The sequence below is a fragment of the Sinohyriopsis cumingii genome, chromosome 7, assembly GCF_028554795.1.
Source record: "Sinohyriopsis cumingii isolate HCF-2022 chromosome 7, ASM2855479v2, whole genome shotgun sequence".
Taxonomy (NCBI): Eukaryota; Metazoa; Mollusca; class Bivalvia; order Unionida; family Unionidae; genus Sinohyriopsis; species Sinohyriopsis cumingii.
In genome coordinates this window covers 3,152,575-3,224,663 of record NC_142967.1, presented here as the reverse complement: position 1 = coordinate 3,224,663, position 72,089 = coordinate 3,152,575, and the positions used below count along the sequence as shown (strand labels likewise).

Here is a 72,089-nt window from a genome sequence, read left to right as displayed (position 1 = left end):
TAAAACTGGACTTCGCAAAAAAAAAAAAAAAACGTGTACGACATAATAAACCAAGGAGAAGATGTTTATGACATTCCCAGAAATATCAAGGTTGTTCAAAACATTAAACATAGACACAAAAGACAAGAACGACAACCGGCCAAATACGTTTGCAGCAAAAATCTTGCCGACCACGTTCTAAATGTTGAAAGTAAAATGTAATCTAGAGCGAACTTTCATTAGAGCTGTCAGACACGTTGATTCCGGTCCGTCCATCATACTGTACTCTTACGCACAGATACTAGATATTAAACGATTCTGTTGTACGATGGAGGGAACGGTATTAGGTGTGGACAAAACATTTAATCTTGGAGAAATGTATTTAACATCAACAGTGTTAAAAAACAGAGCACTTTTACGAACCTATACCGGAGAGTCTCCTATTTTTTTTTGGCCCGTCTTTTACATGGTAAATCTGACTTTGAAACTTACAATGCTTTCTTCATACAATTGCCAGTCATGTCACTGATGAAGAAATAGAAAACAAGATTGTCGGCTCAGATGACGAAACTGCCATTCGTTAAATTTTAATGCGGTCATTTCCTGGAGCGACACAGAGTGTTTGTACACTTCACTTGAGGAAAAATGTCACTGACTATTTAAAAAATAGGATCGGCGTCAACGTGCAAGATAGAAAATCAATTGCAAACACCCTTTTAGGTGAGAAGCAATTTCACAGGCCGATGAGGTTAAAAATAAGCTCACAGTAAGGTCGACAAATGGTAAAATTACTAAACCAAAAAACGCTTTCAGGAGGGAAAAAACCTCACTAGAGATAAAGGATGTGAGCTGAGCTGAGTCACATAAGAACAAAATAAAAAAGGAGGTGGACAGTCTTAGTTAAGAATATATATATATATATATATATATATATATATATATATATATATATATATATATATATATACAGAGAGAGACAGAGAGACAGAGAGAGAGAGAAAGTGAGGGAGAGAGAAAAAGTTGTTCCATTTTTGGGCATTATTTTAATTAAAGCGTATTATGAGCACTAATAAGACAATATAAGAACCACCTTTGTTATTTATGATTTATTATTTAAATCCGTACACTAACAATTTTTAATATTTAATGTACATTACTATAATTTCTTTCGCAATATTGTATCTTTCTCCCCATTACTGTCCATTACTGCCCATTACTGTATATTACAGCCCATTACTGTCCATTACTCTCCATTACTGTACATTACTGTGTTTAAGGATACCCGTATTATAGACCAAGACCCAGAGAGAAAATATATGCTTGCTGAAAATCTGGCTACAGCAGGTCTATGATTACTTTTTCTTTTAAATAAAGTTCTTAAATTTTACTATATGTGGAAGGTAGTAAACAATCACCCCAAAGTACATTCGGGGTCTTCAATTCATCACTGTTAAAAAGAACAAACTTGAGTCATAAAGTTCATAAAGTATTTATTTCTACATCTCTCACAGTCTGAATCTAACGTATTTAACTTTTAACACCACTAGTTACCGATGAACCACGCCCACATGACAATCTGCTCTGAAGACATCCAAGAGTCTCCCAAATTCGTGCCCTTCTCTTTTCATTATGAAATTTAAATAATACTAACGAAAGAAAAATAACAATAATTGCCATAATGATAGTACTAATTCCCAGAATGAATAACCCAAGCGCTACTCAGCTTCATTATGCCCCATGTTCTCTTTAGGGTCCTCGTTCCCGTTCTCGTCTCGTTGGGGCTTCATTTGGTTCTGTCTAACCTAAGCGAACAGAATTTTCTTAAGATTCATTACGTTCTAGGGGTTCACCTTCCTCATACGACGAATATGAGCATGACAAATTTGCTGTAAATTTGCAAACTCGAGGGACTTCCCGACAGTATGTCACTTCCGGAAATCCTATTATACAAATATTTCCGGAGCGTTTTCCGTAAAACATCGATAAATGCACGCATTATCTTGATTTTCTTGTCTGCGAGTTAAAATATGCATTTTTAATACACATTTCCGAGTTCTTTAGCGAAAAATGAACATTCTGACATATAAACCAAATGTGTATTTTTACACTCTAGTAGACCTTTAAAGTCACCAGGTGAAAGGGCGAAACTGAAACTAAAGTCCAACATTACAATGGTTATCGGGTTTAACCACCCCCACCCCCACCCCCCCGAAAATTAGCCGATTTCGACGCCACATAAGAATCAACGGCAACGATACACACCTTTGGCTAAACTCAGTAACTATCGACGTACAAATTGGATAGTACAACAACTAGTAAATCAATTTGCAATAAATAGGTGGATTATATGGCCTTTTGGTGTTCACGGCTGGACGGTCAAGGACACAACTGACTAGTTATGCGTCTTTTGATTTATACTCTTGGAAAACAAACGATCTGAACCCGAACGAGCCAAAAGCGCTGAGATTTCACGCTTGTTAACATATGGCTTTACTATACTTTACGGAAAGGATGGAAAGCATATGTTTCCAGGTTACTAACCTTACTGGTTACCAACCTAAATGAAGACCAAACGAGCCACCGTACGTAGCAGCATAAAAGATGTACAGAATATCATTATTTTTCATACGTGTGTAACATTCTGAGATAGTATTGCATAATGAAACAGTAACAAATTACATATTGGTACAACAGTACACACGCACACATAAACACAAGCAGAGAGAGAGAGAGAGAGAGAGAGGCGTGTGGTCTTATAGGTGTTCCGGTTTACCACGGCAACATTTTACCGGTTAGTTGGTCGTTTGTAGTTTCGATCAGGAATGTAGGAACGGAATTTCTCGATGAATCTATTTACGACTTAAACGATATTAACAGTTTGCTTTCGTTACTAATGATGACAAAATAGTTCTAAAAATTGACCTTTTTTTACAATAATATATCTGTTACAAAATAATGGTGAATATTCCAATATAATTATTATTTCCTTTAATCAACTGTTTGATACATGTAACATGTGTTAACGGGGTGGCCAAATAGAAAATTGGAAAACATTCGAGCATTTCTACTATTTTAATTTGCTCACTTGTTTTCCGTCTGAACCATACGTAATTTCTCAAGTCCATTAAATATATTTTCGTTTTTTGATTGTGTGTAATGTATACTGACGTTCTCTGATAAATATGTTGCCCGGGCGTTTGCATCCCACACTATGTTTCGCTACCTATTATATCCACAGTTTAGATTGAAACTTGTAGGTTTCATAATCAATAATTCATATTTTATGAATAGGCTGACTAATGTCAGCACGATGATTTTCATAGTAGGAGCTGTAGTGTATCATCCTTCAATTACATCAAAGTAAGAGCTGTAGTGTAAGCTTAGCAGCCATCCTTCATTTACATCTAAGTAAGAGCTGTAGTGTAAGCTTAGCCGTCATCCTTCATTTACATCAAAGTAGGAGCTGTAGTGTAAACCTTGCAGTCATCCTTCATTTACATCAAAGTAAGAGCTGTAGTGTAAGCTTAGCCGTCACCCTTCATTTACATCAAAGTAGGAGCTGTAGTGTAAACGTTGCAGTCATCCTTCATTTATATCAAAGTAAGAGCTGTAGTGTAAGCTTAGCCTCATCCTTCATTTACATCAAAGTAGGAGCTGTAGTGTAAACCTTGCAGTCATCCTTCATTTACATCAAAGAAAGAGCTGTAGTGTAAGCTTAGCCGTCATCCTTCATTTACATCAAAGTAGGAGCTGCAGTGTAAACCTTGCAGTCATCCTTCATTTATATCAAAGTAAGAGCTGTAGTGTAAGCTTAGCCGTCATCCTTCATTTACATCAAAGTAGGAGCTATAGGGTAAGCTAAGCCGTCATCCTCCAATTACATCAAAGTGGGAGCTGTAGTGTAAGCTTAGTCGTCATCCTTCATTTACATCAAAGTAAGAGCTGCAGTGTAAGCTTAGCCGTCATCCTTCATTTACATCAAAGTAAGAGCTGTAGTGTAAGCTTAGCCGTCATCCTTCATTTACATCAAAGTAGGAGCTGTAGTGTAACCCTTGCAGTCATCCTTCATTTACATCAAAGTAATAGCTGTAGTGCAAGCTTAGCCGTCATCCTTCATTTACATCAAAGTAAGAGCTGTAGTGTAAGCTTAGCCGTCATCCTTCATTTACATCAAAGTAAGAGCTGTAGTATAAGCCTAGCCGTCATCCTATATTTACATCAAAGTAAGAGCTGTAGTGTAAGCTTAGCCGTCATCCTTCATTTACATCAAAGTAGGAGCTGTAGTGTAAGCTTAGCCGTCATCCTTTATTTACATCAAAGTAGGAGCTGTAGTGTAAACCTTGCAGTCATCCTTCATTTACATCAAAGTAAGAGCTGTAGTGTAAGCTTAGCCGTCATCCTTCATTTACATCAAAGTAGGAGCTGTAGTGTAAACCTTGCAGTCATCCTTTATTTATATCAAAGTAAGACCTGTAGTGTAAGCTTAGCCGTCATCCTTCATTTACATCAAAGTAGGAGCTATAGGGTAAGCTAAGCCGTCATCCTCCATTTACATCAAAGTGGGAGCTGTAGTGTAAGCTTAGTCGTCATCCTTCATTTACATCAAAGTAAGAGCTGCAGTGTAAGCTTAGCCGTCATCCTTCATTTACATCAAAGTAAGAGCTGCAGTGTAAGCTTAGCAGCCATCCTTCATTTACATCTAAGTAAGAGCTTTAGTGTAAGCTTAGCCGTCATATTTCATTTATATCAAAGTAGGAGCTGTAGTGTGAGCCTAGCAGTCATCCTTCATTTACATCAAAGTAAGAGCTTTACTGTAAGCTTAGCCGTCATCCTTCATTTACATCAAAGTAACAGCTGTAGTGTAAGCCTAGCAGTCATCCTTCATTTACATCAAAGTAAGAGCTGTAGTGTAAGCTTAGCCGTCATCCTTCATTTACATCAATGTAGGAGCTGTAGTGTAAACCTTGCAGTCATCCTTCATTTACATTAAAGTAAGAGCTATAGTGTAAGCTTAGCCGTCATCCTTCATTTACATCAAAGTAAGAGCTGTAGTGTAAACTTAGCCGTCATCCTTCATTTACATCAAAATAGGAGCTGTAGTGTAAACCTTACAGTCATCCTTCATTTACATCAAAGTAAGAGCTGTAGTGTAAGCCTAGCAGTCATCCTTGATTTACATTAAAGTAGGAGCTGTAGTGTAAACCTTGCAGTCATCCTTCATTTACATCAAAGTAAGACCTGTAGTGTAAGCTTAGCCGTCATCCTTCATTTACATCAAAGTAGGAGCTATAGGGTAAGCTAAGCCGTCATCCTCCATTTACATCAATGTGGGAGCTGTAGTGTAAGCTTAGTCGTCATCCTTCATTTACATCAAAGTAAGAGCTGCAGTGTAAGCTTAGCCGTCATCCTTCATTTACATCAAAGTAAGAGCTGCAGTGTAAGCTTAGCAGCAATCCTTTATTTACATCTAAGTAAGAGCTTTAGTGTAAGCTTAGCCGTCATATTTCATTTATATCAAAGTAGGAGCTGTAGTGTAAGCCTAGCAGTCATCCTTCATTCACATCAAAGTAAGAGCTGTAGTGTAAGCTTAGCCGTCATCCTTCATTTACATCAAAGTAAGAGCTGTAGTGTAAACTTAGCCGTCATCCTTCATTTACATCAAAGTAGGAGCTGTAGTGTAAACGTTGCAGTCATCCTTCATTTATATCAAAGTAAGAGCTGTAGTGTAAGCTTAGCCTCATCCTTCATTTACATCAAAGTAGGAGCTGTAGTGTAAACCTTGCAGTCATCTTTCATTTACATCAAAGAAAGAGCTGTAATGTAAGCTTAGCCGTCATCCTTCATTTACATCAAAGTAGGAGCTGCAGTGTAAACCTTGCAGTCATCCTTCATTTATATCAAAGTAAGAGCTGTAGTGTAAGCTTAGCCGTCATCCTTCATTTACATCAAAGTAGGAGCTGTAGTGTAAACCTTGCAGTCATCCTTCATTTATATCAAAGTAAGACCTGTAGTGTAAGCTTAGCCGTCATCCTTCATTTACATCAAAGTAGGAGCTATAGGGTAAGCTAAGCCGTCATCCTCCATTTACATCAAAGTGGGAGCTGTAGTGTAAGCTTAGTCGTCATCCTTCATTTACATCAAAGTAAGAGCTGCAGTGTAAGCTTAGCCGTCATCCTTCATGTACATCAAAGTAAGAGCTGTAGTGTAAGCTTAGCCGTCATCCTTCATTTACATCAAAGTAGGAGCTGTAGTGTAACCCTTGCAGTCATCCTTCATTTACATCAAAGTAATAGCTGTAGTGTAAGCTTAGCCGTCATCCTTCATTTACATCAAAGTAAGAGCTGTAGTGTAAGCTTAGCCGTCATATTTCATTTATATCAAAGTAGGAGCTGTAGTGTAAGCCTAGCAGTCATCCTTCATTTACATCAAAGTAAGAGCTGTACTGTAAGCTTAGCCGTCATCCTTCATTTACATCAAAGTAAGAGCTGTAGTGTAAACTTAGCCGTCATCCTTTATTTACATCAAAGTAAGAGCTGTAGTGTAAGCTTAGCCGTCATCCTTCATTTACATCAAAGTAAGAGCTGTAGTGTAAGCTTAGCCGTCATCCTCCATTTACATCAAAGTAAGAGCTGTAGTGTAAGCTTAGCCGTCATCCTTCATTTACATCAAAGTAGGGGCTGTAGTGTAAGCTTAGCCGTCATCCTTTATTTACATCAAAGTAGGAGCTGTAGTATAAACCTTGCAGTCATCCTTCATTTACATCAAAGTAAGAGCTGTAGTGTAAGCCTAGCCGTCATCCTTCATTTACATCAAAGTAGGAGCTGTAGTGTAAACCTTGCAGTCATCCTTCATTTATATCAAAGTAAGACTTGTAGTGTAAGCTTAGCCGTCATCCTTCATATACATCAAAGTATGAGCTATAGGGTAAGCTAAGCCGTCATCCTCCATTTACATCAAAGTGGGAGCTGTAGTGTAAGCTTAATCGTCATCCTTCATTTACATCAAAGTAAGAGCTGCAGTGTAAGCTTAGCCGTCATCCTTCATTTACATCAAAGTAAGAGCTGTAGTGTAAGCTTAGCAGCCATCCTTCATTTACATCCAAGTAAGAGCTTTAGTGTAAGCTTAGCCGTCATATTTCATTTATATCAAAGTAGGAGCTGTAGTGTAAGCCTAGCAGCCATCCTTCATTTACATCAAAGTAAGAGCTTTACTGTAAGGTTAGCCGTCATCCTTCATTTACATCAAAGTAACAGCTGCAGTGTAAGCCTAGCAGTCATCCTTCATTTACATCAAAGTAAGAGCTGTAGTGTAAGCTTAGCCGTCATCCTTTATTTACATCAATGTAGGAGCTGTAGTGTAAACTTTGCAGTCATCCTTCATTTACATCTAAGTAAGAGCTATAGTGTAAGCTTAGCCGTCATCCTTCATTTACATAAAAGTAGGAGCTGTAGTGTAAACCTTGCAGTCATCCTTCATTTACATCAAAGTAAGAGCTGTAGTGTAAACTTAGCCGTCATCCTTCATTTACATCAAAATAGGAGCTGTAGTGTAAACCTTACAGTCATCCTTCATTTACATCAAAGTAAGAGCTGTAGTGTAAGCCTAGCAGTCATCCTTGATTTACATCAAAGTAGGAGCTGTAGTGTAAACCTTGCAGTCATCCTTCATTTACATCAAAGTAAGAGCTGTAGTGTAAGCTTAGCCGTCATCCTTCATTTACATCAAAGTAGGAGCTGTAGTGTAAACCTTGCAGTCATCCTTCATTTACATCAAAGTAAGAGCTGTAGTGTAAGCCTAGCAGTCATCCTTCATTTACATCAAAGTAGGAGCTGTAGTGTAAACCTTGCAGTCATCCTTCATTTACATCAAAGTATGAGCTGTAGTGTAAACCTTGAAGTCATCCTTCATTTACATCAAAGTAAGACCTGTAGTGTAAGCTTAGCCGTCATCCTTCATTTACATCAAAGTAGGAGCTGTAGTGTAAATCTTGCAGTCATCCTTCATTTACATCAAAGTAAGAGCTGTAGTGGAAGCCTAGCAGTCATCCTTCATTTACATCAAAGTAGGAGCTGTAGTGTAAACCTTGCAGTCATCCTTCATTTACATCAAAGTAAGAGCTGTAGTGTAAACTTAGCCGTCATCCTTCATTTACATCAAAATAGGAGCTGTAGTGTAAACCTTACAGTCATCCTTCATTTACATCAAAGTGAGAGCTGTAGTGTAAGCCTAGCAATCATCCTTCATTTACATGAAAGTAGGAACTGTAGTGTAAACATTGCAGTCATCCTTCATTTACATCAAAGTAAGAGCTGTAGTGTAAGCTTAGCCGTCATCCTTCATTTGCATCAAAGTAAGAGCTGCAGTGTAAGCTTAGCCGTCATATTTCATTTATATCAAAGTAAGAGCTGTAGTGTAAGCCTAGCAGTCATCCTTCATTTACATCAAAGTAGGAGCTGTAGTGTAAACCTTGCAGTCATCCTTCATTTACATCAAAGTAAGAGCTTTAGTGTAAGCTCAGACGTCATATTTCATTTATATCAAAGTAAGAGCTGTAGCGTAAGCCTAGCAGTCATCCTTTATTTACATCAAAGTAAGAGCTGTAGTGTAAGCTTAGCCGTCATCCTTCATTTACATCAAAGTACGAGCTGTAGTGTAAACCTAGCAGTCATCCTTCATTTACATCAAAGTAAGAGCTGTACTGTAAGCTTAGCCGTCATCCTTCATTTACATCAAAGTAAGAGCTGTAGTGTAAACTTAGCCGTCATCCTTCATTTACATCAAAGTAGGAGCTGTAGTGTAAGCTTAGCCGTCATCCTTCATTTACATCAAAGTAAGAGCTGTAGTGTAAGCTTAGCCGTCATCCTTCATTTACATCAAAGTAAGAGCTGCAGTGTAAGCTTAGCCGTCATCCTTCATTTACATCAAAGTAGGAGCTGTAGTGTAAACTTAGCCGTCATCCTTCATTTACATCAATGTAGGAGCTGTAGTGTAAGCTTAGCCGTCATCCTTCATTTACATCAAAGTTAAAGCTGCAGTGTAAGCTTAGCCGTCATCCTTCATTTACATCAAAGTAAGAGCTGCAGTGTAAGCTTAGCCGTCATCCTTCATTTACATCAAAGTAAGAGCTGTAGTGTAAGCCTAGCAGTCATCCTTCATTTACATCAAAGTAGGAGCTGTAGTGTAAACTTAGCCGTCATCCTTCATTTACATCAAAGTAGGAGCTGTAGTGTAAGCTTAGCCGTCATCCTTCATTTACATCAAAGTAAGAGCTGTAGTGTAAACTTAATCGTCATCCTTCATTTACATCAAAGTAGGAGCTGTAGTGTAAGCTTAGCCGTCAACCTTCATTTACATCAAAGTAAAAGCTGCAGTGTAAGCTTAGCCGTCATCCTTCATTTACATCAAAGTAAGAGCTGTAGTGTAAGCTTAGCCGTCATCCTTCATTTACATCAAAGTAGGAGCTGTAGTGTAAACTTAGCCGTCATCCTTCATTTACATCAAGTAGGAGCTATAGGGTAAGCTTAGCCGTCATCCTTCATTTACATCAAAGTAGGTCCTGTAGTGTAAGCTTAGCCGTCATCTTTCATTTACATCAAAGTAGGAACTGTAGTGTAGTCTTAGCAGCCATCCTTCATTTACATCTAAGTAAGAGCTTTAGTGTAAGCTTAGCCGTCATATTTCATTTATATCAATGTAGGAGCTGTAGTGTAAACTTAACCGTCATCCTTCATTTACATCAAAGTAGGAGCTGTAGTGTAAGCTTAGCCGTCATCCTTCATTTACATCAAAGTAAGAGCTATAGTGTAAGCTTAGCCGTCATCCTTCATTTACATCAAAGTAGGGGCTGCAGTGTAAACCTTGCAGTCATCCTTCATTTACATCAAAGTAAGAGCTGTAGTGTAAACTTAGCCGTCATCCTTCATTTACATCAAAATAGGAGCTGTAGTGTAAACCTTACAGTCATCCTTCATTTACATCAAAGTAAGAGCTGTAGTGTAAGCCTAGCAGTCATCCTTCATTTTCATCAAAGTCGGAGCTGTAGTGTAAACCTTGCAGTCATCCTTCATTTACATAAAAGTAGGAGCTGTAGTGTAAACCTTGAAGTCATCCTTCATTTACATCAAAGTAAGAGCTGCAGTGTAAGCTTAGCCGTCATCCTTCATTTACATCAAAGTAGGAGCTGTAGTGTAAATCTTGCAGTCATCCTTCATTTACATCAAAGTAAGAGCTGTAGTGTAAGCCTAGCAGTCATCCTTCATTTACATCAAAGTAGGAGCTGTAGTGTAAACCTTGCAGTCATCCTTCATTTACATCAAAGTAAGAGCTGTAGTGTAAACTTAGCAGTCATCCTTCATTTACATCAAAATAGGAGCTGTAGTGTAAACCTTACAGTCATCCTTCATTTACATCAAAGGAAGAGCTGTAGTGTAAACATTGCAGTCATCCTTCATTTACATCAAAGTAAGAGCTGTACTGTAAGCTTAGCCGTCATCCTTCATTTGCATCAAAGTAAGAGCTGCAGTGTAAGCTTAGCCGTTATATTTCATTTATATCAAAGTAAGAGCTGTAGTGTAAGCCTAGCAGTCATCCTTCATTTACATCAAAGTAGGAGCTGTAGTGTAAACCTTGCAGTCATCCTTCATTTACATCAAAGTAAGAGCTTTAGTGTAAGCTTAGCCGTCATATTTCATTTATATCAAAGTAAGAGCTGTAGCGTAAGCCTAGCAGTCATCCTTTATTTACATCAAAGTAAGAGCTGTCGTGTAAGCTTAGCCGTCATCCTTCATTTACATCAAAGTAGGAGCTGTAGTGTAAACCTTGCAGTCATCCTTCATTTACATCAAAGTAAGAGCTGTAGTGTAAGCCTAGCAGTCATCCTTCATTTACATCAAAGTAGGAGCTGTAGTGTAAACCTTGCAGTCATCCTTCATTTACATCAAAGTAGGAGCTATAGGGTAAGCTAAGCCGTCATCCTCCATTTACATCAATGTGGGAGCTGTAGTGTAAGCTTAGTCGTCATCCTTCATTTACATCAAAGTAATATCTGCAGTGTAAGCTTAGCCGTCATCCTTCATTTACATCAAAGTAAGAGCTGCAGTGTAAGCTTAGCAGCCATCCTTCATTTACATCTAAGTAAGAGCTTTAGTGTAAGCTTAGCCGTCATATTTCATTTATATCAAAGTAGGAGCTGTAGTGTAAGCCTAGCAGTCATCCTTCATTTACATCAAAGTAAGAGCTGCAGTGTAAGCTTAGCCGTCATCCTTCATTTACATCAATGTAGGAGCTGTAGTGTAAGCTTAGCCGTCATCCTTCATTTACATCAAAGTAAAAGCTGCAGTGTAAGCTTAGCCGTCATCCTTCATTTACATCAAAGTAAGAGCTGCAGTGTAAGCTTAGCCGTCATCCTTCATTTACATCAAAGTAAGAGCTGTAGTGTAGGCCTAGCCGTCATCCTTCATTTACATCAAAGTAGGAGCTGTAGTGTAAGCTTAGCCGTCATCCTTCATTTACATCAAAGTAAGAGCTGTAGTGTAAACTTAGCCGTCATCCTTGATTTACATCAAAGTAGGAGCTGTAGTGTAAGCTTAGCCGTCATCCTTCATTTACATCAAGGTAAAAGCTGCAGTGTAAGCTTAGCCGTCATCCTTCATTTACATCAAACTAAGAGCTGTAGTGTAAGCTTAGCCGTCATCCTTCATTTACATCAAAGTAGGAGCTGTAGTGTAAACTTAGCCGTCATCCTTCATTTACATCAAGTAGGAGCTATAGGGTAAGCTTAGCCGTCATCCTTCATTTACATCAAAGTAGGACCTGTAGTGTAAGCTTAGCCGTCATCTTTCATTTACATCAAAGTAGGACCTGTAGTGTAAGCTTAGCAGCCATCCTTCATTTACATCTAAGTAAGAGCTTTAGTGTAAGCTTATCCGTCATATTTCATTTATATCAATGTAGGAGCTGTAGTGTAAACTTAGCCGTCATCCTTCATTTACATCAAAGTATGAGCTGTAGTGTAAGCTTAGCCGTCATCCTTCATTTACATCAAAGTAGGAGCTGTAGTGTAAGCTTAGCCGTCATCCTTCATTTACATCAAAGTAAGAGCTGTAGTGTAAGCTTAGCCGTCATCCTTCATTTACATCAAAGTAGGAGCTGTAGTGTAAACCTTGCAGTCATCCTTCATTTACATCAAAGTAAGAGCTGTAGTGTAAGCTTAGCCGTCATCCTTTATTTACATCAAAGTAGGACCTGTAGTGTAAGTTTAGCAGCCATCCTTCATTTACAATAAAGTAAGAGCTTTAGTGTAAGCTTAGCCGTCATATTTCATTTACATCAAAGTAGGAACTGTAGTTAAAGCTTAGCCGTCATCCTTCATTTACATCAAAGTAAGAGCTTTAGTGTAAGCTTAATCGTCATCCTTCATTTACATCAAAGTGGGAGCTTTAGTGTAAGCTTAATCGTCATCCTTGATTTACATCAAAGTGGGAGCTTTAGTGTAAGCTTAATCGTCATCCTTCATTTACATCAAAGTGGGAGCTTTAGTGTAAGCTTAATCGTCATCCTTCATTTACATCAAAGTGGGAGCTTTAGTGTAACCCTTGCAGTCATCCTTCATTTACATCAAAGTAAGAGTTTTAGTGTAAGCTTAGCCGTCATCCTTCGTTTACATCAATGTAAGAGCTTTAGTGTAAGCTTAATCGTCATCCTTCATTTACATCAAAGTGGGAGCTGTAGTGTAAGCTTAGGCGTGATCCTTCGTTTACATCAAAGTAAGAGCTTTAGTGTAAGCTTAATCGTCATCCTTCATTTACATCAAGGTATGAGCTTTAGTGTAAGCTTAGCCGTCATCCTTCATTTACATCAAAGTGGGAGCTTTAGTGTAAGCTTAGCCGTCATCCTTCGTTTACATCAGAGTAGGAGCTTTAGTGGAAGCTTAGCTGTCATCCTTCATTTGCATCAAAATAAGGTGCTGTTGTGTAAGCTTAGCCATCATCCTTCATTTACATCAAAGTCAGAGATGTAGTGTAAACTTAGCCATCATGTGTGTGTGTGTGTGTGTGTGTGTGTGTGTGATTTTGATTTTTAACGTAGCTTTAACAATTTCAGTCATATTGTTACGATGTCTGCAGTGTGACAGTTTATAGTGATGTCTAACACTGGGCCATCATGCCTCAGACATGTAGCATGATGCCCCACCCAGTCACATTATCCTGACACCAGGCAGACCAGTCCTAACAATAACCTCTTAATGCTGAGCGCCAAGCGAGGCAGCTGTTACTATGACTCGGCAGGGGTTCGAACCCCCGACCTCCCGCATCCGAGGCTGACGCTCTAACCACTAAGCCACCGGAGCGGTCTTTAGCTGTCATCCTTCATTTACATCATAGTGAGAGCTGTAGTGTAAGCTTAGCCGTCATCCTTAATTTACAGCTTTCAAATTACAACGTATACAATAGTTAAGATACATATAGCAAAATCATCTACTATAATGTACTGGCCATTTAATTGAGGGTTGAGGTAGGCTGGCGGGTCGGTATTTTCTTAAACAAAAATATTCTCTTGGTGTTATTTTGCTTTAAATCAGAGCGAGGTATTTCTGAGCTATAGACAGACGGAAATCAAACAATAAATGTCAGGCCCCCTCCCCGGGGACATTAAATTGTTGGTGGGTAATATAATTGCGGTATACTGTGGTTCTCTCTCTCTCTCTCTCTCTCTCTCTCTCTCTCTCTCTCTCTATATATATATATATATATATATATATATATATATATATATATATATATATATATATACACACACACATGCGCGTAGCGGGGACCACCGAGTGACCGAGTGGTCTAAAGCGCTCTCCGTTACGGATCACTGCCATCTCACCTCTGTCTGCGTGGGTTCGAGTCTCGGATTTGGCTAATGTGGGTATGTGAGAAAGCTTGCCAGTAGCTTCTCGTGGGTCAGTGGTTCCTTCCGCGGTTTTCCCGGGTTCTTCCTTCACCATTAATACTGGCCGCCATGTATAGCCTATCGTCTGTTGAAAAATGGCGTTAAACCCTACAACAAAAACGACAGCAACACGCGTAGCGAACGTTGAACGTTGTGTCACCCATATTTTGACTATTGTGTAATATTAACCTGAGTCGGTTGAATAGCTGCGTGATATTAATAGTATCAGCAAACCTGATCATTATCACAGACACGAAGGATAGAAATATGGAATAGTTCGGCATAATGGTTTCGTTCAGATCTGGCTTAGATTACAAAACCTCAACAGCAAATCTTGCCGTGAATGCTGCGATATCATTACTCAATCATCAATAATGCAAGCAGTCCTCTTCATAGGGCAAACTATTTGATGGATGATCATGCGATTGAGCGAATGTCCTTTTATCTGCTACAAGGTAGCACGATAATAGGACTTGCATTATCTCAGTGGGGGGCGCGACAACGGTGTCCTATCGCCCCCAGCCGCCAGGCTTAAGGGAGCATTGCTAACACAAGTTTGTGCAGTTGAGATTTTCATTGTAATTTTCGTCACATTAGTTTAACGAGGGCAATTTATTTTAAAGCTTATTGTTGAAATAATTATGCAAACTATATGGACAAAATTGGAATAAGTACCATTTGCATACAGGTATAAGAATTTATTTCTTGCTGTATGGAGACTCGAATCGGAATCTGTGCATACAGGCAAGGCGTTTACCTCCGGGCTGGGGTTTCAATCTCAAGTGAATTTGGTTGCCTGTAGGATAATGATGTTTAGTCGTATTTATAAAAATATAAAAATTATGTAAATATTAACACGCATTTTCCTTTAGAACCCATGGCTAGCTCTTTCCTGCCTTTTTCGTCCATATTTGTAATCCTCTCTCTCTCTCTCTCTCTCTCTCTCTCTATATATATATATATATATATATCCTCACAACTGGAGCTCACAAAACAGGAACGAACATAAATCTTCCTGGATATCTCGCTTCAAAACATTGAAACTATTGTCCTGTACCAAGAAGTCTAGAAAAAGACAACCTCGTGTAAATAAATTCATCATTTTTTTTTACTGCCAGTACATTTCATTTACATTATGTTTTCTTTTTCTTTAACTAGTCATTCACTCACATATATCTCACCAATAATGCACTGAAACATCCGGGATATAATTTACTGTTGCACCAATTTACACATAAACATATGGCGATATGGCGCATTTGTAGTAGCATATAAACTATTTATGTAAAAAAAAAAGAAAAAACTTCATCGCTTTTTGTGCTTACTGGTTCTCTTGTCTCCAGTTTGTGTTTGCCTTTGACATAGGTCAGTTAGTGTCGAGACTGCTTAGGCTATTTAGGAACTACATTTAAATTGTTCGTTGTCAGTTTATTGCGTATATCTTTATCAGTCCCTGAAACACGCGATCCCTTGCTATATCCAGCGCACTTGAAAAGACGCGATCCCTTGCTATATCCAGCGCACTTGAAAGCACTGTTCTTACATTTGCGACGTGTGCAACCATTCTGCGTGACAGATGTTATCTGAATAAAGCTGATCAGTATCAGCTGAACGATGGATAAAGATACTGACATAAAAACACAATGGTTTCGTTCTGATTTGAAGTAGATTACAAGGAGACGTCCCAGCAAATCTGCCTGCGATTTATGCTATATCATCGGTCAGTAATCAATAATCCATGTAGCCCTCTTCCTTGTCTCCAATATTTGATGGATGATTATGTAATAGCGCGAATTGCATTACATCTGTCACAAGCTATTACCGTTATAGAACTAGTATCATATCAGTGGCTCTGCGAGGGGTGGGTGTGGAGTGTGGCTCTGCGAGGGGTGGGTGTGGAGTGCTCCGGGCGCCAATCAAAGATGATGTCATCAGGACATTTTTTGCACTTGAAATTATCATATTTTACCTCACCTTACTTTAAGGAGGGCAATTCTTCACAAAACTTATATTTAGATGTGTGTGTGTGTGGGGGGGGGGGGGGGGCGTAGAAGATAATGGGGTGGGGATACAGAAGGGAATGGGGTTTGGTATCTGACAAAAACTATAAAAAATACCAAACCAAAACCAATCATATTAAAAGTGCATGGAATAAAAGATGGATATTATATAAAAATACTTATTAAAAATAAGTTAGGAAAATATAATGAGATGATGGAGAAAACGCCCCTATGTACATAAAATACTGAGATGTATTTTTCGATGAGATTAGAACTTGCTGAATATGATGCAATTATTTTACGCATATATCATTAATATTAATGGAGCAGATAATGGAACGATGTTAAGACGTTAGAAATGCCTTTTTGCTTTACATCATTTTTTTAAAATCATATCTTGTTCTATGCGACGTTGTACTGCATCATAGCACACACGCACAAACACACACATACATCTCAAATGTTGAAAAATTTCACGGGGAATAAACAAACTGTCCCTACGGTTCTACATAAAGAATAGTCGTCCTCAAGGGATATTTAAGTATAATCATAGAGACAAATATACACAGGGACACATTTAGAACAATAAATGTATATACATTGGCAGAGAGAACTGTATTCAGAATGAAGAAAATAGCTTATATAAAGGAACAGAACGAAACAAAAGAAACAACTTAATGCTTAAAATGGTATATATTTTCTATGCAAAAGGTAAACGGCATTTGAAGCAAGCTCAGTAGAATTATACTGTTTAGCGTGATCTAGTTACAAACGCCATTGCGATAATGTGTTTCAAATGGCTGCATCTGTAGCAGTGCATTATTTGCCTTTAGCTTTACGTCCCAGATTATTGCCACTACGAGAATGTCTCTGTGCCGATTAAAGGTACCGCCTTGGACAAGTAAATCGAAAAGTTTGGCACAAACTAAAGCGACAATAAAATAAATGTTCTCGGAAGATGACTCCTACCTTCCCACAAACTAGACTCAGACTTAGATAAACATGCTTATAGTGTTTCTATAATACACAATCATAGAAAATAATTATTTATGTATTCTGTTGTTTACAGAACAAACGTTACTGGTCAGGTACAACAAGAATTTGATTCTGGACAAGGTAAAGTCCAACACACAGTTATACATAACATATAATCGGGGAGAACAAACTAACAAACAATCCAATTTAAATATACACAAACTGTGACTATGCCAATAGTTCCACTCTGTATGGTAATAACAGCTATCTTTTCATGTTGTTGTTTCGGGTTTAAAGTCATTTTTAGCGCATCATAGCTATACGTGGCGGCCAGAATAAATGATGGAACAAGAACCAGAGAAATTCCGGTAAAAACCACCGAAGAAATGACAAGCTTCCTCACTTCCGCACAACGACAAACTTGAGACTCGAACCATAGCGGATATAGATGATAGGACAGTGACCGGTAAAGGCAAGTGGTTCAGACCACTCGGACACATGGGGACCCACTTTCTTTTAATTAATCAAACGAAAAAGTCTAACAATCCCTACTGTAAACAATCATCAACGTCATCAACATCGTCATTAACACCATATTCATTTCTTTGTATCCATAGGAAGCTTGATTTATTAAATATTTTAATAAAGTCTAATAATATAAATTCGTTCATGCAGACTCTGTGGTTCTTAGATAAACAAATACTTTTCACCCAAAACAATAAACTAATATTTATTGAAGAGACATCTGTATTATTGAAAAATATTTAAAAATGGTACGTTTTGAAACATTGTTTGTTATTATCCGCAACACTTGTACACCATTTAGTTCCAGTTGGATATTACACTCAGTTTCTTTCCGGCTCAACGATTCTATAGCGAGACTAATACAACGTTGTCAGTGGTTTATTATGATTCTATAATGAGATTAATAAACTATTTACACTTTTATTGCTTGAATTTCCATTGAAGATATACATTTATGCGACAATTCATCAGCGCAACAATATTGTGATTAAGAAACATTGCGACATCTATGTAAACCTGAGCTAACTAATATTATAAAAAATTAAAAGCTGTATAAGCACACATCAGGTCAAATTTGACCATAGGGTGCACAGTGCATGATATAAAAATTCGATGGAAATAATTCATTACAGAGAGCAGCTCATTCGAGTAAATATAATTCTGGTAATATTGATTATCAGACAGCGGGACAATCACTCAGTGATGAAAACTTGCAGCAAATCCAAAGAATTAACATGTAAAAGATGAAAGCTCTAATTTTATTGATGGCATAATTACATTATCTTCAGTCTTCTATTTCGAGTTTGTAGCTGTCTACAGAATAGTTGTGCTCTTAACATTTCCTATATATTTGTCATTTGCTTTTCTTATTTACTGAACAGATGTGAATGATTTAGTACAATTCTGTATAAAGTCTATTTTCATAATTTAATTGTATATTTTGTTTTCAATTAGGACATTCGGACAGCTCGAAACAGTTCTTTTTGACTCGTACTTGATTTCCATGAGCCTTACTAAGGTATTTGATCTTAAAAGGTACTCATTCTTCAAGTGCGATGTTTACAATGGAAAATCTAAAGCTCTCACCGTTCCGGATCAATGCCATCTCACCTCTGTCTGCGTGAGTTCGAGTCCAAGGCTCGGCTAGCGAGCAGCAGAGGGGGCGAATCGGACATTTTGTCCAATCGTTATTTTGCTTAATTATTACTTTCTGCACTCAACGATCTAGTGTCGTCAGCGCCTGGTAAAAAAAAAAACGACGACGACGCTGTGGGATCGTCCAATCGTCATTTGGTTTAATTAACACCTTCTGCGCGCTGATCCCCAGCGTCGTCAGCGTCCGGTAAGCACATCGATGACCGCGTCGATGTCATCGCCCCCCCTGCTGCTAAGTGGTTATTTACAATGATCTTACAAACAGAGTGATCACTAACTCCTCCTCTTGCAGATCAATTAGGTTATTTGACTGATCGGTGAGTTTAAAATTAATTCTCGTTAAAAACCGATCATGGCATCGCATATAGACCGGATTAATCGGATTCTCAACGATTAAAAATCCCGGAGGGGCTGTTGGTGAAAATGAATAAAGGATATATCCCTGTTGAGCTTGATTTGATTGCTTGGTATCCACCTGGTAACTCCCTTCGATAACATCACACACTAGATTAATCGCTATCACCGATGCAATATTTACGTTGTATGGAGCAATATGCCTACCACCATCTCCGTTATCGTGTCTGAGGATAGTTGATGGGGGGGTGTCCGCGGGTGGATTCTCAGGCCATCCTAGTATGGTTCTTATTGAACTGTTATAAATATCAACCATATACCCCGGTGTGCTTATTTCAATCGTCGACGATAACGTCGGTTCATGAACCGTAATAGCTATTTTTGATTCCTTTCCTGTGATTGATTTTATCCTGCGTTGAAATTCTTTATTGATTTGTTCTATTTGGTATGACCCAGTTGGTATTGTAACCTCCTCCCAGTCTGGGGTCCCATCGGGTTTATTTGTCCGTGCAAAAACCAGCGAGTTATTAGGTTGTTGTCCGTTAAATGCGTCCGCTCGAATATTAGGCCAACTGTGATATACTCGCAATTTTGCCAGCGCTATTTCCTTTACTGGAACCGGTGATGGAAAGTTTACACTGAATTCGGGTTTCGTTGATGTTATCGATATCATATTTGTTTGTACCGGAGTGGTATTCTCCGCGATCCGCTGAAGTAATTGAGACCCTTCGGGGTTCAGCGACATTATTATTATTCGTTGTTTTTAGTGTCTAATTTTAACAACCAGGTGGTTTCGGCTTCCAGTTGAAAATCCTCGATTTTTGACATCGCGGAGCTATATAACTGGACCATCGTGGAGAATTCAACATCGGATACGAACAAATTATCAATTGACAACGAGATCAACCCGGATAATTTCGAGTACGCGTCGGATACTATTTGATGTTTTACTGTATACTCGTTGAGTTTTTTCTGAAAACACGATGATATCTTCCTAGTGATTGCGTTGGCGACTCCAGCAATTGTTGTCATCGCGGAGATAGCGATTGGAACAGCGATCGGGGCTATCGTGGTCACCGTGGATAAAATAACACCGGTACCGGCTACTATGCCCGACACCGAGTACACGACCGCGTCGATGGCGGTTATTTTTCTGCGGTATTTTTTTATTTTTGCACGGTATTGTTCGGAAAGCGTTTTCAAATTCGCGGAGAATTCTTTTGCGGTATCGAATCGATATTGATGTGACGTCGGTGATACCTCTGATTCAATTACCCTGGTGGTCATTTTATTTTAAAAGAGCTAGTGTTTTTAATTACTTAGATTCGCCGCAAATTCCACATACCATGTAATGTTTGCCCGGGCTAGATTTCTATCAACGGCATAAATTGTAAACTGTTCAGTTGCGTTCCTGTCTATAATTGTTGATATTGTATTGTTAAACCCGGATGAACTCGACGATAATATATTAAACTGCATCATTGAAACCAGTGTCAATCGATAAATGCCTTTAACAGTTGCGGTAATATTTACTGTATTCTGTGTAGGAGTCCAATCGAATGATCCATGCCGAATTGTGTATACTGTGTTGATGATGTTCTCATGAGGGATTTTTATTTTTTCGAATTGCTCTGCTACTCTCGGTAGTCCGTCTTTAATCGCTTCAACATCAGTTTTAATCGTTCCTATTTCCTGTATATGCGTGTCCACATCTTTTTTGTTCGCTGCAACCCTAGTAATGAGTGTATTTATTTCCTGTATATGCGTGTCTATACTTTTTTTGTTCGCTATAACATTAATTTTGAGTACTTCTATTTCCCCTTCATGCACGTCTATACTTTTTTTGCTCGCTATAGCATTAGTGTTAATTGTTTCTATTCTCTGTCCATGCGCGTCTACATTATTTATGATCGTTACAACATTAGTTTTGATTGTTTCTATTTCCCGTGTATTCTCGGTCATACTTTTTTTGTTCGCCGCAACATCAAGTTTGATTGTTCCTATTTCATATGTATGCACGTCTATGCTTTTTTTGTTCGCTGCAACATCAGTTTTGATTAATCCTATTCCCCGCCAATACGCGTCTACATTTTTTTTGTTCGCTTCAACATCAGTTTTGATTGTTCCTATTTCCTGTGTATACGCGTCCACACTCTTTTTGTTCGCTTCAATATCAGTTTTGATTGTTCCTATTTCTTGTGTATGCGTGTCCATATTATTTATGATCGTTGTAACATCAGTTTTGATTGTTTCTATTTTCCGTCCATGCGAGTCCATATTATTTATGATCGTTGCAACATTAGCGCCGATTATTTCTATTTCCCGTTCATGCGAGTCTACACTCTTTTTGTTCGTTGCAACATCAGTTTTGATTGTTTCTATTTCCTGTCTATACGCAGTGATATCATTTATAGTTATTGTGATCTCATCCGGCTTGGTATTTTTTTTACCAAAGAATTTATCAAAGTTGTCATCGATCCTGTTAACATTTTTTCGTAACGAGGTAAATTGGCCCGGCAGCGTCATAAGATCCGAAATAGCATTTGTTATTATTACAAAATTCGGTTCGGTTGCCGTCGGGGGTCCCCGAAAAAAACTATTGACAATGTCTCGCATTTCGCTGACGTGCGTTATCATCGACCTGGACTGTTCTTCATGAAAGTTAAATTCACCACGTAAACCCTTTAACGAATTTGACATGGTTATATAATTGTCGCCAAGTGTACTTATTTTTCCATTTATTGTCAAGATGGATTCACCCGGTTTGAGTCGTCCGTCGCCGGTATACAACGCGATAGTGCCCTCGGCGGCATCACGCTGTCGTATTAAAACGTCATTCAGCGACACATTACTGGATTTCAATTTACCCTGGCGGTCTTGAAATACAACTATTTCGCCCGGGTCAACACTTGTTAAATTCAACATATCAGCGATTTCATCCTCAATTAGTTTTTTTATGTCGGCGGCGGCCGTTTCCGTGGATTCTTTCAGCGCCGAAACCGGTCGTCCCCAAATATCAATCATTATTATCTAATGTAATTGTCTCTAAATTTCCCACTAGTGTATTCGTTTACAACCACATGAGGTGGTTTCCGCGATGATGAAATCGCCGCGAGTACGTTCAATACCTCACGGCCACATATCGGTGGGTCACTTAATCGCTGTGTTGGCAGCGTGGAATAAAAAACCCGGGCCGAACACGCCCGGGCTGAACACGCCCGGATATACCGCATGAACTCTTTCGGCGGGGCTAACCCGTATGAATCAAAATAGACGATCGCACGCGGATCAATCGCGTATGCAACCCAATGAGTTCCCGCTCCGGAGGACCCATCGAGGTTAATTATGCCGGTTTCAATATTCCTTGGTGCCGCCGGTAATTGATCCCTCATAAAAACACCTCTGAAGTTTTTTATCGCTAGCGCGTTTGCGGCGTCTATTACATCAAAATTAGACATTGGAGTCATTGACCCCCGAGTCAATAAACGGTTCCCGGTAGTCTTAGACCCTTTCCCGAGTACCATGAATACGGGGTTCCCGGTAGTCTTAGACCCTTTCCGGCCACGGGTCGTTTTTTTTTGTAGCCTTTCCCGGTTGCCTTCTTCAATGCCATCCCCGCCGCGGTACCAACGGCCCCCAACGCCGCCGCCTTAGCCACTGCTGGTGCGGCCGCGGCAATCAATGCCGGAATCGCAGCTAACAGCGGAAATATCCCACCGGTCTTTTCCATGTTTTTAATTGCTGCGGCTGAAAAATCTATTTGAACACCCTTTTTATTCTTCATCGCATCATTGAAATGTTTTATTTGACGCGCCGTCAACGATATCTTATGATTACCACCTGCCATCTGTGACGGCTTCAGCGTTATTGTGGTCCCGCATTGTTTAGCCGACTTTGATCGTAATTTCTTGACTTGACCATCAGTCAACTCTACACTGACGACACTATACGACATTTTATTGTAAACGCGTTTTGTGCTTTCAATTACATGTTTTCCACTGGCGCATCAACGATTCTCATTCGTCCACCAACGCCTTCTAGCAGCATTGATTTATCGCTGAGAATGACAGCAACCGCTCTATAATTAACACCACCCGGGGCTATACGAGCTCTGAAGTGTATATCAACGACGGATTGTCTCGTTAAATCAAGATGTTCCAACGAAAAGTAATAAATCGGATACAGGTTTTTAAAATCAAGTTGTGATATTTGCAAACCAGTGTCGACGTTTTGATCACGACCCATATATGACAGCAATCGATGATACACACGTGCGATATGGTTGTTGTCGTAATTAAGCTGTATATCCTCGGATGGTTCCTGTTGTCCGTTTATTCTCAGCGAAACATCCCTGACTCCTAATTGATCAAATATCATATGGCTGCGTTCTTGACTGCCCAATCGTTCCCTATTCTGTAGCGCTATGAATATATGACGCGGGGCTGAAACACCCTGTTTTGATGCTAGGTGCCATGTAAACGTATCGGCGACGTTATCCTCTTTAGCATCAGTTGTTACCGCTAGCCAACTCAACAGCGATTTCCCTCCCTGTTCCATAAATGCTAACAATCGTGCTTCCGTGGTAACTGATGGAGTCAGCACCGGCATCCACAATGCCATTTTAGTTAAAATGACTTTACCGGCAGCGACGCCAGCAGCATGCCATATTGCATTGTTATCATCGCCCCTTCGCGTCAGCGCGATTGTATGCTTAGCCCCATAGACAACTTTTCTGACATTTCTGCAGAATCCAAATATGTGATGGAGTGGAATCGCGCATGAAAACTTTCGGCGTTGTCCTTGCAACATTCCTACTCGTGCTGCAAACCCTAGATTAAAATTATCATTAGTACTTTTTATAATATTGAAATTAGCGCCTGGTTTTGCTCTGCGGTCTGGGTTATTTGCTTCAGCCTGTGGGTCAGTTGCGGTATCTCTTTCCACCAGCACGTTGATGTACTGAAGATGGTCAGCGTTATTGGTGGTGTCCTTCGAAAACATCATAGATGGGCCCGCCGATCTTGTATAATCATCCGAGTATCTCGCCAACCCAATTATCGTTGTTGCAACATCAACCTCGCGTTCTATTGATTCAATTTCTCGCCCGTCAATAAGATATCTGGCGCTCTCAAATAACGCCATGATACCGTTGTTGACGAAGCCAACTCGAACACGATGGTCATCTGCGTATGGTGCATTATCGGCGGCATTTGTCACGAGTTCTCCCTCGATTTCGATAAACGCTTCACACGGCAAAAAATATTTACTGGTATCTTGGACTTGAAGTTCAATTCGCGATCGTAGGTCAGGTTGCGCTGCATGATAAGAATAATATTGATAATCACGGACAGAATCATCCCTGTGCACTGGGGCGTCCATATCAAACGCGGGATCAGCGGTACGCGCAAACATTTTATTATTTATCATGTTGATGTTTTCAATTGCGATTTTTTCGTCGTAAATTCTTTGAATTTAAACCACTTCCCGCTATCGCGTTCATGAGCGCGTTGGTTGCCGCATCGGCGGATGGCTCAGCCATTGATGGCTTCGTCGCCAACGACTGAGTCGTCGCCAACGACTCTAATTTTTCTTCCACGGCGTTATTTATTACTTTACTGACATTTGCAGGCATCACTGTCGTTGATGGCATTACCGGTGGTTTCTGTTTTTTTCTCCTGGATTTCACCAACGACATTAGTTTGTCTCGCGCGGCAGAAAACGCCCTTCCGGCAACATCTCCAATGGCACTAATACCCTTATCACGAATAACATCAATAGCCTTCATTCCTAATTGTTTGGCTAACGGCGCTACTTTTGGAGCTATTCTTGTAAATAACCCCGCAATGGTGCTACCGAGACCATCTCCATAGTACGCGCGGTAAACAGGCAATCGCGAGTTTACCACGTAGACGAGTACTGGTTTATCATGGTTGTAGTGTATGATCATCCTTATTAAAAACACCAGTTTTCCAATTAATCATCCACGAGTTCGTCTATGAGCGTTCGATATGCATTAATGTCCATAATACCGCCTGCAAATAACCGCTTGCAAATATCAGCGGCTTCATTGATTATTTCCGGAGAGTTATTTCCGGCTCGTTTTCCTCCAATTAGTACCTCTAGCCGTGATATATCACTGAGAACACTACCAGGACAGGTAACGCCGTAGGATTCTTTACCAACAGGGTATCCTTTTCCTTTTTTTGGTGTTATACTCTTAACTTCCTTGTGGAATTCATCGTAATCGGGATCACCACGATGTGGTAATGCTTCTTTATGTTTACTCGCTAAATACACTATTCTTGCCCAGTCCTTTAACGACTTTATATTTTTCTCGTAACCGCTATTGATATGCTTCTTATCTCGTATGCTCTTAGCAAAATTGTTGGCAGCAAAATTAATTAATTCTTCCCTGCTGCTGAAGCCTCTAATTTCATCTATTGTGCTCTTCTTGAGTACAATACGGGGTATATTCCCCTCTTTTTCTTCCGGTATTTCTTCTTCTGGTATTTCCTCTTCTGGTATTTCTTCTTCCGGTTCTTTCGCAGTAGCACCTAGTTCTTCTTCATCGGCCATTGTAACATAGGGTTCTTGTGGTTCGGTTATAGCGAGTGGTGGCGGCCTCCGTGTTGTATCAGCCGCTATTTTTGCAGGAAGTGTTTCTAAAGACCTTTTTGTTTGTTCGGTCTGAGCCGCTATCTTTTCAAGCGCACCAAGAACGGGTACAGTTGCCGCCGTAACATCTTTGGTCGCTTTAGTTACCGGGGCAAAGAGTTGTTCGCTTCCAACAGTAAAATCGGTTTGTAGTTGCTGCCGCGTTTGAAGTTGTTCTCGGACCCTGTCTCGTAACGGTATAAACTTTTTAAGCGCTGCTAGCCGCTCTCTGGCTAGCCGAGTAGTAAGTGATTCGCCTACCATTATTGCAATTGCGAAGCAATTTCTAATTTCTCGCCGGAGTTTTCGTCTATAATCCTTCTAATGTTTTTGATCTTACTAGAAATCTCCCGGCGTCGTTCATAAACACGTCCGAGTTTTTTTCGTATTATTTCAACGGCAGTAAATAGTCCAATGAATGCATTTGCGTCATTGTGGTACAAGTTTTCATTAATCGTATGTTGTAATCGTTTTATAAAAAAGTACTCGCGGGCCAGGCTAAAACGCCCCCGTTTCGACTGTTCGTTAATAATCTCATAATCGGATAATATTTTTTCACTGTCGAGACCATCAGATAATTCAATTCCTTGATTTTTTAATTTTGAAATCTCAGTTAATATATTATTGATGTCTTCGATATTCATTATTCTTAAAAAACATCTTGTTTTTAAATAAAAAAAAATGAAAACCCCGTGTATCAATTCCGAGGTGTTCATACTTTGTTTTCTTCCGGAACGGACAATTTATTGTCAGCGGCGGTGGCCTTGTCAGCGCCATAGGCGCCGGTGACTTCGTCACTCGCTGATATTTACATATGAAAATCGAATTCTGTGTCCGGTCCTTTTTGAGATCGCTGTTTGATATACTCGTTCTGCAACAAATCGTACTGAGGCCCTACAAATGTCGAAATATTTTCCTGCCGCATGCATGGAGTGAAATGTTTTTTCCTCGTGCGTTGATGTATTAAACGATTTGTCACCTCTTGCTTGATTTGAACACTTACCAGTTTGGCCTTTTTTAATATTTTCGCTCTGAGAGATAGCTTGCAGATTACACAGTCTGTTATCTTGACAATTAGAATTAATGTGATCAATAACGAGGCCATCTTTGATCAATCCGTTAAACGCTTCATATACCACCCTGTGAACAAAATACGTCTTCTTTCCAGCACTAAATTGCAAATACCCCCGATTATTCACGGTACCAACCGGCTTCTTCAGTTTGCGGTTTCTAACAATGCCGTCGCGAGATGCCTCGTAACTGACGAGCACAGGATGCGGCTGAAATTCTTGGTCCATTTGTATAATAATACTATTTGTCTAATTTATTATTTGGTTTAATTATAAATCTTTCAACGTAGTCTTGGGGGGTTTTGATGACGAAGTCTGCGGTAGGGTCAATGACGGCGTTTTTAATTCGCTTGTCATAATAGCGTTTTAGTTCCCTGTATCGCTTTCCGCCACAATTAATACATAACTGTGATTTTCCTCTTACACCGACGTGGCAAACCAAGCACGGGAGAGGGCCAAGAGAACCATTACGAACGCTTTGTAAATGGTATCCGCAGAATTCACCTCTACATGATTTATTGCACGGGGTTGTCGACCCAATCATCAACCATTTGCAGTGATTCATTATACTATATTCTTTCATTTAAATACTTGTTTTAATTATATGGATGAGTTTGAGAGATTGGCAGCAATTAAGCCCCGGAAAAATATTAAATTCAATCTCGATAGAGTCCTCAAGGACACACCAAAAGCGTTAATAAACGATAAAACCTTGTTGAATAAAATACGCGATTGTATCAATGAATTCAAGCGTGATGGCGCATCTCACAGTTGGTCAACATTTCGAATTGATGGCATTGTTGATGCTACCATGAACGACAACCGCGCAGCAACGATAATATCACAACTTGACGGTAAAAGATATTTCTTCAGAGTAAAATTCATTGTCCGGGTGAAATCAGGCGATTGGATCATACGTGATAAATTTGAACCGGTTCTCAGCGACAAGAAAACAGTCATTGTCAGCCGCGACTCCAAGCCGGGGTTGTTAACCGGAATTGACAGACCATACTATGAACGAGCGTATCCTGAAACAGCAGTTGTTTATGGAATATACCCGTTAAATAAGAAACCTGATATCGGAAAACTGAAACCGATGAAACAGTCAACCGGGATAAATTGTGTAGCAGAACGAATAATAGAGCATTTTACAAATGCGTGTCGAGGAAACAAATTGACTGATTTACGACGTAGCAAAATCAACCAGTGGGAACTAACCGTAAAAGAGCGTGGAGCGACCATCAGCGACATAGCGAGATTAGAAACATCGCTGAGATTTCCAATAACCGTTACAACGATAACCGGTGAAGTATTATACGAATCAAAGTATAAATCGAAGGGAGCCCCAATCAAAATTATTGATCATAACGAACACGCATGGACGCCCGCGATCACAATATTTCCACGGGATAGAACAGTAAAGTATATACCCGAAGAATTCCTGGGAGAACAATTCTCCAAGGACGGTTTTCTCGCGGAGAGGAAACTATTTGATGCTATTGCCTACTTGTGTAAAAACGACCCTGTATCAGTGTGGTTACTTCGCAGCGCTGAAAACGATGCGGATACCTTTGATCAGTTTGTAAGACCAAACGGTGAATTATATCGCACTGAAGCATTTCACAACAGGATGAAAAAAACCGCCATGGAATTTGAAGAGCATGATGAACAACTGCTAACAAATTGTTTTACGATTCCATCGGTTGTAGCTCATGTTGCAGCAAGGAAAAATGCGTGGAGACCAACGCGCAAGGAATTTTTACCAGATGTACAATCCAGTTGTTTGGAATACTATCACGGTGGACTATGGAACACTGAATACAACCGCGACGCTATGATTTCCGTTGATATGGTTGCCTGTTATCCAGCGAGTTTTCTCGGTTATGGATCCGCCGCTGAGTATTTCAAACGATTTGGACACCCCAGACATGAAATGACTCGTGTTGCTATTAATGGACCACTGCCTGATTTTGATTTAACCGGATTCGCTCGCATAGTATCATTTGAATTCGCGGCAGGACTCCATCGCTGTTGCTATATTTGGATCGGTAGACACATAGCTGAAAAGAAGTGGTTGCCAATAGCGCTGCTACGGTATATGATTGATTGTAGCATGCTAGTTTCGTTGATTGTCAGTGACGCGATTATATCATACCGGGCGCAGACTGAAGTCTGGTTACCAGAACCAGAGCGTCTAGATAGCATAATTGATGAATCCAGAAAACACATTGATGCCGACGAGGAATGTATCATCGAATGGTCCAGGAGGATATTCAACCAACGAAACCACGAGGCAAAAGATCTCGGTAGAAGAATAATTGGTAAGTTTACACAAGGTGGAAAAAACTGCGATTACAAACGATATTGCTCACGGCTGATTATAGATGACGCAGAATATGATTTCGTAATCAAGGACGCAGTGGCGAAAAATAGATACGTGAACTGCAAAACAGCTTTCTTGTCCAATGGAACAAAGTTGGGTACAGTTGTTTCCTACAGCGATGGAGACAGCCCCGCGTATCCACATTTGAGGGCGTCTATGCTGGGTTACGCCGCTATCAATTTATTCTCGATGATAAATAGATTCCCCGATACCGCGGTTAGAGTAGCCGTTGATTCATTTTATATTGACGTAAAGTATAAGAAAAACGTAACCGAGTTTACTAGTCCGGACGAGAGTTGGGGTACATGGAGAATTAAAGAAGAAATACGACGCGATTATTCCCCGTCAGCAAATGTCATCGTTGAGAACAATTACCTACGCGGTAATAATTTATCAGAATGGTCTAATGCACCATCGTGTTCTGATCCAATTTGTAGACACAAAACAGTTTATTTAAGCGGCTGTGGCGGGTCAGGAAAGACGACTCGGGCAATTGAATTATTTCGAACGCGGGCAAGTATAATCGTGCTTACACCGACCCATAGACTAGCGCGAGAGATAAAACAACGAAATGTTGACGCCGTTACTTATCACAGCTTTTTTCGATACAGCGGCGGTGAGTGGACTCCTGATCGAATGGGTGAAAAATTTATTCCCGACATTATCATCTGGGATGAGATATGTACTGTTTCGTTAGATGTTTTACAAATGTTTCTTGAGTGGTTGCTGCGCGCGAATACAGCGGTAATCATGTGTGGTGACCATGGCCAACCACCACCATTTGTCGGCGAGGGCCCACATAATTGGTTAAAGGGTTTTGTGGACTATTATGAAGAAACCGATACTGATTACCGAGCACTTGATGAACAACTGCGCGAGGTTAAAAAACTAATCAGATTACAGCCGGATAGAGTTCAATGTGAAATAATCCGCGAGGTGATTCCGGAAACGCCGTTAAATGAATTCTGGGAAACATGGAGACCAAACGATTTGATTGTAGCGAGTAGAAAGATAGTCAGAGACACACTTCAGCGGAAATTGTTTGCGTTGCATAAGGAAAAGTTTCCAACGCGTCCAGTGCCGTTGTGTTATAGACCCGCGGACACACGGCGGCAGAACATTGAAATTGAAATTCCAGCCCCGACAGCGTCGGGGACAAAAAAACAAATTCTCGTGCTGAATGATATCGTGCTCGTTGATATCGGTGTCGTCGAGGACGCGCTACGTGCTGATAAATCCCCGTGGACGCTAGGATACGCAACAACAATACATTCCTCGCAGGGACTAACCATCACGGACACAATTGTTTGGATAGTTGATAATCGCATCGAATGGTCGAATCTGGTCTATCTTGCAGTGTCCAGAGTACGAAGGATAAATCAGCTTCGAAGAATTGTTATTGACGAAGCCACCGACGAAGCCGGCGACAAAGTCACCATCGATGCAAGCGTCATTGATAGAAAACTCTCGGGTTACCGCCAACAGGATAAAAAAAAACAGCGGCGTTTTGATATTGATGCCGAATTAATAATCTCGCTACGACAACAACAGAATAATCACTGCGCGAGTTGCAATTGTATAATGAGTTGGCGTTATTCGGATAAAGACACTCGCCAATTTACCGTGGATAGGATCGATAACAGTCTCGGTCATGTCAAAAACAATGTGAGGTTGACCTGTCTTGAGTGCAATAGACGCAACGGCGCTAGTTAAGACCACGTGGGGGTAATTGAGTATCGTTAGGTATCACTTGTAGTTGCTCGCGTGTAAATCCGCGCTGAGGAGCAGTTGAATCCAGTCTGTAGATCGGTGGTCTACCAGTTGATCGTGTTATCGTTGATATGTTATGTGTGGTAACACTCCAAATAGGATCGGTAGCCCTTTTTTTACCGCCTTCAAGCTCTCCTGGTTCATATAGATATCTAACAGTGACATCGCCAAGAATCGGCTTGGAAACGCTATTTATTTTTGATTTTCCGGGAATATACTCGTATTTAATCGCGTCGCTGGGCTTCATGTTGATTGCTCGGGTAATCTCGTTATTTAACGCTGCAATTACACCTGGCAACCTTTTAACCCATTCACGAGATCGTTTTTCTTGGATGAATTCCTTCGCGTATTGATATCCAAATAACCGTTCAGCGAGAGTCCGATTGAATCGTTCAACAATTGCCTGATCACGATGTAGCGCAGTATGACCTCGTCGTATCGCGACGCTATGATGTTTCAGCGTTGATAAAACAGCGCCGCGAAATTCACTACCGGGATCAACTTGTAATAGATTTGGCCAGCGCAGAGGGCCTCTTCGATAAATTCTTTCAAACGCAGCGGCTACTTCAGTTGCCGACTTTGTTTTTAACGGCTCCGCTTGTTTGTATCGACTCGCAACATCAACTACGGTTAGCGCGTATTTGTAACCGTTGTCATGCGGCAAAAATAGTATATCAGCCTGATGAACTTCATTAGGTACGCTGACATCAAAGCGCGAGAAGTTGATTTGTTTAGGCGGTGGTAGATAGATTTGCCATATAGCCTGTTTGGATAACCAATTAGCCGCAGTGGTCTTTGTTACCTTTGCAGCGCTTGCAAGCTTACCAATTGCGGCCTTCCCCTTCCAGTATCCTCTCGGAGAATAATAGATGGATTCCATGTTGTTATTATAAACGCTATCGTTTTCAATTACCAGCGCCAGAAGCTCCGCTTCCAATCATTAATTTACCTTTCATAGCCGATTTTACCAACCATGAGGCCAATTTTTCTTTGACGGATTTATCAGGAATAGCATTTAATGCGTGAATTAATTTTATATCCGCGATATGACGCTGTTGCAGATCGCTACTTTTGTAAGCAACATCATGAGCATGACACGCCTTATCGATAGCGTTTATTGGATACTCACCGGGTTTGGGCTGATTTTGATCATCGAGTCTAATATCTATTCGTGTTCCGGGGCCACAGTAGTTATATCCTGGGAGGTGTTTTTCTCCTGGATACTTTGCCCACGGTGTTCCGGGGAGTTTTGCCAATTTGGCTGCGATGTCACCTCCTCGCTTTTTTTTAAAACATCTCCGGGTCTAATAGAAATAAATCTAAATTTCTTTGTACCGCATTGTACACACTTGCCAGTAAGGGCCGATCTGTTATTTCTTGTTGTAGCGGTTGTCATATCATTTGTACCAGTACGTACTCTACACTTCACACAATATAGATCCATAATTTATGTATAGAAATATGAATATAATTGATTTTTCGGCGACTAAAACAAGAGAACCAGTTAAGCATGTTGCAGCGTTACCAAACTCGATCCGGATGATTATCATCGGACCATCTGGATCCGGCAAGACGCAATTGTTACTCAATTTAATAATGAGATGGATGAAGTGGGATAAGTTGTATTTGGTTGCTCCTAGCGTAGATGATCAACGATGCTACGAGGTGTTGAAAGATTTCAACGAGAATGCATCAGCGATCGCTAAAAAAAATGTTATTGAGTTTATTACAGATATCAATGATGCACCGGGTATTGATGATATTGATGGCGACGTTAACAATCTAGTCGTGTACGATGATGTTATGTTAGACAATCAAAAAAACCCAGCTAGGATATTTTCCAGAGGCAGGCATAAAAACACTGACGTGATATATGTCACTCAACGATACACTCAGATTCCAAAAGTAATTAGAGACAACTGTAATATTCTTGCTGTATTCAACGGCGTTGATACACACACGCTACGAAATATTTGGCAGACATGGTGCGGCGGTGACATGGACTTTAATGTTTTTCGAAACTTTTTTAGTCATGCTCAGTCGACCCCACATGGATTTGTAACGATAAATTTACATGATCCTCGGACACGATATCGTATCGGACTTGACCAAATATTCGGTTAGTTGTAAATAATTTTCATTGTAAATAACCACTTAGCAGCAGAGGGGGCGATGACATCGACGCGGTCGTCGATGTGCTTACCGGACGCTGACGACGCTGGGGATCGGCGCGCAGAAGGTGTTAATTAAACCAAATGACGATTGGACGATTCCCCAGCGTCGTCGTTTTTTTTTTTTTACCAGGCGCTGACGACACTAGATCGTTGAGTGCAGAAAGTAATAATTAAGCAAAATAACGATTGGACAAAATGTCCGATTCGCCCCCTCTGCTGCTTAGCGTGGGTACGTGGGAAAGCCTGCCAGTAGCTTCTCGTGGGCCGGTGGTTCTTCCCTGGGTTTTCCAGGGTTCTTCCTCCACCAGTTATACCGGCCGCCATAAATAGCCTATATTGTGCTGAAAAATGGCGTTAAACCCTAGAACAATAGCAATGGAGAATGTTACCAAAACAAAAAAGAAAAAAGAAAAATGCTTCTTGAATGATATCCAAATGAACACAGTAATATTCCGTCAACCGAAATGATGTGTATACTTTGTGGGTGGGGGTAATTTCTGTTCAAAGTAGAACTTTGAAATGATTATTCTCTCAACGGAATATATATGCATTGATATCAATGACGAGTATATATACCACTTTGACTCATTTACTTATTCACTGCCTCGGATTTATTCAAATATAAATGCGAAAAATACGAATGGATACAGTAGATGGGAAGATAAACTACTCATTGTTTATATGGATCTCAGTCTAATAATTAGAGACATAAACATATTCGTTTATATAGTTTTAGTCTTTTGCTTTAATGTCTCAAGAAATAAAGAAAAGATTTTAAAACTACTTGTTGTTATATAGTTAAAAATATTAATTAGATATGGTCATTATCGTAACTTAGTCCTATGTTAAAATAAATTATGAAGCAAACAAGCAAGCGTGTGTGTGTGTGTGTGTGCGTGTGTGTGCGTGTGCGTGTGTGTGTGTGTGTGTGTGACCATATATGTTTAGCCAGTGTCATTCTCAAATTCTGAGAAATACGATACCGCAGAATGGAGACATCATGGGAGAGTATTCAAAAATCGGACAGAGCTAAAAAACTACGACAAGCATAACCTTTTTAACAGCAAGCAAACATTTCTAAAGAGACGGTGATTGGTATTCCCGAAACGCAAAACTTCAAGACGTGTTGGATCCACGTTAAACATTGAAAGTTTACCTTAAAATATTTCGAGGCGCTCTCTTGTTTGGAGGATTAGGTTTCCAAATGGAAAATATATACATGTATAACATCATCAACATCATTTTCAGGCCATAACTAGCATTACAGGATTTCCTATACGTTTGCTGTAGCTTTGCTAGGCTAGCGCAACTTTGAAAGTTGACCCACAACGTTTAAACAATGACCCACATATCTGGATGGAATGCCTACTAATAAGTTGTAAGTCGGATTCATCTTACGGACTTGGAGTCCCAGTACAGTGTTTCAGTTCTGGTGTGAAATTCCACGAATGGGTGTATACAGACTCAGCTCTCCTGGTGCATGCAAGATGGTCTCGGTGCTGTCACTACAATCCTTTGGTGGGACATGCTTATCATCCTCATGGATAATTCAGGCAAGAAAAGTTGTAGCTTAGCTCCTGAGTTACAAGAGCACATTTACAACAAGCTCGTACAGATTCAAGGGAAACGTGAGGAACAATTGCATTCTTTACGGCATAGACGTTTTAACCATTGGTATCTAAATGCTCTAAGAGTATTATTTTTGTTTGAAAGCGTAATACTGGGCAGACTTTTATCAACAACCCATAACAAAGAAATCTCGATGGCACGACTTCTACCTATATTTCTCTGATTTAGATTACCAGCAGATTCTCTGTGGTCCATTTATGAACAGTACATGCAGCAAAGACATGGTCATCCAAACTGATTTGTGCATGGACGACAAAAATTATTTTCAATGTGTGAAGAATAGTGGTGAAGACAAGTTGTGTGCATTCGTGTGAGGACGATATTAGTCAAAATTTATAAAAGCTTAATATTTACCAATATATGTGTAGCTTGACGCTTATACCAATACTTTTACGACTGTAAAAGTATTTGCTCATGATGCCAGTCAATGTGTGTGAGTGTTCAAGAAAATAATTTAACTTATAAACCAGCGCAAGAAGAAACGTCATAATTGAAAATAAAATTAGAAACGATTCTAAAAAAACAGTGGAAGAAGATATTTTATAATTAGTTGTTTTTTGCAGCTATAGGTGATTTTATTATCTCTATGAATGTAAGGCGTCAATTATGCCTTACCTGTTCTCATGTTTCAATTAGTTTACACTGAAAGGTTTACATACTTTTGTTGTTACACTTCTTGGAAAGCGTTAGATCGTCAACGCTATGAGGCTTTGTAACTTCGCAAGCGATTTATCATGTTGATTGCTGGGCCTAGTGGTTCAAGCAAAACCTTATTTGTCAAACGTTTCATCGAACACAAATCACAAATGTGTGATGGTCTACTACATGGTATTGAATGGTGTTACACATAATGTAAATGTTGTCATCTTTCGTGACATTTTAGAAGACGAAAATATATTGAAATTTGGTTTATACGAGAAGGACATCATCGTAATGCTCGTACGATTTACATTGCACACAAATTATTTCTACAAAGTAAAGCACGAACCATCAATCATTCGAAGTGCCAATTATGTGGTATTATTTATTAGTCTAAGAGATAAATCATAAGTGCAAGTGTTCGCTAGAAACCTAGGAAAACCTAGGCCCGTCTAGCTCTTTTTTTGTAACAGTATTCAACAAGACATAATGTCGATCACATCCTCCTGCAAAATTGATTTTTGCACCATGTACCATCAGTGGCGCTAAAATTGCACGAGTAAATACACGTATTTAGAAGGAAGTTTCAAAGAAGTATTACGAATGTTTAATGTAGCATCACATCAGTTACTACAAAACATAATTCACTTACCACATCAAACCGATCGTTGTTTGTGAAACATAAGAAACGTAGCGTGGTCGTATCTAACTTATCCAAGAATTGATATGCAAATCAGAAAAATATCAATTAAAAAAGTTTAGAAGTGGATTTTTAGGTGGCATCATTTTTCGTTCACTTTTAAATTGGAATCGTAATACCAAAGGTAACCAACCAAAACAATGAAAATCTCCAAAAGACTGAAGCGGACCCAAAATAATAGAAGTGGCGTTGCTAGTTCACACAAGAACAGGAAAACGTCAGAAAAGAAACGTCCCTTTAAAAATCATCTCCTGCCAAACGAGAGGTGCTGCTTCTAATATGCGTATGTGCTCCAGAAAACGAAGCCGAAGTCTCCTGCTACTTCTACTTTTTTCCTGCTTACAAGGATGACTGCCAAAACTGAGGAAGTAATAGAAACCTATTTCTTCTAACTTTTCGGCAACAACGAGGACTTCTTGTTCTTATCCAACTCCAGCTGCAGCTAAAACATGTGGCCTAACCTAAAACAAAGTACAAGATGTGTTTCAGAACGTGCTGGATTGATCCTAGAAAGAACTGTCATGATTTATACCACTGAAACACCTTATCATCGAGTGCTGACAATCAGTAGAGATGCTTTCCAGTATAAAAAAAAACAGAACAAAACAGTGGTTTTTCTCCTGAAGATATATTTGATAAGGAATAGTGTCCCTTTTTCATTCCAAGATACAATCTTCGTCTAAGAAAGGGATTCCCCTTCTCGTTCGACTAAGCATTGCGATGTTATGTCAGTACTGATCAAATCCAATCCTCCCATGTGAAACATATTATTTCCCAAAGTACCAAAAGAAATCATCAGTTGCCAATGTGGATTTTCGTTGCATGTTTCGAAGGGAATGTAACCCTTGTCCAAGATACAGAAACAATGCTTAGGAAAATATCGGAACACTCCTATCGGTGGAAAAAGAATACATATTATTCCAAACAGATGCCAGTTGAGAGCACCATTGTTACATGTGGATGTTTCTTAGTTAGCATTGATTTCTCGACCTAGTTTAGGAGGAGCGATTACACGGAAGACGGGAAAAACACACCTTTTTCTTGAAAGACGTCACACTTCTACCTTTGATTGTTATGGAAGGATAACAAATTATTTTAGTTCCACGCAATAGATGCGTGGAACTCCATCAGTGGTAAGAACAACGAGTATCAGAAAATTCGAAACTTCGCAATGGCAAGGACTAATTCTGGCAATGTCTTCAAATGTTTCACCCGAACACGTTAAACAGGGAGCTAAATTTTTATATTGTCATGAAAAGCGAAGAAAATCAAAATGCCACAAAGACAAATAACTACAGAGACGGAGGAAGTGTTTAAAACTATGTATTTTCGAATGTAAAGCAAATGTGAAGCTTGAATGAAAATTGCAGGTGTGATTGGCAAGCAAATTTAGCTTGTCTTTCGTTTAGCAGCGCACAATCGTGGTTACAAACATTTGTTTTGAGTCAATGAGGAGCTTTCAAAATCAGCTTCCCAGTTTCTTTGACTTCTAGAACAAATTCAGAGTTAGTGCGAGCATAATGGTTAAGCGGACAAATGCAACCATGTTTTGAGCGAATCTTTTCAAAAATAATTTAAACAATGACATATTCATTTTTGCAATACTAAGACTTCTGAAACTAAAGTAAATGTTGTGCTACATTTTTATATGACTTTGAAAGAACGTTTGCGGAAATATTTTATACATCAGCACACTCTGAAATAAATTGCCGCTTTCCCTGTTTAGTCAAAACCTACAGTGAATCGAATCATCGTCACATCGGATGTGCACCCAGTGAAGTGATCCTTGGAAAAAGTAATAATGTATTATTTGGAACTAAACTTATCACCAAAAAGAAAGAAGTGTTAATGACCGGAGTTATGGTTTGCATTAGAAATTCAAGTCACGTCTGACAAAGGTCATTTACCTAGCTGGACAACCGAATTGTTTCCTGTCCTTAGAGACGTATGTGGACTTAATCATCAACTTCCCCGAATTATAACGAATGGCCATGAAGAAAGACGACTTGTACGATATCGAAAGCATTTTCGACAAAGAACACGTCAACTTGGCAAAAGTCGATTTGAAGAAGTGAAAATGTTTTGGAATGGATATTCACAAAGTTTTTATTCTCGGATTGCCGCTTCATACGTCATCGACTATTAAAAGCGAAAGTGGTCATTATGCCATTACAAGAGCAGCTACCTCTGACTCTTAAAGTTTTCTTCTTCATGAACTACAAAAACAACCCCTGTAGATGTGGCGTACGGAGGACATACTATTAAAAATAAAAGCGTCTTTATCTGCCAGATTTCTGTGGTGTATTGTACTCTCAGAGCAGCGATTGCAAATGTGAGTTTTCATTGATGAGACAAAAAGATGTGGACACTTTTCCTTAGCAGTCGTATTGGTGTTTGTTAACGCCATATAATTACCTGGGAAGAAAGCAATAAGAAAAAAGGACACATGTGAACGTCGTAACCTCTAATGCACAGTTGATACACAGCTTCTTGGAATCTTGTGTGTGCTAATGATAAACTTTCTCCATCGGAAACTTAAATATTTACAAGCGTATCAGCACAGAAGACAGTCATTGGACAGGAACCCATTCATTAGCCGTATACATTCAGAGCGGTCACTGTGTGGAATATTTGGAGTCTTATGGATTACATCCTCAGAAGGATTGTATGGTTGACGTCATGATAAGAAATGCTTTATCGAGGCGATTCAGTAATGTGACATTTCAAAGTTCAGATTCCATGATGGTACGATGGCAATATTGCTTGCATTCTTAAAAAAAACCCCAACAAAAACAAGTCTTGGATTTATTACATTTAGTGACCTGTTTGTGCCATAATTACTCTGGAAATGATGATAATATAGAATGGTGGTACTTGTGATCATTATGGCTATATCGTGTTTATATGCTTTGAGATGTAATGTGCAACCATAGTAAAATTTAAATGCTTAGTTCATTGGAAGTCATGTTTCTCCTGCTTTTTGAAAACAAATTGCATTGACATGTTCTTTAAAGTTTCTTTATATCGATCATATTTTCCTTTGCGTCAGCGCACCGAATCGAAGAAATGTTTCTCCCACATAAATCGGTGTGTTCATTAGTCTAACCATGCACTGTTAACTTGACGAAGAAGATATGAATGAGTGGAAACAGGACCGGAAGACTTAGCATTACTCAAAGAGTTTATCTAGGCAAGCAATGTTTCAAGCGGACAATGATGCATTTGAAATTGTCATATCAACATATTCTCTTAACTTTGGAGGATGAAGTGAAAGAGAAGCAGAAGACGTGTGAGAGGATAAAGAGGAGGGAACACCAGAAACGTCAATGCGTTAGCACAACAAGAGTGACGCATGTTAGAGGGTCACCGATGCGTCACTGCCGTACCGAAAAACCAATGGTGAGTGCTACAAGACCATCACAAGACCATCACAATAGCGGATAAGTATGGTCCTCAAAAATGAAGACGGGGATATGGAGAATAACCCCATCTCTACCCTAGCCAGAAAACCTGGAAATGGAGCTGCAACAGCGGGAGTTGCAACAACATCAACAACGGCAAAGATACCAAACCATCATCACTCAAAAAGAAGGTTAGGCAATTGAGGAACATCATCCCCCTGATTTCTGCATCTCTCTATCAATTCTGGCGGTGTAGTGGTGTAAATAGATGGCGTGGAAGATGTAATTCCTGTGGAGATCGACCGATAGAAATGTGGAGGCAAGGTGTATACAGAATCAAAAAGGCAGTTTTTGTGGTTACCCACATCTAGAAGAAAGAGAGATACTATTTAAAGTATTATGCAAAATGTGTATCTTATGTTTGTGTATCTTTATGTATCTCAGCCACAATGTGATATTATGTTTGTGTGTAAATATTGGGTGCCTGTATAGACACTTCTACCGTTTCGTTCGTGTGTATGTGTGGTTGGATAGTAATAAAACAAGCGCTTGCTAGTAGAATTGTGTGTTTGGATTGCAATTAAAATGCTTGTGCTGAACAGCATATGTGGTGTGTTTGCATTGTAATCATAACGCGGTTCCTGGGGAGTATATGTGATGCGTTTGTAATCAAAAGATTATTGCTAGATTGTAGGGTGTGTACTAGACAGTACAATAAGTTTTGATCTGTAATGACATTTTATCAAACTAGACCAGTCAGTGCATGCAAGGAAATTAATACTTACTTTATCCAGCTCCTATGTTTTATCGCCTTTCCTTTTCTTAATCCGCTGTGAGTGAGTGAGCGAGTGAGTGAAATGTTGTTAGGGAATAAAGTTCGCTCCCCGCCAATACCTAAATTAATATAGCTTACAATAACTTTCAGTGCCTGACAGGACAAATTAGTTGTTGATCACTTATTCCCTTGACCGCTCCAGTGGCCTCCTTGGATGAGGGAGGTCGTGGGTTCGATCCCCGGCTGAGTCATAAAAATGGTACTAACAGCTGACTCGCTTGGCGCTCAGCATTAAGAGGTTAGTGTTAGGACTGGTCGGCCTGGTGTCAGGATAATGTGACTGGGTGGGACATCATGCTACATGTCTGCGGCATGATGCACCAGTGCTAGACATCACTATAAACTGCCACACTGCAGACATCGTAGCTATATAACTAATAAATTGTTAAAGCTACGTTAAAAATCAAAATCACACACACACACACTTTTTCACGTCAGATCATTTATTAAACTTACCAAAAGCACAAATAGCTGTAAGCTGGCTTTTCCCTTGAAATCATATATAAAATGAACTGAGTAGACCCTAGTATGATGGTTTATTGTGTGGTGACATATATAGGTTTACTATGTACATGGATTTGTATGTGCGTGCGTGCGTGTGTGTGTGTGTGTTTGTGTGTGTGTGTGTTTTACACGAGCACATGCTGCCAACAGACAGCTATTAGAGCATATAATGTTTGATTACATAATTACTGATACAAACATGAAATCTAATACCTCTTCTTTTTAAAGGACAATTGAGTATCACTGGTTAAGATTTTAAGAACCGCATTTCAGTTGGATCATTAATGCACAGTTTGACATATCAACCCTCTAAAAATCCAATGTCCAAAAATGACTATTGGCCCTATCAATGGTACGTTAGATAAAATGAATTGAAAATAGCAATAAAGTGAGCCAAGCTGGGCAATGTATCCATACCTGTTATTTGATTCGAATTCATGTTTGTAATGCTTGTAATAAGATATCCAAAAACCATGATAATCTAATATCTAAAGTATTTATTCATACTATAAAGAAAACATTGACCAATGAATTTATGTTAATAGTCTTTGGGATACTATTGCTTTAACTGCTTTGGAAGGAATATTTAAGCTCGCAATGTGATCTGAACGAAACAGGCGAATGTTAATGAAGTGCATTAGCCAGTGTTTAATATAAGACGATCTGAATTTAAATAATTGCATAGTAAGTAATACAAGAAAACTTTCAAGAATTAATTTTGTGCGTACATCTTTTCAAAACACGTGTACAAAGGTAAGTGAACAATTATATCTCTTTCTGTAAATATTTGCACATTTATGAAAATTTTGACGTTAATCTGAATAAAAATTAGAAAAGTTCTTACACTAACAATTTTCCTTTATTTGCTTTCAGACACTGCGCCATTTTGGATGAGATGAATACATACGTGAGCTTTAGTCAGCATAGCTAAGTGAATATGGCACCTGCAAGACTTTATGTGTTATTGCTGTCATTCGTATTAATGGCATATATACCTAAAATAAATGCCCAGACATCGGATAACGCGAAGAGTCTTCTGACACAAATTTTCACAACGGATGGCTATAATAAAGCTGTTAGGCCTATTTATGACCAAAATATGGTAGTAAATGTCAGTGTTGACTTTTCTTTAACAGGAATAATAGAATTCGATTCACAGAAGGAAAGTCTGACTACGGCTGGCTACCTTATTGTTGTCTGGAACGATTATTACTTGCAGTGGGACCCATCCAATTATAACGGGACGTCATTCGTATTTATATTCCAGGACGACGTGTGGAAACCGGACATATCTCTGCAAAACGGCGTTTCAGAATTCAAGGGTCTTGGCTCTAGTGAACTATTGGTGAACGTTACTAATGATGGGTTCGTCGCTTGGTGGCCTTATGCGGTAAGTATATTTGGCTATACTGTGGTTGAGAAAAACCGTAAAGAGCCATGTACCATGTACAGTGGTGGATATGAAAATTAGTATTTCAAACTCTTTTTGTGGAACGTTTTGGTATATTCATGCGATGTACAGTATTTTTTTTAAAAACACACCTCTTACGATCCTATTAATAAGGATCAGCTTATCAAACGGGAAGAACATAAAGTACTTACAAAGCATAATCCTTAGCCATATGTTTATCCTGCTGGTAACATGTTAAATTAAAGGAAAAGACCAATGGCAACGCCAAAACATTAGCGCAATTTCAATTCCTTCCCGGAATGTTAGACTTTGTTCGTCCTCCGTGTTACAACCGACACACATGTCGAGGTCTCTTTTATGATAGTGAATGCAATATCACTGCACTTTTCGTTGGCGTGGGATGCTCACAAACACGTAATTGATAAATAAACACATCGATGAATACTCTTTCCAGAGCTATCAAAATATATCAGTCTCTAGAAATCACACGGTGTACCATTCTTGAAGATGATAGTTCAACATTAAACAAAAAACACGAACGTATAAATTAATTACGAATAATTTCACAATGCAGTACAATATAAAAACAATATGGACAGATCCTTTAGTGTCTCTGGAGTATAATGTTTTCAGTTTTTCCCTTGATAATAGTACACATAATGACTGATTTAACTTAGCCACCCCTATGTTATCTTTTCATTTAGATTTAACAGAATATACTGGAAAGAAAACGGAGAACTATGAAATTTCGCAAATAAAATGGATTGTATTTTCTTTGATTAAAAGTATCTTAAAATAAGACTGTGTCCTTAATAAGAGATGATAGAAAATACATGTCATAATGAAGCACATATGATTGAAATTGTAATGATAGCAAGGATAGCGTTTATGGAAATTAACATCTTCAATAACTGCGCATATCCTTTCACTCTCTGATTGGTTATTAAGTATGAAAGTGAAAATGAACTGAATTGCTTGTTACAAATGGAATATGACAATTACACAGATACATTTCGGCATTTTGCATCACAGTACAAGTGAAACTGTGGATCACATTAAAAACAATTTTGAAGAAAATTTCCTTATTCTTGCAATTTTAAAAACTTCCGTACCACATATGTTCTCCAGTTAGGGTTAAAGTCAACCGTGTAATGAAGTGGTTGCAAGTTATCTCAGCTGATTTTACGTAAGAAAACCAAAGACAAACAGCCCTCTCTCCACCCCCACCCACAGCAGCAGCTCACCGTAAGCAAATGCAACGAATCGTGTCCCTTGAACCAGTCAGTTGCAGCCAAAACGTTATGGAAACGGGTAGATCATGGATCAGCGGAAATGACAGACCAGATTGGCTTTTCCAAAACCTGACAATTCAGGTCAAAGTTTAAATGTCAAAGGTTGATCACATACACATGCATAATAGTTTTAAAAAGTACTGAAATATCTCTATCTATCTAAATCACATTAATTACATTGATACCTAAAACGCCAACACCAAACAAGTAAAAATGTTACAGACTACTTTAATATGCCCTCCAAAACCACAAACAAATAAAAAAAATTTGGAAATTTATATAGAAATTATTTGGATTAGTAACATTCTTCGGTGGCAAAAATCATGGTTTGTTTGAATTTTCCTATGTACTTCATGTAGAATTGGCATATGAATCCAGTCCATAATCCCGAAATATTGTAGAAACAACAAACATACCAAAATCTATTCATTCCAGATCAAACGGAAAAGTTGTTGAATGCGCATTCCAAATTTCAATTTTAGGTAGATCAAAACGCCATTTTCTTAAAGTTATGTCTACCGCGCGAGTAAGTTCAAATTTATCTGGGCGGAGTTATGTGCGCATTAATACTGTTGTTGCGTAATGATGAATCTGCGCTTGTGTATTTGGTTCTGAATACGGCATACGTTCAGTTACTTTGTTTCGTATATGTATTTTTGTTTACATAATTAAGCCTTATGCAGAACAAGAAAATGAGCAAATAATAAAACGGTTACTGCATGTATATGGGAAAATATGAACTCGTTTTGTCGGATGTAAATACTTCACTCCCAAAGTAGTGCAGTATCTTCAGCCGAAAAACTCGTTCATATTTTCTCATACAAATGCAATAACCTATACATATATCATCTCATTGAATGTTTATACGTCATTTTACGTGAACAATCTGGGCACAGAAACGTGCAGTACAAGGCTGGTATTTGACAGGATTGAATATTTGACATTGCAAAGAGATACGTATCAACTGCACAGAGTAATATCATATATACATATAGATTTGTCTGAATAGATTAAGGACAACAAATTTAGAGGTTAAAAATAACAAACGATTCGGTTTTTTTTTTGTTAGAATGCACTGAATGCTCAAAGTGATCATTTATATATAGATCACCAAGCTGGGATTTAGGAAGGTAGTCTTCCGTGTAATAGACCTCCTGTAAATATAGATGGAGTTCGGAAGTTTGAAAATGAATGTGATTTTAAGAGTTTATGTACTTTTTCAGAATGTTTCTTGGTATCAACTGATAATTGCCTAATTACACAGCAAAGGGAATTTTGTAAGCTGTATTGTCAGTTTACACCATGATAATGTTAGAAATAACAACATTAAACTGATGTAATTGCATTTCATTATAATTTTATTTATTCTTTATTTTTATTTTGTTTTTAAGGATATTTTCTATCAGTTTTAAAGCTTTTGTAAACATATGAATTCTTTTTTTGGGCGTCTGTTACGTATCTATTTACAAAACAGGGGATTTTCTGTATCTTTAAATTAATAGCTACGTCAATATAAAATATAATTCTACGAATGGAAAAATTTGTCTAAATTGGCAAATGTGATTTGAGTAGAAGTTCAGTATTCAAATCAAAGGACATGTTGTTTTGTTAGACACACGAATAAATCTTGGATTTGATGCTTTCATGAGTTGATTGTAACTTGGCTAAATCGTTATCGTCCAGCCACGTGAGTAACAAATTTTCGTTTGTTTTTAAAAGAATCTATTTTATGTGTTCATTGGCTGTTTAGGGTACCTACAAGGCTACATGAAGATGATATTTAGACTCTCGGTAAGTGGTTGTAGGGATGGGGGTACAATAGTCAAACTAAAAGACATCCACCCTGAGATTTACGTTGGGGGACTAGAGTGAATTTTATACTGCTTAACTCCACATCGTAACATTTACGGATGGCGTCTTGCACTGTAGTATGTGAGTCCAATGGTTATAATATTAGTCACTGACTCCCCTTCTCAAAATCATTTGTAACGAGCCACATCGAAAGAGTTGTACAATATAGCCCGAATAATCTTCCCGGCCGATTTTGAGTTTCGCAGCGTTTTTTGTCTTTCTAAAATCTACTGAAAGAAAGAATTATATGTCTTTAGAAAAACTAGAAGATTTGTTATTTGATTCTGTCAAATATGTTTATCAAGTTTTCTAAATAAAATATTAACTCACCATTTTTATTTCTCTTTAAACGCATATAGCTGGTATGCCTTCCGAGTCATTGTTTACATTAGTTTCCTTGCACGTGACTCTGTTTGTAGAAATTAGTATCAAGTAGTTATCCATGCAGATTATCCAGAAATAAATTCAACTGGGCCTGATCACATGGTTATGTTCTGAACAATAGAAAGCTTCTTTACATTTATCAACTCATGCAACTGCAGTTATATATCTGTAAATGCTTTGGAAATCATTAAACAATCTCACATCAGTGGAGTCAGATTAACTGAAATAAAAAAAAACAACACATGATAACCTGTTAATTTATATTTTCATCTGGCGGCGTTAATGACTACAAAATTCGAAAGCATCAGTTGGAATAAATTAGTTTTATCAACAATAATATCATCACATATAAATAGACGTCACGGATAAACATAAATACGTAAAAATGGTTGAATTTATTAATTATACCAGAACAATTGTAACAATACCTGCCCAAATGTAGATATTTAGTTAGATAAAATATCTAAAGAATGTTCTGTTTTATAATGTAAAACTTATTAACATCGATTACAAATGTTGCATATTATATTATTGAGAGCTGGAACTATGTCAGTACCACAACTACAAAATTGGGGGCCCCGAGTGGCCGAGTGGTCTAAAGCGCTGTCCGTTACGGATCACTACCATCTCACCTTTGTTTGCGTGGGTTCGAGTCTGGGTTAGGCCAATGTGGGTATGTGAGAAAGCTTGCCAGTAGCTTCTCGTGGGTCGGTGGTTCTTTCCGGGGTTTTCCCAGGTTCTTCCTCCACCATTAATACTAGCCGCCATGTATAGCCTATCGTGTGCTGAAAAATGGCATTGAACCCTACAACAAAAATAACAACAACAACCACAAAATTGTAAAAATTCGTTGCATGTATTTTCAAGACATGATCAACCAAATGTAACAGCGTTTGCAATAAAGGCAACGGAACACATTCCACAAGTTCTGTTTTTGCTATAGGCAGAGAAAAGTAACAGGAAAAGATACATGACCAGGTCACTTACAAGCCAGAATGGAGGCCCGATACATAGCTTAATATTTGAGATCAGACTTTTTACCATACAAATACATCGATAGCTTCTAACCATTTAATAAAACCCTAGAAACCGAGAAAAGGTTTTGACCCTTATTTAGCGACGCAAATATCACATGTTTTGTAAACAACTGTCTCAGACAACGAACAACAGCTGAAATATATAAAGGTGCAAGAAAATTAATTTCAAGTATCAGAAAGAGGAATTCAATGCAACAAGAACAATTGTTGACGATGACATATTATTAGTAAGTCTGAGAAACAAAAAGATATCAAACCACATTTTACGGTAAATGTTACAGCGCTGTAACTAAATAAAACATTGATATCAAAATTCTACTACAAAAAGATGAAACAAAACTGCATTGCTATAATAAGATTTGCTTGTGACTAATAATGCTTCATTGTGTATCCAATGGGAGACAGAAAACTTGTATAGTTAAAAGTTAAACATTATTCTAAACTTTATCATATACACATCAGACTGCTGTGTACCAGCATTTTGTGTATTAACTGTAAATGATCGTACTTTTCCTTATTTTTCATTCATGATACCTTATCCAATCAAACTTTTGTGTTAAATATGAAACAAAGTCTTGTTTAAATCAGACTTCTTTTGGAATGCTATATCTCTACTATATCTATTGTGAATAAATTACATTAATCAAAGCTTGATGAATAGATACATGCGTATTTGCTCCCTAAAAACGGAGGTGAAGTCTCAGGTTTAATGATATCTACCAATTTATTTTATGCTATATATTCAGCAAAAATGAATTATCGGAGTGATATTTCCTCTTTAACATTTGAAACTACGTCTCTTAAATTCATAATTTAAAACGAAGGGCCTGGATACACTTGTGCTGAAACAACGCGAAAGTCAAACCATCGGGAAAAAACATACATCGATTGCGAGCGGGATTAAAAATGTTCCCGATTAACGAGCGGGATTAAACTTTTTCCCGATTAACTCCTATTTTATTATTATTTTTTTTTATTCATCCATTTAAAGACCGAATGCGCGACTCTTTATGTGAAATTAACTTTTTGTCTATGTTTTCTTGTTTATTCAGTTTCTATCTGCAATAATGTTACCACATAATACGAGAGTCTTTGACTCTTTTTGAATTCCGAATGTATCTGTTTCAGTTCTAAATTTTTGTTGCAAATCATTGAAATTGTTCCTTAATTGTTTAATAGTCTTTTTAAGTCTCAAACAACTCTGTCAATTGCATATTTTCTTCATTTTTAAGCCAAGGCATGTGATCTGTTCCAAACTGCAGGAAATGTAACTTATGTTTTCGTTTTGATCTTTGTAGTCAATCATTAATATATCAGACATAAGCTTGCTTTTATGTTATTTAGATAAATGATTTCTATTTGATGACAAGCATTAGAGTTAGGTGCTATTTTAGTGTTGAAGCAGTTAATTTGTAATAAAATCATTTGTTGAAATTCGTGCAGTCTCCGACGTTATCCACTTCTCGTGTTCATTTTAGTTGGATTTAATCATCTAGATTTGAATGCAACTGTTTCTGCTGACACTGTAAATCTCCAGATCATTCAAATATGTTATTTCCTGTGTGTCAGTCTCTGAAGATCATAAGTTGCTATGTATACTTTGTTGAAATGGTTGTAGATATTGTTAGATTGGGTATTCGATTTTGCCTGATTAAGATAAATGGGCGGAGTTAGGTTCGCAATGTTTCGTTTGCAATATCTATTATGGTGACTAATTGAAACCTTATGTAACTCGTTTAAAAACATAATAACTTTGCAAGCCAAAGGCGGTGGTCCGTTAAGGGCTCTTAGTGTATCATTAATAATTATGACGAAATATGCCTTATCAAGAAGCAAAATATCATAAGCTATTTCGAGTCAACAAGTAGGACCTCTTATTCATCGATCGATACCTGGTTGTGTTTAAAACAGAAATTCTGATTAACGCTCTTACTCAGGGTGAAACATTATGCTGGTTCGACCATCGGAGAACTTTTAATCAGCCTCACAATAACTATGTAAGCAGGTTTCTACTAATTGGAATTGAAAGCATCATTGGGAATATGTTGCAAGACGCAATTATAGTTTTAATTTATTCATATTATTTGGTTGATTGTTCATCTTCATCCTCTTGTAAAAATGAAAGTTGAAGATTCTATAAAGAATAATTTTGCAGTTTCATCAAACGGAAAAACAAAAACAAGTTAACCAAAGTAGTTATTACACACGCCTATTAAATAAAAAACATGCCTTTTTTATTTTGCGAGCTGGCATAAACATTATATTTCACCTTCTGAGGTTTTGTAATCTTATTTTTTGTTCTTAAAGGACTCAGATGTTGTCTTTTGAAAGCTATTTAGAAACTTATTTCATAAATAATTAGTAAAGCATCTTGTTCAAAGTAATATAATCATCTTTCATATATCTATTAAATCTGTCTAGGTAGTTATTCGGACGAAATTTGGAAATTACCGATGTCACAATGTATCTTGCATAACCTGAAAATATCTGTAACAATTTTGGTAAATTTGGTTTTATAACATTCGTTTTCCCGATTGATTTGCCACACGAAGTTTTCAACTCTTTTCCACACAAAAATTCTACGTAATATATGCAACGGACACCAACCATTTCATAACATCGTTTCCGTCAGCAATCGACCATACCATCTCCTCCATGCTTCGCAGGTCCAGGCAAAATCTGACCATGGTTTGACCATTAAGTTTCAAAAATACATAGAAAGAACAAAGCCTTGTATTATAAAACCCCCAAAACCAGTCTACCACGACAAAAGTAGGCGTTTTAAAGAATATTTTGTTGAAAGAAGCTTCATATCTCTAAATACGCATCGAAATGTATGTGATTTACATTGCAATTTATTTGAATCAAAATGTCATAGACAATCTTTATACTTATAACTTGTATTTATTTTGTAGACATTTAGAGATATAGTTTCAATCAACTTCACACTTTCTGTATTATCCCTTTGAACTTCTATTACAAGTCCGGTACTATGCATAGACCAGCATAGACTTAAGGCATTTTAATGCGCTTTTGTGTTACTTACTGCTTTTATCCGGACGTACGTTTTACCCTCAGAAATTTGTAATCAAACCAAATTCACATATGATGCATGTTGTAATTTCTTTGTGTGATATTTTAGGTTCTTTTCGACATCTGTTAAACTCTGTAAGCACAGTCTCTTATAAAATATCAAGATATTCATGCTTTTCAATATTTCTATCTTTATCGTATGCTTAATTTATTTTAACTTAATACAGTTTCCCTTGTATTTCCCTAACATATATTTGTATCTTTAAACTGCTTTGTTTCTAAAATATATTCAACTTTATATGTGTCATATTGTTGTCCGTGAAACATACACTTTATATACTTTTATTCCTGATGTTATCATGCGAAATTATATGACTGATTTTAAATATCTGATCGATTGAAATGTAGCCCTTTCCAAATATTGTTTTCTGTTCTGTGTCGCTCTCTCTCTCTCTCTGTCTCTCTCTCTCTCTCTGATTTAAATTTATGCATTCCAAATGTATCTGTGGACGGGTAACAGAACAGGTTCATCTAAATATTTGATCTCCTTTCTTCATTGCCTTCTTCGACCTGAGTGATGTCTAATGAAATCTAATTATTTAAGTTTTAATCTTTAATCAGTTGTGGTAAAACCGAAGCCCATTTTATAGTTTAATTGCCTGTGAAATTCCTCCACTTCCTAATCTACATATTATTTCAAAATTTTCAATTACGGATGCTCTTTGTTCTCAGTAGGTTGAAATATATTAAAAGAGTTTCCTTTCAAATAGATCCTCATCATTCCTGCTGTTAAGCTACTAGAACTGTACCTTATCAGCCTTTTCTCTTTATTTGGTGTCATCTTCGTATTTGTTTCATGTTTTACTCAAAACGTTTAAAAATACATATCACTGCAAACATATTTTTCTGGCCATTGTTGTATATTGATATACTTGGATGTATACTATATCTGCTTGCCACTGATCATCTGCGTCAATTGCATACATTCTTTCAAAGGGACATTTGCTTTTCGCTTGCTTATGCAGTTCTTAAGCAGATGGTTCAGTTAACCCTTGTTTTAAAACCAGGAAATGTATTGTTGTCTTACTTTATTATTTGCCACAATACACTGACATTCGTGTTGGCAACTAACCTTCCACAGCATAGTAAAGATACTTTAAATACTGTTCTTTGTCAATCATTACAAATGACATAAAAGAAATTCTGAGAATATGTAACTGATGAATATTGTATTAAGTTATTAACATATGGCAACATGTGGGTTCATCTTCAGCCATTTTGTTCCTGTTTACTGATTTCAGATCAATGTCAAATATTGTTATTCATATTGCTGACTCAACCACAGCTACAGTCTTAAGCGAGTCACTGCGTGTACTTTTCTAACGGTGCTTTGTTTTCTGATATTTGCTTGCTTATTGTAGATTGTCCTTGCAAAAGCATACACCTTAAATTTCAATGAATCCAAATCTGTATATTTACAGAGATTACATATATCATTTAGTTATTCTTCATAATGAGCGGCTCTAACCGTTTTATTTAAAAAGCGGTCTGTGCTTATTGGAATATTATTATCATTGAATACAATATGTAACTTCCTCTGTTCAAAGCATGGGGGTAGATTATTGTCAATGTTTGAAATCAACAAAATATTTATTGCTTCGTTTGTTTTTTGTTGACAGTTCTAGCTTTGATTATACTTTTATCTTCTCCTAACTTGCATATAACATCTTTTTGCATATCCATATTGTTGTTTTCGTGTTAAACTAGTGCACTATTTCTATCACGACTATGCAAACTGTTGAATTCAACAAAATGTAGCCTTGTAACATTATTCATTACGTGTAGGAAAGGTTCAAATTAGTGCTATTTCCGCTGTTCGCAATATGGACGTTCAAGTAGAATTATAAAGTGCGAAATAATTCGATGGAATATGACTGGTATGGAGATTATTAAAGCAATGTAAATTGAAAGAGTTTTGACACTGAAAGGTTTCGATTTATTCATTTATTGCAATATTCTTAAATATCGCTATGATCAAAATCCCCAGTATATTCAATATTAATGCAGGTCCAGGTTTTACTGAGGTTTCCTCGGAGAATTTCTAACATAGTTGTTATATAAAGTTAATAATATTGAACTTATGAACTTCAATGGCTGTATGGTGAGCTGCTTCACGAAGCTGCCTTACAAAAGGGCTACCTTACGAACTTCATAAGCTGTGCTGTAAACTGATTCACGAGGCTGCCTAAGAAAAGATCTATCTTGCGAATGTCTTTAGACGTAAGTTGTTTCACGAGCCATCTTACTATCCGGATCAATTACGAATTATTTAGAACCGATTGAAATGCCAAAAATTACTGATGGGTGTTTAGTACTTGCTACCTGCACGATTCCATGTTAAATATCACTCCCTCCTGTCATCTTTGCCCCGAATAAAACGTGCTGGGTAATACGCACAGGACAACATCATGCCCATTCCTCCATGCTAAGAAAGAAAACTAAACAATGACAAGTATAAATGCACGTTCATTAAGTATGAGTGTCAACACTAACCAAATTTGCAAACCGAAGATGCCAAAATATTGGTAGGGTTATTTAAGTTCATAAAGTATGGTGATGGGTCATGAATATTTTACAATGAAATGTAAACGATTCCTATTGCCTCTAAGAATGATAGTAAATAAAAAGGTTATCATTGAGTTTGTACGGTCATCGATTTTGATGATTATCATTGATTAGAATGACGATGATGACGAAAATAATTTTTCGACATTGGTCATATTAAGATTACACCGGCAAGAAGATCTGGCTCAGTAAATTATTACAGATAAAAAATAATTCTTTTCTAAGGATCACCGTCCTCAAGGTTATCTCGTAAAAACGCAGTAACACTCATCATTACAATCATCACTTCCTTCGTCGAGTGTATCCTCATCGTTATTATCATCATCATCGTCCTGCCACTTCACAATTTACATTCCTTCTCTCTCTCTTAATATATATATATATATATATATATATATATATATATATATATATATATATATATATATATATATATGCACACAAATAATAACAATGAAAATAATACTTTATTCCTAAATCATGCTATTTTTCGGTCTATATATATCAACATGTATCTCTATAATTGTATCAAAAATATTAAGTTTTAATTAATTTGTTCATAATCTAATTATTTTTTTCTTCAGATTTTGCAATCTACATGTAAAGTAGACATCACCTACTTCCCGTTCGATATTCAAACGTGCAGCCTTAAATTTACGGCTTGGAGTTATTATAACACTGAAGTACAGCTTACGGAGACCACAAATGGAATTATGTTGGATGACTACGAGGAGAATTCGGCATGGACAGTGGTTGACACAAACGTTGAGAACTTGCCAGAATCGACAGATGCCACAGTAGTCTTTACTATGAAAATAAAACGGAAACCTCTCTTCTATCTGTTAAATGTCATAATACCAGTCATAATGTTGTCTCTTATGAACGCATGTGTATTCGTACTTCCGGCAAAAGCAGGAGAAAAAGCTTCGTTTTCCGTGACCGTATTCCTCGCTTTGGCCGTGTTTTTGACAATTGTCGCGTCAACGCTGCCACAGAATTCGGACAATGTTTCCTACCTCGGTATTTTCTTGGTAATAATGACTGCTTTCAGCACTACCACCGTCATGTTGACACTGTTTCAGCTTCGTCTGAATTCCAGAGATATGAACAGAGACCCCATCCCATCGTGGCTGATCAAACTGCAAAGGGTTGTGGAAAGAGTCCGAAACAGAAGGTGTAACAAAGTACGCCCGGCTGCTGAAGCTCAAAATGGAGTCCTTATTTCCGATTCTGAGTACATAGATATAAAGGACGAGATGACGGTTAAAGTAATACAATCGAAAGTACCACCACCAAGTGAGGAGGATATAAAGTTAGAAGTTACGTGGAACAATGTATCTAATTCCCTCGACTTCATTCTTTTCTGGTTTTTCTTTGTAGCAGTCGTTATCACCACATTGACTGTGTTGTTGATTATGGCAAGAAATGCTTAATAGCAAAATTAGTTTTAAACCTTTTGGAGTGGAGGAATTATTATCTCTGATTGGTTTTAACATATGTTTGCACAATGCTTAAGCTATTGCTGAACATGTGGATCATTGAACTCAGTTTTATTAGAATATAGACATGGTGTAACGTATCTTTTAAATAAGTTATATTTTATGATGGGTTGGAGCAGTCTGTGTTGTATTCGTCTGTGACTTGATTGAAAGTAAAATAGTCCAGATGACCAGGTAAGTTTTGATTTCAATACTTTCTCCGCGGCGGCTCGTCAAACAGCATTTCATCATGGAAATGGTCGAAGATATTAAAAAGTACACCTATCTGCTCATGCTCCGGGTTATCTTAGGTGCAGTTTCCGGTTCCGGTTAAAAAGAATAAAATCGAAAGTCCTGCCACCAAGTAAGACTGATACGACGTCTGAACTTACATGGAAAACTATCTATAATGACAAGAACTTCTCTCTTTTTTGTCTAATGTTTGTAGCAATTATGTATCCGACATCTCAAATAATAATGAATAAAAAAATACTCAATTCACTTTGTTTGATACGTTAGGGGCTATTAGTTTCAGTGTGTAGTTATCATGTCCTTAGACTACTGCTGAAATTTCTGCGCATTTAACTATTTTTACTTCGATGTAAGCACGGTGTATTTCACGATAGATGGCCACAGCCCGATTTCGTGATCATCTGTTATCTGAAAGGAAGCGGAAAAGTCATTTTCACAAGACTCACTACAGGAGCATGTGATATATCTAAAATTCAGGGTGACCTCACATATTTTAGATTCTATAGATAGATAGATATATAGATAGATAGATAGATATGAGAGAGAGAGAGAGAGAGAGAGAGAGAGAGAGAGAGAGTAAGAGAGAGAGAGAGGGCTATTGTGAATAATTGGAAGTGAGTTTATTTGCATATTGTGGAGGACTGTAACATACTTTAGCAATAATTCTAACCCGACCCATTTGAATTTTGTTAAAGGCAAAAACAACTAAATCAAGCCACGTACATTTAAAATGGTAAGACAGTTACTTTCAGCGCAGTTTTAAATATGTTTAGTCAAAGAGCTTTCGACACTAAATGAGTTTTTTCAAAGTTATTTTTCAACATCCGCATCAATTTGAAGCCAACATGATGAAACATAAAAATTTCAAGTTTTTATTTACGAAAATAGTCAAGTAAAACTTTTAACCTCCACGGTTTTTATTTTCTGTGTTTCGTGTCTGCGTTTTGTATTTGCTTTTTGTAAAAGAATCATTTAGAGTCGAAAGCGCAGAGGCTAGTTAGAAACTAGCTTTGCTCTGTTTGTTGCGAATTCATTGCATGCATTTTGATACACGCGGTCTCTTCCTGAATCCATTGCACTAGAAAGGACTGTTATTCACCATATGATTTGCATCCCTGATATATATATATATATATATATATATATATATATATATATATATATATATATATATATATATATATATATATATATATATATATATTCTTGAAACGGGTGAATAACGGGTATATTTAATTTTGTGAGTGAAAAATATAATATATCCTGTATTCCCTTGTGGCGACAACATTTTCGTTTTATTTTATGCTCAAACGTATTGGATAGCAACGTATAATCTTTAACGGATTGTAGTATTAGACTTCATACTGGAATTCGCGCGATGTTACCGATGTACCGATTTTTGTAATGCTTTGTTGTGCGATTATTCGCACAGAAAATATAAACAGTTGCATAAATTTCCTTCCCAATTCAAAGTAAACTTGAACATTAGGGAACAATAAGTTCTTGTTTGAATTGGACTCGTCTCGGGGGGGGGGGGGGAGGGCATATTAATGGCATTTCGAATAATGTTATCCGCGGCATTTAACAGTCAATGAAAAATTGTGATATTTTCTCACCCCAGTGTGATATCAAGCTTATTTCTCTCAGAAAATTCAGTAATTCACTGCCTAGCAATATATCCACCCTAGTTCTGCAATAAGCGATGCTATTTATCAGTGTGTTTCATAACTGTTCAGGACAAATTGTTATATTTGCCAACGACTCATGATAGGCGGTATATTATCTTTATGTCTATACACAGCGCACTAACTCGCAAATTTGCCTTGTGAGACAGTTCTGTTGTCGCAGTTCATATGCAATCATAAACATAAATGTCCATGATACTGTGTCAAGAGAGACATGGGTCAGCGCATGAATTTTACACGATCCGATATGGTACACAGACCAATTTTTAAGCAGACAATTGTGGATAACACGAGAATTAAAAAACTAACCTTATTAAGGGCCAGTTGTATGATACTAAAGAGGACCTTCTGCATTGTCTTTTACTGAAAAGGCCTTGTTCAACTTTAGTTTTAAACCTTTCAGTTAGATAAAACCAAACAGAGCAGAACTTGATTCATATAAGGTATGCAAATTGCACATTGTTCAATACATAATTCATACACAATACATTGAACAAATAAATCCTAGGAAAGAGAGAGATACAAAAAAATCTAAATTGGGTTGCATTGTACTCATATTTAGCTAGGTATTTTTCAGTTATTTTGTCTTCATTTTTAGGTAATGGTAACAGTTTTTATACATCTTTAATATATACCAGCAATGAGGATCAATATACGATTTTCACAGTAAGAACGGTCCAATTAAGAAAAAATTATATTTATCGCCGACTAGATCATTTACACAAAGGTCACATTTCCTGTCATTGTATTCGCCCCCTACGTATCTACCAGACGCGATATTTAATGGGTGTGGTGAAACCCTTCAATTACTTCAAGACTTTCTTTGACTTGAATTAATATTTATTATAAGCTATTGATACTGTACTGGATATTTAATATGCGTGTTTTCTTTTTCTTTTGGTTCATGATTGTAAGTGTTAGTTCGTAAATAACAAGTTGCGTAGATAATTTCCTTCTATTACCATAGATTATTATATTAAGATAATTATTACTTGCATGTAAACATGTTTACTTGCATGTAAACATGCTTACTTTGATCTGAGTTCAGGACATTGGTTTTCCACTCGGAAATATATGGACTATCTGAATAATATGAGTTTTCTTTATCAAAATTTAAGTAAACTAATTAATCTTTTTACCCCCATCCAGATCCTCTTATTGTGTCTTTTTTACATAACGGTTGTTTAATTTAGAATTCCTCGTTTAATATCTTAGCATCCATCTCAATGTAATCAATTTTATTTGTGCTGTTACATGTTTAGGCTCTTTCAAAGAGTAACAAGAAAAAAGTGAAGACAACAAGTTTTGTAACATTGAACAAATAATTTATATCCTTCCAAAAACAATGTAAAAATTAGAAAAAAAACTTATTGTTTTACGAATCAAATGTAAAGAAAAATCCGAAAATAATCCAAGAATTAAAAAATAGAAGTCCTAGTAATAAAAGGTCCTAATGAAACTGAGTTCGAATCCCGATGAAATCCAAAATAGAAGGCGATGACGTATGCTGTGATCAGCATCGTATTGATGTGTCAACGGTTCTTTGTTGAATCACAGAACATAATATTCCAGTGTTTGAATTCTGTGTAAATTTCGAAAACTGTTCTTGTCCAAAAATTAATTTAGAGCACAAGTATTTCTAGGGAAAAACAATCTCTTAGAATCCAAATAATATGAAGAAATCAAAATTAGCCCCCAAACCGGTCACAACATAAAACACTTTAACTTCTCAAGTGTTAAGGCAAGTAATGATTATTCTTTCTCAAAATATCAATAATAAATCTAGATACAATGCAAAACAGATGACCGGATGTGGGCCAATCCTCTGGAAGAAAAAAAAAACCAACTAATTGATACATGTTATTTGTCACGTCCTTTAAGTATGGCCTCGACTCCGCTTTGTTAATCTTACTCTGAGAAAGAATAAACAAAATAAGAAAATGTTGCTTACTACAACTCTTACTGGTTCTGAATCATGGTCAGGAACTAGGTCAGCATTAGATACAAAGTTTATATTTTTAGTTGTTTACAAAAAACAGTCAGGTCAAACAGAACTGAATTGAATTTCTAGACAATATTAAATCCAGTAAATAATGTTGAATTACAATAGATAAAGAAAATTTAAAACTAACAGACAAACAATTAAATTAAATAAAATGTAAATTAAATCAAATATACGTACCAATGCGCAGTAATAATTTAACAGGATTTATTTATTAACATTATTCCATGCAATTACAACTTGTTCTTTGTCTTTAGAACTTAATCACTATCTTGGAATTATTTTGAATTCATTCAGGACATTTTTGATTTTGTCTTCCTGATACATCAAGAATATTGGCCCATTAGCACATTTTAGGCTACATGGACATCAACACTTTTAAGGCTGGAATTCATTAGTAACGTCACTGGAATTCATTCTGAATATCTGTACTTTTTGACTTGTGATATGACTTTTACGACTACTTGGCATCGTTAGCAATGGAGCCCTGAACGGAAACATTGATCAAAATCCTTTTGAATTCTAACAGTTCAACGGCTCGAAGATATTATTAAAACGAGACAGCCAAATGATGTGTTCTAGACTCTTTCAACCTAATGTTTCGTTAAACTCTTATTTGTCGCTAATTTGAACCAAAGGACAGCTCGGTGACAACTACAGGGAAGTCATTTCGTACGATGATAATACTTGAGGATCTACTTTGCATGGATCTGATTTCATTCCAAACCAGTCCAGCGACCAGGGACATTTCGACCCTATAAAATCAAATCAACTTTGTATGGAACGTTTGTTCGCAATAGCTCTCACAAACTATGTGAACGTTGGATGCATAATTTGACAATACTCTGTAGTTCAACAATTAGAGAGAAGTGATCCTTGGCTATTAGAAGAAAGAAAAGATGGAATACGAATAACCAACTGGGATAGGCAATGCGGATATTTTAAAAACTCTTTTTACGAAAAGTCATGGAATCAATGTGGCCGGAAGAAGAACAACATTTAGCCTCCTGGTTCGCTACTGATTGGGTTGAAATGACCACCCTCCTAATGAATGAACATTGTTATGGATGCTAAATCGATCATCCTAGTCAGAAACAACACGACAACTAATATATGTTTAGTACAGAAGAAATCATGGTAGCCTATCTGAAAGGGCCATATACTCTCGTTTCAGAAAATAACAGTTTGTGAAAGTGGTATAAAGACTTGCGTTTCCATTCCTTACCCCCATTAAATTCTCTGCAGACCAAACATACCGAAGCTCTTTTCTTCATCAACTTACTTGACAGATAATTTAAAGGAACAAGTAAAGTGTAAATTAATTACTTATCATTACCTTTGAAAAGAAACAGGTAAATTGGATACCTGGGTACTTCATGACCTCTGACTCGCAGCTCGTACATAGCTTCTTGGAATCCTGTTTGTGCTTAAGATGCTCCATCAGAAACCTTAAGATGTTCAAGCGTATGCCATCAGCACAGTCGACAGTCATGGGTCAGGAATCCATTCAAAAGCTGTCTTCCTTACTAACGATCTCAGTGTTAAATATTTGGAGTATTATAGATTACCTCCTCTGAAAGACGACATTAGTGCCTTTGTGAGACGAAATGCTGTATTGACGTATTTTCAGTATTGTGAGACGACAATGATCATATTCCATATGTGTATAGACGATACTGTTTGTGTTTTCCTCAGATATGCAGACGTGATTACTCTAAGGTCTATGATAAAATTAAAAAAATGGTTTTGTGAATATTATAAATATCTCTTGTCTTTAATTTGAAAACGTGGTGTACATCGATGGCAGAAATATAGTGTCTTAGTTCATCGGAAGTCATGTTTGATTTGACATTTGTATCAATCTCCTGTACATAGATGTATGTTGAAAAATGTATGTTTATCTCTGTTTGGGGTTAGATAAGCTTATTATTATTAAACATTTTGATTTAGAAAATTGGTTTTGTGTTGTTTTGTCGTGGAAAATAAATTGAAATGTCATGCTCTTTCACGTTTCTCTCTATCGATCATGCTCATGGGTCAGCGAACCGAACCGGAAGGATGTTCACATCTGTGCTTTTTCCCATATAGTCTTGCGAACCACTGTCATGAGCGGAAATAGGACCGGTAGACTTGGCCATACCATGATACACTGGAATACGCTCGTCGCCGAATGGGTAAACTAAAAAATCCTCACGCCAGCAAGCGACTGTTCAAACTGACAATAATGAATTTTAAATTCTCAATTCAATTGGTCCTCTCAATGTTGAAAGCCAAAGTGATAGAAAAATAAAAGAGGAGAAAACACCAGGAAAGTCGCTGTGTTATCACAACAGATGTGTCTCAGGCTGTAGTGTCCTTAAGATGTCCACAGTTCATGAAACTGTTGGTGAAAGATTCAAGGCCATAGCAACAGCGACGATTGGGATATGCAAATGGAACGAGACTGTAGGTGCGTGTATAAACAACCCTACCTTTTCTTTGGAGTATAGAGGGGTGTGATTGGATAGTACTCACAACAGCCGCTGGTTAGAAGGATTCTATACTCAGATAGTAGTTCAAATGTTTGTACTGAACATTATATGTGGTGTGTTTGGATTGTAATCACAAAGCTGTTGCTAGAATGGAGAATGTAAACTGGATTGTCATCAAAAAGCTGTTGCTGGACAGTATATACTCTTCGTTTGGTTTCTTATCAAAAGTTGGTTGCTGCATTATAATAAAATTGGCTTTTTCATTCTACATCAGTTAATGAATTCCAGGAAATTAATACTTCTTGGTCTGTCCAGCTCCTATATTTTCTATTATATGTGCTGTTCTGTCTTTTTCATAATCCACAGAAAAAGAGATTGTTTAATAAAGAAGCTTTAATACTAGGGAATACAGTTTGCACCATCCTGCCACTACATGACAACGAATTTCCGTGTTTGACAAGACAAAATAGTATTCTGGCCATCGATCCAGGACGGACCGTGTGTAAGATTTAACCGTTTATACCGCGCACCAAACCGGAAACAGCGGAGAACCAGTTATGTCGTAGCTGTTTATCATAAATAAAATAAACTGTGTAGGTTCCTTGTGTGTCGATAGATATAGACCTACTCTTTACACCGGTTATGCGTGTGATTTACACAACTCATACCATAAACAGATCACTGTCGGAGCATATAATAGTCGATGATATACGTACTGAAATAAGCTAGAGAACTAAAACTCGCCTCATGAATGGACACTTGTGTCCCATTGGTAAAGATCTATTCAATTGGATAATCACTGCTAAACTTACATGTGTGTGTATGTGTGTGTGTGTGTGTGTGTGTGGTTTGGATTTTTAACGTAGCTTTAACAATTTGTCAGTTATATCTCCACCATGTTTGCAGTGTGGCGGTTATAGCGATGTCTAGCACTGGAACATCATGCAGCAGTCATGTAGCATCATGTCCCACAGTCACATTATCCTGACACCAGGCCGACTAGTTATAACATTTATCTCTTGATGCTGAGCGCCAAAGGAGGCAGCTGTTAGTACCATTTTTTGCAAATCTTTGGTATGATTAGACCGGTGTCCGAACCCGCGACCTTCCGCATCCGAGGCAGACGCTCCAACCACTTAGGCCACCGGAGCGGTCAACTTGACATATCACAAACTTTTTTGTTATGCCCATGTGTATACGGCCCACAAGATGATGATTGTGAATTTCAATTCAATAATTGATCGTAATGTCCGTTTGAACATAATGAATTGAAAATAAAAATGGTACGAACCACACAGAGTAATATGTCAATACCTGTTCTCTGAATATAATTCATTGTTAGAATGCTGGATAAGATATAAAAAAACTATCACAGTTTAACATTTAAAGTATGGATGAATAGGTAAGCATATAGAATGAAAGAAATGTCCATCAGTCAGCTTTTGTGTGTGCGGATACGTCATAAATTTGGAATACTATTGCTTGTATTGCTTTGGAAAGAATATCGGAACTCACACCATTATCAGAGAGGAATATGGTATGTGGATCGAACGGCAACGAAACTTTCATGAATTCATTCTGTATGCGAAACTTTGAAACACATGTAGAAAGTTAAATGAAAAACTATATATATTTCTGTAAATAATCGCACATTTATGGGAATACAAGTAGACCTTCATCCCAATAAAGATGCAATAAGTTCTTTCACTAACAATTTTTTTTTTATTTCTTTCTGGAAAATTCATCATTTTGGATGAAATTCATACATGTGTACATGGTAGTCTTATCCCAGACTTTATGTTTTATTTATGGTTTATTCTTGCCATTCGTACTAAGATATATATATATATATATATATATATATATATATATATATATATATATATATATATATATATAAAACTTTTGTCCAGATGGATAGAGCGTCCGCCTCGGATGCGACGGGGGGAGGGTGTGCGAGTTCAAACCCCAGTCGAGTCTTACCAATTACTTACACAAATGGTACTAACAGCTGCCTCGCTAGGCTGTCAGCGTTAAGAGGCTGGTTTTATAACTGGTCTGCCTGGTGTCAGAATAATGTGATTGGGTGGGACATCATGATATAACTGAAAGACTGTCAAAGCTACGTTAAAAATTCAAATCACACACATGCACACACATGTCCAACAATTGATAACGCTAAGAATCTTCTTACCAAAGTTTTCACAACAGATGCCTATAACAAGGTCGTTAGGCATACTTACTAGCAAGATCCGGTAACCATTGTAAGTCTTGGCTTTTCTCTATCAGGAATAGTAGAATTCGATTCGCAGAATTGAAAGACTGACCATATCCGGTTACTTTCGTATTACGTGAAACGTGTATTGCTTGCAATGGTACCGATCCAACTATAATAGGGCGTCAATATTATTCATTCACCAAGAAAACGTGTAGAAACCGAACATAGCTCTTCAGAATGGCGTTTCAGACTTCAAGGGTCCAGTGATTTCTTGGTGACCGTTGATAATTATGTATTCGCCTCTTGGTGACCTTACCTTGTAAGTATATCGTTCTAAAGTGTGCTTGAGAAACATCATAATAAACCACCTACCAGGCGGATACGGAAATTAATATTTCAAATTATTTTTGTGGAAAGTCTTGGTATGTACATTTTATGGAAAGTCTGTTCTGAAAGCGCACCTCGCATACCCCTATGCTGAAGATCAGCTCATACGATGAACGAATCTGAAGACAAGAACATAAAATATAGAAACATGTAATGGGGATATTCTTTGCTAATATGTCACCTATAATGTAAATGTGCTATTCTTGTACTCTCATTTTAAAATACATCTTCGTTGTCCTTTTCGAACCATTCCAGACTTTAAATTGATAATATGTGTGCCGAACATTTATTGCAAATGTACTCATTTTGAAAAAATGTTTACCGAGATGCACGTGGAATATCTTACAATTTGCACACATCATTTTCATTGATGGAAGATCACAATTTAGCGAAATGGTCAAGCTCATTTACCAAAAGTAAAATATTTATATTCACGAGTAATATTAATGTCTTATTGTTGAATATTCGCACTAATAGCCTAATAGCCAAGAGTCGTACGCGTCCACTTACCCTAGTAAGATGATAGATTAAAAGAAAAGACTCATTGGTAATCAGCTCACTTTCCATTTCTTCCAAAAGTGTCATTATTTGTTTATACTCTTCTTTACACCAGACACACATGTCGAAGGCTCGATTTTGGTAATGACATATGATATTACTGAACGATTTGTTTTGCGTGAGAAGCGGACGCGCAATAAATAAATATACTAATAGATTGAGAAATACGTCTTCCAGAGGTATCAAAATACATCATACTCTTGAAATTATGTGGTCGACCATTCTTGATTATATTTCAACATTAAATAACTACCAGAACATGAAACTATGAATACAGTTAACGAAATAGTGTATGGAAACCCAATAAGACCTTTTTATAGTCATCGCAAAGAATGCCAAAATGCAACACAATATATGGACAAGGGAGGCTGATCTATCAGTGTGCTGATTATAATGTCACTAATAACTCCCTTGACAGTAATTTGCATATTATATTGACTGTTGTAGCGTAACCAGTCCTAAGATATATTTGTATAGGCTTAAATAAGATGATTGTGAGAAAAGAAACGAGAAATATGAAAAGAAACAAAACAATTGTTTCATTGTATCGTCTTTGCTTGAAAGTATCCTAAAACGAGCTTATGTGTTTTTAAGAGATTTGAAAAAAAAATGAAGAGATGTTAACAGATTGTTCCAGATATGCGACAGGTTGTAACGGGGTCCGTTCCTGTTCAACGTTGGTTTGTGCGCACGGATGTAAATCAATCCTTTAACCCCCCGCTCGAACCAGGCTTGTTTTCAATCTAGGATTTTGACGGAGTTCCAAGTTATAGTATAGCAAAGGCAAAGATTGTGGATGTGCAGTGATACCTCAGACAAGGTTGAACTTGAGGGCCGTTACAACCTGACACATAACTGGGACAATGTGTTAAAATCGCTCACCATTCCATCGAGCGATGTTGACAGTCAGTAGAGATCACATCAGTTTGCTGATGAAGTCCTTAGCATAACGACGAAAGCTTCAGGTTAGCTTTCTCTTCTTTTTTTATGTTGTTGTTGTGTGTGTGTATGTAACTGAAAGGTTAAATACATTGTCAAATATGAATATTGCTACACACTTAAGCTTCCACCAATGTTTACCAATGAATTATCGACCTTTACCTCAAAGGAGACGAATAGAAATATTGTGAATCAAAACAACTTATTGTACGTTCAGACTAAATTCGTCTTCCCTGTGTTTAATGAAGATTATATGAAACGTTATTTTCTTATAATTATCTTACACATGACTCCTTCACACTTTCTATGGTGGATACTTTATAGTTTATTGAGTAACCAACACGTCATTTAGTTGTTTGACTCTAATTGAATGTAACAAAAAGAAACAATAAACCGAATGATTGTATGTTATCAATATTAAACAAAACATTTTGTAATTCAGAGTTTTTTAAATCACATTTTTCTATTAAATCTGATATGTATTAATCATATTCATCAAAACGCGATGACTAATATCTACTTTCATAATTTATTGCTAAACAAGGGGATGAAGTCTCAGGTTTACAGCTGTCTACCAACCTCTTTTTAGTGATGTATTCAGCAAAGGGCCATTATTGTAATGACAATTCATGTTTCATAGCTGACACTATATCTCTTAAATTTACATCTTAATAGGAACTACCTGTATACTCCGGGTCCAGCACGAAAGTCGGAACATCATGTATAAACCAACAAGATCTCATTATTCTAAATTGTCATAAAACTCCCCTTATTATTATCAATGCTCTGTTTAAAGTCATCCGTTTTAACACCCAATGCTAGAATATGTACGTGCCATTCCCTTTTTATTTCAGTATCTATGTTTTTCTTTACTCAGTTTCAATTTGCATCAGTGCTACCAGATACTGCGGGAGTATTCGAATCAATTTTAAGGTCGAATGCATCGGTTTGTTTTATACTTTTTGGGTAAATCATTGAAATCGTGTGTATTTGTTTAATACTCTTGTTTACTTCCTCAGTATTTCCTTATTACACAGGGGTATTATTCTCAACCAGATTATGCTATTGTGTATCAGTTCTTCATTTTTCAGGCCAAGGGTTTAATATGGTTGAAAAGTTTAAGAAAATATGACATATCTGTAAGCTAACATCTTAGTTTTCTGTAAATTGTATTGTATAGTATATGTTTTAGGTTTCAACTGACATTTGTCCCCTGGTAAAATTTATGCCATTTAATAGCAAAAACTCTAAATCCTTCAGCCACGAACGATTTCGAGTCTTTTTTGTTTACGTCGTATTCGGAATGTTGCCAGGTAACGTCAAAGACCTATCAGGTAGTCGATTTTGGGTTCATAAGTTAAAATGGAGATAGGTCGTTTTGCAATGCTTCGTTTTCGATCTCTGTGTTTGAAGTTGACCAATGGACACCTGAAGCAACTTTTCAAAAGACTATTAATATTATAGTAAAATGCTCTCGTTTCATCCGTGGCTGTGTGCAATAGTATTGCGCGTATATTAATGAACAAGCATACGTCATTAACGAGTGAATGTAATATGTTATCATGCATATACATGAATGTCCTCATATTGTTCGATAGCTGATTGAGTTTAAAGGAGAACGACTGATTGACACACTTAATCTGGGTGAAAAATCATGCTAGGTAAACCTATTACTATTCATTAAACCTATCAAAACCTGAAATAAAGTAGACTCACTTTACAAAGGGAAATACTCGAGCCTATATATATATATATATATATATATATATATATATATATATATATATATATATATATATATATATATATATATCGATAGATAGAAGGTAGTTTATCTCATGACATGTAAGTTTAGTATGTCGGAGAAAATGAACTGTAACGCAAAAGGATCAATCTTAACATCCGACTAGATGATAGTATTGCTGGACAGAAGTCCAGTAGCGCAATAATTCTCTTCCCCAAGCAGTAATTTCAGTGGTGCAACACTCATTGCAGTTGCTCAAAAACTGGAGTTCCAAAACCATGAACGAAAATCCATGTGGCTTTAACCAAGACGAGAAAGAGACACCCATGCGCAACTAAAATAATTATATTTATGTAGACAACACAGTTTCATTTAAATAATTCTTTCATGTGTCTCATTAGTTAGGCACCTACCTATAATTACAATTGTTACACTGATATTTCAATGATATAAGTTACGATTACGCCATATGCAGACAAGACGATGGGTGCCGTTTACCTGTGGACCTAGGTTCAAATCACCGTAGAGTACGAACAAAATTCTCTAACCTTTATGACAGTACATATTTAACAATATTTAAAAAAAAAAAAACACAATAAGAATAATTAAATATTATTAGATCACAGCAGCGAGAAATGCAAAGTACGGATGATACACAAATATTTTTTGTTCTAATAGAGGCTCTACTAAGGAAAAAAATTAGAAACAAGAGTCATTAAAATATCAAAAAGTGTATTTACAAAGAGAACAGTGACGAAATTTAGAGGCATGTAGCAACCCCAGTGACTATCGATTTACATGACAGTGAAACCAATAATGCTTTGCTTCAAAGTTTATGAAATGATTTATACCATGTGTATATATATATATATATATATATATATATATATATATATATATATATATATATATATATATATATATATATATATATATATATATATATATATATATATATATGTGTGTGTGTGTGTGTGTGTGTGTGTGTGTGTGTGTGTATAGTATGTACGCTGTATCAATGATATACCACGAGATGTATACAGTTTTCATTAAAAGGAAACGAGGCTTGCCCGAGTTTCCTTTTAATGAAAAATGTATACAACGAGTGGTATATCATTGATACAGCGTACATACTATACATATATTTTATTTATACCACATCAAAGTTTTCATTTTATATGGGAGATAAAACTGACGGCCACAAACAGCGCACTTTAGGGTAGCGAACTCTTCACAACCCCTCGCATGATTGTACGCTCAAAAAAGAAGTTCTGTAGTTATTCATAATTTCCTATGCACTTCATTCATATTAATTTATATATGTTTCCTTTAGCAATATTAATGAAATGAAAACACAAGGCTGATGTTTAACATTCAAAATATTTTTAATAATGTGCATGCAAACATTGAATTTGCAGCGTTCGTTGTCGTGAACAGTAACAGGCCGGCCATTTGCATCGATAGCAACCGTACGATCCGAGCCAGAAACGTCAAAATAATGAAGGAACAATAGGTAATTAAACTTTAACCTTAACCACATTTCATTGATATCGTTTATGTCCATATTTCGCTATTTCTACTGACTGTCAGTGTCACTTTCAATAATTCTCCTACGTTTCCGCTGTGTGGGCCCTGTTTGAGAATTCGCCTGCTGAAAGTTGACCCAGTTAGGGATCTCGTTCATGTTTTCCGTTAGGTTCATAACAAACATATTTTGTACGGTGATGTTTGATCCGTAGAATGGGTTGCTGATAATCTTATTCTGCTGAATATTACACGTTTGTGAACTTGATATACTGCAGTCTGCAGCTGTGCAGTTGGAAATTTCTTTATTGTGGGGATGGGGGTTAACATCGTCATTACTTGGGTGGCCGGTGTTGGTCAGGTAATTGGAGTACGTCTGTTGTTGTTTTTCACTAATGTTTGAGTAGCTGTTTATAGCCTGCACGTTTTTGTGGCCAGAAATTTGCATGATATCAGTTGGGGGAATGTTTTTGTCTCTTAACTTCTGAATTAAGTACTTGCGGCTAGTTGTGTTTGTTAATTTCTTTCTTTCTGTAATATTTGCCTTCTCTTTCATTTTTTTCATGATGCATCCAAGTTTGTTAACTCCAACGACTTGTTTCCTAAACCATTTTGGGTTTGTCGCTGAGACTGGCATAGTGTTGGGCGCAATATAGAAAGGATCTTCACGTTGACAAAGGTCTGCTGGTCTTAGCTCAGCATACCGTTCGTAGATAGCAAGTGGATCTCTCTCTTTGTTGTTTTTGTTTTCATACATCTTAGGATTAATATCCCTGATGTCCTTGGCATTGTCTCCTGTTCTTGTTTTTGTCTGCCTTTCATTGAGTTCAAGATATGCGAGGCCATTCACATCTTTCTTTAGTGTAACATCCCCCATTTCAGATTGTAATGTTCAGTCACTCCCCTCAAACCAAAATGTACAGAGTTGTTAAACCACAATGTGTTAACAAGGGCTTCAGGTGTTTCCATCCCCATTAGTTTTTTACTATACAAGGCATTTATTTCTTCATCTGTGATCGGTTGACTCCGATTGGGTTTATTTCCTTTTCCTTTAGATTTTAAATCTTTTTGCTTAGCCCGAAGAGCTTCCCTTGTTAATGCAAAATTTGTGTCTGTTCCTCTCATGATTGTACTTGCATATTTCATGATTTTAAGGTGGCGATCAATGGAGCTGATGATGATTCTTAAGCTGTTCGGTTCAAACTCAGATCCATCTTTTCTCCTAACACTGAGCATAAAACAAGCCAGGTGCTGATCCAATTCATATGGGTTTATCTTGTCTAACTTTCTGAATTCATTTTTTGACTGCAAGAATTCTGCCACTAGCCTTACATCAAAAAGTGTCTTTTTTAAAGTGTTTGCATTCTGCTTCCTTTCTATAAATTTCAGTATATCATCAGGCTCGTGGTGTTCAAATCTGTCTTCCCTAACACAATGATCATTTTCATTTACAAATGTCTCAGCCATGTCTCTATCAAACTCTCCAATTAACTCACAGTTTAGTAGATTAAATGTTGCTTCTTGATCTTGCTCCTTATCTGATGTCATTGTTTTCTTTTTTCCACAGAGTTACAGTGTTTGATTTTTGCCAGAGGGAGAGACTTGAAACAGCAGTGTTGACAGAGATGACAGCAGACGATTCAGGGTGGAGCTCAGTAATATTTATTTCCTGAATTGAGTATTGTTGGTTTTTTTTGTATAAAAATGTTAGTTTCTATAAAATATTTTACAAGAAAATCATTATTTTGTTATTTTTTCCTTTTTAAATGTAATATTATAAGAAATTCATATCCATGTTTAGAGAGTATAATAGCTATAAAAACATCTTCATTATGCGTATTCATACGCCATGGGCAAATCACAATTTGATATAGCAATACTATTGGTATATCAAGTTGCTTTATACCAACACTTCAAAGGTCATGTTATTTTTAATGGATGTGGTATATATATATATATATATATATATATATATATATATATATATATATATATATATATATATATATATATATATATATATGTACTGATATAATATATATTTATTATCATTTAATTGTGTTTGTCAGTTTTAAATATTTTTTCAAATGTTTTTCTTACATGCTATTGTTATGTAAATTTATTCACTGGAGATTATAATTTTTCAGAAGATTGTTTGACCTTGACTGTTAGTTATACACACCAGGTGTTGATCTAAATTTTGACATGGATTCAAAATTAGTAAACAAAGTTCTATTTTATTTTTAAATGATTGGTTGTTGTCAAGGTCATGAAGGGACTACGTGGGTTAAGAAGTAAACACTTTTTTATATTTTTATTCTGGTAATACAATCGTTGGTCTAATTAAGGCCATATTCTGTGCATGTGATATAAGCATGATCATGTGCCCTCCCCCCCCCACCCCACGATTTCGCAACTTGTGCGAATTTCGAAACTGCGTCTTATGATACAATATAATCTTTGTTTTGAGAGAGATTTCTCAGTTTTGGGACTTTTCATACTGATGTCAAGTTGATTTGTTGTAGCCAGATTTGAGCTATAATAATTCTTCAGATCAGTTGGATTTCAAAAGGGTTAATTCCTCATTTTCTGGAAATATTTAGAGGAGTGCTCACATAGAAATTTTGGAAAGACATTGCTTACAAATTTAATTTGGATTTCCAACACCGGAGTGCCATTATTTGTATTTCTACAAGGAACTGTAGATAAGCACAGTACTGACTACATCATACGTCATTGTCTTCCATCTTGGATTTTACGTCAGGATTCGAATTTGAAATTATTAGAACATTTATTACTAGGAGTTTTGTACTTTAATTCGTGGATTATTCTTAGATTATTTTTGGATTTGATTCTTGGAACCGTAAGTTCTTCTCCTTGTTTCATTTTTACAGAAATTTCCAGAAAAATAAATTATTTGCTAAATTTTAGAAAGCTTCTTGTTTTCACTTGTTCTGTGTTACTGTTTATTCGAGCCTAAACAAGTAACAATATATATATATATATATATATATATATATATATATATATATATATATATATATATATATACCAATTTAAATACAAATATATCAAAATATACGCCAATTTGTGGATTTTCTTAAATATCATTATATATATATATATATATATATATATATATATATATATATATATATATATATATATATAAAACATATAAAACCGTGTACAAAAAATAACTGCAAACAATGCTGGAAACATATTCACAAAACAACAAAACATAACCAGTTACTTGATAAGGTGCTGGTGCACGATACAATTTAATTACTAGTAAAGATTTATTTTATTTTTAAATTTCGAAATGTTCACAGTCTACCACTTTATTTCCAACATATCTTCGCTGAAACGATCTACCAGATGCTCACTCTGGAAATTGTAAGGAATTAAAAAAGCAAGACGAAAACTGGAATATCCGAACATAGAACATGTCCGTTTTTGTTTTTTTTTTAAATTAAAACAAGGTGGAGGTTTCATTATTAATATATGCTGATTTCGAGGATAATAACCAAAACGGAAAATAAAATGGAGGGGAGAAACAGAAATGAATCGAGAACATTTCATGTTCTTTCTGTCACAGATCAATACGAAGAGATGGAGAATAAATTATGTATCCAAAATATAGCATGAAATTGTTAGTAAAAAGTTTGTGAAAATACTTAATATATGACAATAAATATATATTGTTTTAAAACAAGCCCGAAAAGTGATGTGTGAAGACGAACAAATATATAAATCTGAAACAAATTACTATGTATGTGCAAAAGGAATTAAAAAGAGCAAATACTAGACCATTGCCACATAAGTGGGACACATTATTGAGCATCACACTAAGCAAACATGCCTATTATTTTCGAAAATTTATATGGCTATCATTAACACGTTATCGTATAAGTGGGACAAATTATCCCTCATTCACGTACAGAAAAGAGCAAGTCGGTTCAACAAAGTATATATTTAAGCGCAGACATCAAAAGCAAACTTCATAATCAATATGAAAGAAATTATAACAAATTCAGTCGTTGCACACATTCGCATAGAGACTATAGAGAAGACATCCCTTTCTGCACGAAATATTGACATTGGTTGTAGTTGGAAAAGAGCAATTCAGCATATAATTTAATTATGTCTGCATGTAAAATTAATATTGATCGAAATGCAAGGATTCGATCAGATAATGAAACAATTTCTTAAACCATTGATTGTCCGATGTGACGTTGTACAGCATAATGGCACACACAGGCAAGCACAAATTCACATTCAAAAGTTGGAACAATAAATGTTTACATTTTTGACATAGAGAACAATATCCAGAATAAAGGAAAAATTTAAGATCACGGAACAGAACGAAATTGAGGAAACAGCAAAATCGTGAAGACAAAATAAAATTGGAACTGCATTTGATGCAAGTTGTTAACTCAGTGGAATTATGTTGCTTGGATTGATCAATAAAAAAAGGCCAAACAGGTCGTTTTTCGCATTTATTGATCTTAAA

General features: G+C 37.0%; 1 protein-coding gene and 1 long non-coding RNA gene across 2 annotated transcripts; both read left to right on the top strand.

The window, feature by feature from the left end:
- The first annotated feature begins 41,667 nt into the window (after positions 1–41,667).
- LOC149794647 (neuronal acetylcholine receptor subunit alpha-3-like) lies at positions 41,668–54,251 on the top strand. Its single transcript, XM_089966211.1, has 2 exons — positions 41,668–42,075; positions 52,903–54,251. Exons 1-2 carry the CDS (start codon positions 41,668–41,670, stop codon positions 53,749–53,751), a joined length of 1,257 nt encoding a protein of 418 aa, XP_089822337.1. The 3' UTR covers positions 53,752–54,251.
- Positions 54,252–64,213: 9,962 nt separating this feature from the next.
- On the top strand, positions 64,214–69,446 carry LOC149794646 (uncharacterized). The gene is made up of 3 exons (XR_016422050.1): positions 64,214–64,334; positions 67,471–67,565; positions 69,144–69,446. It is a non-coding gene; the product is annotated as an uncharacterized LOC149794646 (long non-coding RNA).
- Positions 69,447–72,089: the final 2,643 nt, after the last annotated feature.

Coding starts and splice junctions, on each gene's coding strand:
- LOC149794647 (XM_089966211.1), top strand. CDS start 41,668: ATGGCATATATACCTAAAATAAATGCCCAGACATCGGATAACGCGAAG. Junction 42,076..52,902: donor TCGCTTGGTGGCCTTATGCG/GTAAGTATATTT, acceptor TTTTTTCTTCAG/ATTTTGCAATCTACATGTAA.